General features: G+C 43.9%; 2 protein-coding genes across 2 annotated transcripts; one reads left to right on the top strand and one right to left on the bottom strand.

The window, feature by feature from the left end:
- The first annotated feature begins 13,434 nt into the window (after window positions 1-13,434).
- CCR7 (C-C motif chemokine receptor 7) lies at window positions 13,435-26,535 on the top strand. Its single transcript, XM_030221481.1, has 2 exons — window positions 13,435-13,479; window positions 25,474-26,535. Exon 2 carries the CDS (start codon window positions 25,498-25,500, stop codon window positions 26,533-26,535), a length of 1,038 nt encoding a protein of 345 aa, XP_030077341.1. The 5' UTR covers window positions 13,435-13,479; window positions 25,474-25,497.
- A 10,819-nt stretch (window positions 26,536-37,354) lies between these two features.
- Window positions 37,355-70,946, bottom strand: LOC115481385 (death-associated protein 1-like). Its single transcript, XM_030220474.1, has 5 exons — window positions 70,910-70,946; window positions 62,496-62,657; window positions 57,542-57,641; window positions 38,578-38,620; window positions 37,355-38,084 (listed from the first exon to the last, which is right to left on the bottom strand). The coding sequence occupies exons 1-5, from the start codon at window positions 70,944-70,946 to the stop codon at window positions 37,965-37,967; spliced, it is 462 nt and encodes a 153-aa protein (XP_030076334.1). The 3' UTR covers window positions 37,355-37,964.
- Window positions 70,947-72,089: the final 1,143 nt, after the last annotated feature.

Genomic DNA, 72,089 nt, shown 5'->3' with positions numbered 1-72,089 from the left:
TTTTCCTCCAATTAATTGAAGTATTTAAAAGTTTCAGAGTATGAAAATAGAATACCATTTTGGATTTTGGATTTCATGGGAAGGGATACAAAAATACAATTAAGTTTTCAGCTCATTGCTTTGTCTTTGACCTTTTGTTTTTGCTGAAATAGTGTCTATATATTAATTTCACATGCTAATGGCAACATTAACACATGGCCATCAATACAAAAAAGAGAAAAAATGCATTTTTACAGCTCTGAAAATGGCCTTAGCACAAAAGACCCACGTTAAGGGTGCGCTGAGGCCGCTTTCTACCGCAGCTTAGTAAAAAGACTCCACGATGTTCTTTTTTGGTGTCACTATACAGATTTTAGAAAGCCTTTTTGTATTTTGTTTTTCAAATCCCACACACTAATGGAAAAGAATTTGCATGGGACCTACACAAAAAATATTGAAAAAAAATCCTTAATATGCTGCCACAATAAATCTGGGCTTAGTGCACGGGAAAGTCCTGCATTAGGAAGCACTGAGCCCAGATTGTGCCACAGTTTAGTAAACAGGCCCCAAAGTTAGAAGCATAAATAAAAAAAATAAGAGGCATAAATCTTTTGAATATCATTGTTATAATTCTTGTTGTTTCTTTTGAGTAACCCTGGAAACATCTGGGAACATTCTGACCTTAGTATTCAGGAAAAGTTTTTTTTAAGGATATATGACCTCTCCACCCTCTTCTCGCCCTGCCCAATCTCCTCGTTGCCCCCCCCCCCCCCCTACACACAACTTTTAAAAAAACCACTAGTATATAATATTGTTTGATAAAGGCACGATAAAATTTAAGAGCTTTTAAGAAATGAGAAAAAAAAAAAGGAAGAAAAATCCAGCAGTCAACTACAGGAGTAAAAGGTTTCAACAACAGTTTTGATTGGCATTTCACTTACCCGGACCCAGAGAAGAAAAACAATTTTTGGCGAAAACTCAGCATGCGCAGAGTACTGGCATCAGCGGTTCAGGAAGCAGCTGCTGACTGCCAAACTGTGCTTAGGAGCTTCTGGGCGCCTTCAGGGACATCTTCAGCTGATGAGGGCATGGGGACCCCTACCTGCCACCGCAGCCACTGAAAGTCTCACGTCACACCTGCAGACCATCCACGGCACACCATTGCGCCACAGAACACTGCTTGAAAATTGTTGGCTTAGTGGTTAAAGATAGGCCTGCTATTTATGCGGCCTATTTAAACCGTTGAATATGCACACTTAACTGGCTCATGTCACGCAATATAGCCAGTTAGCAGCTAGCCACTAAGTGAAGATATTAAGTAGGAGATAACTGGTTATCTCTTACTGAATATCTGCGGTCAGGCATTAAAACTTTATTTAACCAGCCAGGAGCTGATCCTGGCCAGTTACATAGTTTTGAATATCGGGCCCTTGGTTGCAACTGGATCCAGATTTGCAGATCAGGGTTGACTCTGTCCTGGGTTTACCCCATTTTATGTAGATATGTATTTATGTAAGGGTAGCACTTAAACATACACAGCTTTAATCTAAATTTCCTTCTGGCTTTCTAAACACACAAAATCATTCAGTTTAACTCACAAACTCTGTTCTCCACAAGTTATAACAAGCACATGATTTCTCAGCACACCAGTATTCACAAGTTCAGATTCTCTACCAGCAGAAGCAGCTTCTTTCTCAACAGTTCTTCACCCAAGGAATGGGAATCCCTTTCTTTACCTCCCGGGGACTTTCTAAGCTGCAGATTTCTCAGAGTTGTTACTAGACCTTTTTAACTTACCTACCGCTGAGTGCAAGTTTTACATCTTTTAACAGATGTACTAATATTGTCAAGGTTAATGCTGCCAAAGGCTGTAGCGAGGGGGGTTTGAATAACTTGATAAAGAAAGATATGGGTGAGGGTATTATCCCTGGTATGAGTTATGTGCTGCAGATATCGGAGACCCACACCAATCAAGAGCACTCTAAAAAAAATGAATATTCTGAATAAACTGGTTTTTGATATTATCTCCCTATTGGTTTGCGCATTTGTCAGCCTCTACTTTTGCTGTTTTGCTTTGACTTTCCGTGGAGGCTCCTCCTGTCTTCTTGGATTTGCAGATATCGGAGACCCACACCAATCAAGAGCACTCTAAAAAAATGAATAAATAAGCACAAAACTTAAAAAAATCTCAGTGGAGAAATAATGTCTTCTATTCCAGCTTTCCTTTGAATGAGTTTGTGATCTAGGATTTGGATATGATGAGAAACTGTTTTGTCTGTTATCAATTTACAGACAAAGTGATGACAGACAACACAGAATGTGAGAGTGAGTTATCCAAGCACTGTAGAAGCTGAACTATGCCAAAACAGAGCATTCGCTATCATACCTAAAGGCTATTACACCTAGAAATTGTTTTTAGTAATTTTCTGTTTGCCTTCAAGTTGATTTGGAATGACAAGAAGCACCAATAGTGCAGGCATTCAACACAAAGTGCCATGCAGAGCTGAATTGGGACAGCACAGGCTCACTCAAAGAGTCCAACAACCTTCAGAGACACAAGTGTAGAAGCTAGGACGCTTTTCTTAAGAGTTCAAAGTCTTTGAGGTCTTAAGCTTTCACATCCCTTGTGCCTAAACCACAGGGCAGGGCAGGAAGAATTTAGTTACTGAAGTTTAACTTGTGACAATAGAAGCAGGCTCTCAACTCTGCCTGCACTCTTTTCATTATTATTATAACACATGAAGGCCTGTTTTAGACAGGTCATAGAGAAAGGAATTGAGTCGTCCAGCGGGACGTAACAAATATATGTGTTTTTCCCAGCATATACAGGGACAGCAGTAATTTCATAAATGTGCATGTGCACAAGAGTGTGGTCTCACAGAGCTTTACACTTACAGGTGCTAGAAACTATCTCCCGAATTCTATAAAAATTGCGCACGCAAATTTGGGCGTGCGCTGAATTTGTGCATGAAATTTAATTACATAATGAGCCAATTAGTGCCAATAATTGACTGTTTAAGAAGCAATTACCACTAATTATATTAGAATTTACATGCGTAAATTTAGCTGCGGGAACCAAGCCTAAGCTTTATGAGTGGGCTAAAAAAAGGTGCAAGGAAATGGGAGGGTCATGGACATTTCAGGGTGGAGTTTTGAGTTACATGCATAATTATAGAATATGGGGGCTCCACGCATAAATATAGGCATGGGCATTTATTAGATTGTAAGCTCTGTCGAGCAGGGACTGTCTCTTCAGGAATATGTGTACAGCGCTGCGTACGTCTAATAAGCGCTATAGAAATGATAAGTAGTAGTAGTACTACATCACATTTTCATTGGTGCAAATGGCGGTACCTAAATGTACGTGCGACGCTTGGGTGTAAGCACTGTTTTATATACCGCGCTTAACTTTAAGCACGGTTTATACAATAGTGCTTTTTCAGCACCGATTTTTTTGGAGACATATTTAGGGCCCTGTTTACTAAGGCGTGTTAGCATTTTTAATGTGCCTACAATTAACACATGCACTAACCATGAAGGCACCTATAGGGATATTGTAGGCACATATAACGCACGTACATGGTTAATATGCATTAAAAACACTAACGCGCCTATAATGCAGCTTAGTAAACAGGTTCTTTAGAATCTAGCCTTGTATGTGCAGATGCTGATTTCATAATTTACAATGTAGATGACAGCACTTATATCACCTGGTACAGCCATCCCCTCCATGATTCCAAATCCCTCCCCCAAACTCTCACCCACCCTAAACACCACACCTCTGAACCTTCTCCCCCTCCCCCCCAACATACAATCAATTCCTTTCCCCCAACTTCTGAACCCCAGCATCACAATCAATACCTTCTCCCCACCTTCCTGGATACCTTCCAACATAATTTATTTACAATGGCTTGATATACCTCCAATTGTACCAGATGTTCCTTTGTAGACTAGAATAAGAATCTTGAATTTGAGCCAAGCCACAATCGGTAACCAATGTTCAGAAATGAGAAGTGGAGTTACATGATCATGATGATAAGCGTTGTGCAGTAATTTGATGGCCAAGGACAGGACCAGTTGAAGAAGTTATAAGGAAGACTGAGGGAGACCACAGTAAAGAAAATTGCGATAGTTTAAATGATAAAATACTAAGAGATGATCAGAGTAGTTTCTGTAACAAGAATGGTTTGGATGAGCGAATCCAATATAATGCAAAGAAACAGGCACGAACAATGGTGCTTATAATACATACAGACTCCCAAGCAGGATAGGATTATGTCCCAATAAATGGCCCAAGAAAGTGAATAGCCTCACATTTACTGATATTTAGAAATAGCAGTGCTCAGAGACATGCACTGAGGGCTGAGGTGTCAGAGGAAGAGTAGGGAAGGATATATACTTGTAGAATCTGAATATCATTGGCGTAGCAATAGGGACTGCAGCCCAGAGACTGAATACAGAGAATAAGAGAGGATAGAAAGACATTGATCCAGGTAGGGGCCAAGACGGAGCTTTGGGGAACACCACAGTTCACAGAGTTGGAAATGGAAGAAACCTGGTTACTTTGTATCTAGAAGATGCAGTCAAACAGATTCAGACCAATTTAACACGGAGCTTGAGATGCCTATGTTTGAGAGACAGGCAAGCAGCAAATGGTGATCAACAAGATCAAAGGCTGAGAAAAGATCTAGGGATACAAGTAACACTAAAATTGTTGATCTTGTTCAGAACAGATCTCATTATACACATTGATCAGAAGGGTTTCTGTGCTTTGTCCTGCTCAGAAACCTGCCTGTCTTATTTAGGGATGTGGAAATTTACTGGAGAACAAATTTTCAAGGATTTTGGAGGGAAATGGTGGAGTAGAAATCAGACTAAAACTTGAGGGTTCATGCAATTCCAAGTGAACTCTCTTCAAGATGGAAGTGACAAGCATATGTTTCCAGATGTTGGGCATCTGACTCAATTCAAGACTGGTCTGAAGGATGGTGAGAAGAAGTGGATGAAGATGGTGGGCTAGATGCTTAAAAAAGAATGCTGGCCAGGGGTCCATTGCAAATGAAAACAGGTTCAGAGTAGATGCCATCTTCTTGGCAGCTGTTAGAGTAAGCTAGTGAAAAGACATCCATGCTGGGTTAGAAACATGTTGTGACAAGGATCAGACAGTTGACAAGGGTGTGGTAGAGAGGGAAGGAGAAGGTGAGGATGATACCAGGATGTATGTATATGGGAGTGTGATGGTAGCACAGAGGGAGATTGGTGGGGTGGGGTGGGGGGGGGGGATAATGCTCGGCACAGTGATTGTTGTAAAGTAAAAGTTTCTTAAGGCATACCTGGTCCAGAATATCAGGATGCAGTTTAGTAAGTGAATAAGTCGGAGTAAGCTAGGCAATTGGTAAGTGTCTCCAGAAGCTGAAAAAGCTTTCTAGACTTGTTAGAGGCTCAGTCAATGAAGTTAGTTAGAAAAGTGTGCTTAGTTTTGGAAATAGCATAGTGCAGTTCCTTATTTTCAGATAGGGAAAGTAGACGATTTTTGGCAGTGTGATTCCTATGCCAAATGTGTTCTGTGTACCTCATTTGTTTTCTGAAAGCACATAGACCTGTGTGAAACCAAGGAAAGTTTTTCTTTTTTGGATTCACATGGTACTTATTGGGAGCCACTGTATGAATTCTCCCTCCCCCAGCACAACAATACATTTCCCTGTACCTCTTCCCCCAGATTTCTCTTTCTGGCTCTTACCAGGAACTCTTCTTTTGTAACCTAATGGGGAGAAGAAGCAATCCCCAATCATTCTTTCTTCATGGGGTTCCTGGACTCAAGATGGCGCTTCTGACCCCATAGTGGTAGACTCATGGTATTACTGCTAGTGGGTCAAGCTGCAAAATAAGGGCACAGAGCCATTGAGGGGGTAAGGTACCGATTGTGTCAAAGAGGTCTGGAAGGGGTGGGTGTGTATGGAGTGCTGTCGGGTGGGGTGGTTGATGGAGTTATGTCTGGGATGGTAGCAGTTGAAATGTGTGTCAGAAGGCTTCGGGGGCAGATGGAGGATGAGAAGGAAATCTGATGACGTCAGTCCAGAAATTGGAGGAGGAGAGGGTTCTGTCTCTTCAGTCTGGCACTTGTGTAGGAGGTGTAAAAGCGAGGAGAATTTGTAGTAAACACAATACATTTTCCTTGTAAAATGGGGAATACATGTCTATATATTGGGCCTGTCCAAACCTTACCCCCTTCAAACCTCTATATAGGTATTTGCATGTGTAGATGTTGCTGTTTACACATGGGGATGCTTCCAAAACAGGGGTTCTCAACTCAGTCCTCGAGACACACCTATCCAGTCAGGTTTTCAGGATATCCACAATGAATATGCATGAGATAGATTTGCATGTGCTACCTCCATTCCATACAAATGTTCATTGTGGGTATCCTTAAAATCTGTCTGGCTAGATGTGTCCCGAGTACTGGGTTGAGAATCCCAGTTCTAAAATAAGGAACTCAGTATAATGATGAATGATTGTGCAGCTGATGTGTAAAGAGGCCCCTGCTCAGAACAAAACAGATCCCAGGAGATTTTTTGGAATCAAAATCTGCTCTTTTTACCTTTAAACTTCATTGTATATTGTCTAACGCAGACCACAGCTAGTTTTCCAATATCTTCCATCATAGTAACATAGTAGATGGCGGCAGATAAAGACCTGTACGGTCCATCCAGTCTGCCCAACAATATAAACTCATTACATATGGTATGAAGTATTAGATCATATGTATACCTGTTCTTGATTTATCCTTGCCATTTTTAGGGCATAGACCGTAGAGGTCTGCCTGGCACTGGCCGTGCTCTAGAATTTCTGAAGTTGTTTTCAAAGCACCGAAGACCTCCACTCCGGCCCATCCAAATCTACTCAGCCTCCGTCAGGGCACAGACCATAGAAGTCAGCCCCACATCAGTTTTCCTACTTAATCTCCCCTAAGCTTCTTTGGATCCAATCCTTCTACACAGAATTCCTTTGTGTTTGTCCCACGCATTTTTGAATTCCGTTACCATTTTCATCTTCACCACCTCCCACGGGAGGGCATTCCAGGTATCTACCACCCTCTCAATGAAAAAATACTTCCTGACATTATTCCTGAGTCGTCCCCCTTTCAATTTCAATTCATGCCCTCTAGTTCTACCACCTTTCCCGTCTCTGGAAAAGCTTTGTTTGCAAATTAATACCTTTCAAATATTTGAACATCTGTATCATATCACCCCTGTTTCTTCCTTCCTCCAGTGTATACATGTTTAGCTCAGCAAGTCTCGGCATATACATCTTGCTGCCTAAACTCCCTACCATTTTCGTCGCTTTTCTCTGAAGCGCTTCAAGTCTTTTTACATCCCTAGCAAGATAAGGCCTGCAATACTGAACACAATACTCCAAGGGAGCCACTGTGTGAATTCTCCCTCCCCCTGCACCTTCTGCCCCCAGATTTCTTTCTGGCTCTTACCATGAGCTCTTCTTTGTAACCTAGTGGGGACAAGATGCAATCCCCAATCACTCTTGCTTCATGGGGTTCCTGGATTCAAGATGGTGATAGACTCATGGTATTACTGCTAGTAGGTCAAGTGGCGAAATAAAGGCACAGAGTCGTTGAGGTGTAATAGATAAGACCTTCCTCTGTTATGTTATTGTATTCTGCCAGAATTCAAGGTGAATGGATGATGCAGAGATTTTAGTGGGGGTAGCATGTAGCAATCAGTGATGGAATCAAAATGCTACAGTTTCTTTACTCTTTGGTGGGGGGGAGAGAAGGAGAGGAACATGATGGATTTGGGGAGTTTAATTTTAAGGTTGTTATTTTATTGATGTGGATATAATTCTGTATAGGTAATTGAGGTATAGCATTACCTGATTTATTGATGCCAAGAGGAGAATTTTGTATAAGTCATTTAGGGGTCTTTTTACTTAAGCTTAACCTGTGCTAACGGATATTAGCATGCACTAAGTGCCACGTGACCCACAGGTATAAAATAGGACATGCAGCATTTAGGAAAAGGGCCCCTTGCAAAATGGATGCTTAGGCCTGGCCATTTAAAACTATGTTAGCTTTTTATAAAGGGCTTAGTGGATGTGGAGCCTTTTATAAATGCATGTTTGTTTATTTATTAGGATTTATATACTGCTTTAAAAAGAAATTCACCCAAGGCAGTGTACAGCAAGAATAAGTTGAATGTAGGCAACAGACAATTACAGCAGTAAAAATATTCAAACCGTGCATGCATGATGAAGTATGCTTCTTAAATTGTCAACACAATACACAATAAAACTTTGAATATACATCATAAGGTGGAAGCAAAGGTGGAACACACAGACAGATAAAGATGGAGTAATAGGAGTTAGAAAATAAGAGGATTCATTTAAAGAAAGTTTCATGTGAAGTTGGAAAGGGGCATGAATATAATCTCAGCTATGGTAGGAATGGATAAGAAAATCCTGCTACAGTGCCTCATGTATTTGACTTCATTCACAACAAAGAATTTCATTTTATAAATGAATACACTGTAGGGAGTTATAAGTAGCATCACATATATGTACAAAAAGTGATTTTCCTATAACTATGCATAATTAGCACATTTTGTAAACCTGCATGTCTGCGGGAAGCTAAGTAAAGAGCCATCCTCTGAAACTCACACTTTGCAAAGAGAGGTTTTAACTCCAGAGACATAACCACAGTTCTTCCACCACTATCTCCTCCCCCCCCCCCCCCCCCCCCAAACACACACACAGAACATCTACAAACCACTGGTTCAAACAAAAAGTTAGCAGGGCCGCAGAGAGATAAAGCCAGGCCTGGGGCAAACAATCTTCAGGGCCCCACTGCTAGCCCTCCCCACTGCCGCTGCCCCTGCTCCCGCAGCAGCGATCAAGAGAGACTGCTCTGCCAGCCATGGGTCTTTCTTCCTGCCACGTCCTGCCTCCTGTGAAGTAACTTCCTGTTTCTGCATGGGCCGGACCTGGTAGGAAGAAGGACCCGTGGCTGGCAGAGCAGTCTCTCTGAATCACCTGTGCTGGGCCCTCCTTGGATGCCGGGCCCAGGGAATCTCCCCCCCCCCTCCCCCCGGCAGCCCTGGAAGTTAGCTGGGAGTTATGGAAGTTATCCTCAAAGTAAGTGTAAATGCCTAAATGATGAAATTTTTGTAAGGTTCCATGGTATAGGTGTATTGCCCTTCTGAAATACAGAGTCAAATTCTATATATGGTATCAAAAAATCGGCACTGGAAATAATGAGCGCTAAGCACTATTCTGTAAACAGCGCTCTGAATTGGACGCCATTTTAAAATAGTGCATAGCACCGGGATCAGTATCAAACATTTAGGTGCAAGGATTTACACCAGCTGAAACCTGGTGTACATCCTTGTACCTAAATTAAGCATGGATCTGCCGTATTCTGTAACACTGTGCACTAATTCTCAGAACGCCCCAATTTACCCATGCCCCTCCTATATCCATGCCCCCTTTTCTGATCCACGCGTAAGAATTTACGCACACATCTTTATAAATAGGGCCTAGCAAGATGCGCACGTAAATTATAATTATTGCCAATTAGCGCCAATAGTTGATTGTTAGCACCTAATTATCAGCACTAATTGGCTCGTTATTAAATTGTGTGTGAAATTTGCACGTGCAATTTTGAGTGATATATATATTGAATCCGGGGCATAATTTTTTGGATTTAGCTCACATATCTTTTCAATAGGAGTTCAAGATGAAATACATTCAGATACAGATTTTTCTGCCCCCCCCCCCCCCCCCCCCCCCCCCCCCCCCGAGGACTTACAATCTAAGTTTTCTGTCTGAGGCTATAGAAGGAAGTGACTTGCCTGAGGTCACAGAGAGAGTTAGTGGGAGAAGCCTGCTGCTCCAACCACCAGGCCTTTGCAAGGCAAATTTATAAACTATTGCCTCGTAGGACTGCCGAGAGACAGAGCCAGGCCCAGAGCAGGGCCGTCACTGCCGCCGCCCCCTCCGCTTGGGCCACCACCACCCCCACACTCGGGCTGCCGCAGCCGCTGCCCCCCTCCCCACTCAGGCCACCGCTGCCCCCTTACCTTCCTGCATCTGCTTCTCCCTCGGTCTGACGCTGTCCTGTCCCTGTGTGCCAGGACCCGGGTTATCACATTAATGCAATCATTCGGGACCCAACACACAGGAGTAGGAGGGAGACAGACTAATGGAGCAGCACCTTCTGCCTGCCTCTGGAAGCCTTGTCGGCCACGTGCTCCCCTTGGAGGCCTGGCCCAGGGAATTTTGTCTCCCCTCCCCAGCCCTGCTGCCTCGGTTTAGGCACCCCAATGCTATAACCTAGCGTCAATTTTAGAACAGAACCTTGGTGCCATGATTCCATTATAGAATGCCCATAATTTGGAGTATTCTACAAACTACGCCCGTGTGTAAGGCGCTATGACACTTAGCACTACCTTATACAATAACACCTACTGCACATAGGTGTCTGTCGATTAATTGTACCTTTGACATGAGTAAATGGTGCAGACCTCTAGGAACCAGCTTACAGAACTGCCCTGTTGGTCTTTACTCCAAGTCCTCTAGGGCCATCAACATGTCAGATTTTCAGGATATCCCTAATGAATATATATAACAAAAAATAAATAAATAAACTCAAAACACACCTGACCAAGTATGTAGTGAATTAACCCCCCCAAAAAGAAAGAAAATGATCAAGGTGTCTAATTGACTAATCAATAATAAGAAACAAAATATTAAAAATTTGTGAAGTGTGCCCAGAACCCAGTGCTATCCGAACTGGGTAACACCCACCACTCCCATCGTTGCACACTAGTGCGAATATTGGGAAATGATTCAGTCCATTAGCAGTTGTCTTCTGAAGCAAATACACGTGAGGTATTGAATACCCACGTAAAAGCTAGAACAAACAATATATAACTAGTCTCTCGATTGATTTTCCCAGATGTAGTACAAACCCCACGTGTCTCAAGAGTCAACTTACAGTGGGGGAAATAAGTATTTGATCCCTTGCTGATTTTGTAAGTTTGCCCACTGACAAAGACATGAGCAGCCCATAATTGAAGGGTAGGTTATTGGTAACAGTGAGAGATAGCACATCACAAATTAAATCCGGAAAATCACATTGTGGAAAGTATATGAATTTATTTGCATTCTGCAGAGGGAAATAAGTATTTAATCCCTCTGGCAAACAAGACCTAATACTTGGTGGCAAAACCCTTGTTGGCAAGCACAGCGGTCAGACGTCTTCTGTAGTTGATGATGAGGTTTGCACACATGTCAGGAGGAATTTTGGTCCACTCCTCTTTGCAGATCATCTCTAAATCATTAAGAGTTCTGGGCTGTCGCTTGGCAACTCGCAGCTTCAGCTCCCTCCATAAGTTTTCAATGGGATTAAGGTCTGGTGACTGGCTAGGCCACTCCATGACCCTAATGTGCTTCTTCCTGAGCCACTCCTTTGTTGCCTTGGCTGTATGTTTTGGGTCATTGTCGTGCTGGAAGACCCAGCCACGACCCATTTTTAAGGCCCTGGCGGAGGGAAGGAGGTTGTCACTCAGAATTGTACGGTACATGGCCCCATCCATTCTCCCATTGATGCGGTGAAGTAGTCCTGTGCCCTTAGCAGAGAAACACCCCCAAAACATAACATTTCCACCTCCATGCTTGACAGTGGGGACGGTGTTCTTTGGGTCATAGGCAGCATTTCTCTTCCTCCAAACACAGCGAGTTGAGTTCATGCCAAAGAGCTCAATTTTTGTCTCATCTGACCACAGCACCTTCTCCCAATCACTCTCGGCATCATCCAGGTGTTCACTGGCAAACTTCAGACGGGCCGTCACATGTGCCTTCCGGAGCAGGGGGACCTTGCGGGCACTGCAGGATTGCAATCCGTTATGTCGTAATGTGTTACCAATGGTTTTCGTGGTGACAGTGGTCCCAGCTGCCTTGAGATCATTGACAAGTTCCCCCCTTGTAGTTGTAGGCTGATTTCTAACCTTCCTCATGATCAAGGATACCCCACGAGGTGAGATTTTGCGTGGAGCCCCAGATCTTTGTCGATTGACAGTCATTTTGTACTTCTTCCATTTTCTTACTATGGCACCAACAGTTGTCTCCTTCTTGCCCAGCGTCTTACTGATGGTTTTGTAGCCCATTCCAGCCTTGTGCAGGTGTATGATCTTGTCCCTGACATCCTTAGACAGCTCCTTGCTCTTGGCCATTTTGTAGAGGTTAGAGTCTGACTGATTCACTGAGTCTGTGGACAGGTGTCTTTCATACAGGTGACCATTGCCGACAGCTGTCTGTCATGCAGGTAACGAGTTGATTTGGAGCATCTACCTGGTCTGTAGGGGCCAGATCTCTTACTGGTTGGTGGGGGATCAAATACTTATTTCCCTCTGCAGAATGCAAATAAATTCATATACTTTCCACAATGTGATTTTCCGGATTTAATTTGTGATGTGCTATCTCTCACTGTTACCAATAACCTACCCTTCAATTATGGGCTGCTCATGTCTTTGTCAGTGGGCAAACTTACAAAATCAGCAAGGGATCAAATACTTATTTCCCCCACTGTATCTGCAAAACTGATGATCTTCAGTAGATGGAAGCTCCTCGGTGAGTGTTCCACTGATATACTCCAAATCCTCAGTGTCTGCTATATTCACACAAGAGATATTTGCATGCCCACTACTTCCATTGTATGCAAATTTCTCTCATGCATATTCATAAGGGATATTCTGAAAACCTGCCCTGCTGGCAGCCCTTAAGGACTGGGAGTGAAGACCAAGGCTCTAGGCCAGTGATTCCCAAACCTGGTCCTGGAGGCACCCCAGCCAGTCAGGTTTTCAGTATATCCACAATGAATATTCATGAGATAGATTTGCATGCATTGGAGGTAGTGCATGCAGACCTCTTCCATGAATATTCATTGTGGGTATCCCGATAACCTGACTGGCTGGGGTGCCTGCAGGACCAGGTTTCAGAACCACTGCTCTAGGCTGCTTCTCCACTCCACTTTGAAGGACCTCTCTGACCATGCCCACAACTTGTCTCCTTTAAAACTCTACACGCTACCACATCTACATATATGATGATTTACACATGTAAATTGTGCCTGAGGTTTCTAAAATGTACTTCTAAATGCATTGTGCCTTGTAATGTGATCAAATATTGTGACTCACTTAGGATACTTGCTCAAATTAGTAAGAAAATAATGCACATTATTTATTACGACAAAATACAAAATCAGCCCTAACTTTACCAGGGTTTGAGAGAATGTGTATTTAATGGCAACTGAACAAGCCATCACTGCTCTTCTACGCTGTGAAACAAAATGTTTTTACACATATAGAAGTTTAGTAGTTTGTAAGGGCGGAATATGAATGTAACCTGAATCCATTCTAAAAATCTCCTATTGCTTCTTTTGCAGACATGCACCTCTCAGGAACTGCTCTTTTGCTTTTCCTGTATATCTTAAAGGTAAGAAATAGAGAATTCAACATCGTGGATGTGTCTGGAGTTTGCAGTGTTTTTCCAACTTTGCACTTTTGTTTCAAACCCCAATACAGGGAAGACACAGTGAAGCCTCTTCATTAAGGCATACCACAAAGACCAACAAATGTAAATGTAACTCATCTCCATATTAACCATAATCGGAACTGTTTTTCATATATCTGATTGTTCTTATTTCTTATTATGTTATGCACGATCTTTTCGTAAAACTAACTGTCTATCTTCCGATCTATTATCCACCATTGTAAGATTGTTTAACTTCTATTATGTCATGTATATAAGTACATAAGTACATAAGCACTGCCACGCTGGGAAAAGACCAAAGGTCCATCAAGCCCAGCACTCCGTCTCTGACAGCGGCCAATCCAGGCCCCAAGAACCTGGCAAAACCCCAAAATTTAATAACGATCAATGGACTTTTCCTTCAGGAATCTGTCCAGACCCCCTTTAAACTCAGCAAGGCCAGCTGAACTTTATGTAACACTAATTGTCTATTTTCTGTTCTATTATCCACCTAGAACAATACACTGTAAGCCACATTGAGCCTGCAAAAAGGTGGGAAAATGTGGGATACAAATACAATAAATAAATAAATAAGCCAGTATTATGTCCACAGGACGAAGCCGCTTAAGTGCCGTGATCGGCGCTGATCCTGGATATTCAATGCCAGGTCACCAGCATTGAATATCTGGGGGGGGGGGGGGGGTGGCTGGCTCAAACTCAATCGGCTATGTCAATATTCAGTGTCTCATATTAGATATTGTGAGACTAGATTTGCTGCTTTTCCTGTGGCTGGGGTGCAGCCGTGGAATGCATTAAAGGGTCAATTGAGATTATGCACTGAAATTTAGCAGTTTCAGTGGCTATTGAAAACTTCATTGTTTGTGGAGGCATTTATGTAAAGCTAGTTGTTATAATGGCGCAGTTTTGCTGCAAGGTTTGATACAGTGATTGCATGTATTTTGTTGATGGTGATTTTATTTTCTTTGTTTTTATTGTAAACCGCTTTGATTTAAGCGGTCTATAAATGTGTAAAATAAAGAAAGAAAGATAAGACTGTATTTAGGCAGTCCAATTTGGCCACTAAACTTAGCTGGTCAGCACTGAATATTGCAGATTATTGCGTGATATAACCGGTTATCTTTTCAACGCTAACTGGCAACAATCAGCAGAGATAATTGGTTGTCTCGCGCTGAAACACTATTTAGCTCATCAGTGGCCATTTCTGGGCAGTTAAATAGTGCTGAATATCGAGGGGGGGGGGGGTATATCTACAAAGCTTTGCATATTTTGCAATGGCCACTGATCAGGTTCTCATGAATTTCACTAGAGCGAAATCTGAACTGGATTTGCCCATTTGAAGGCAATTTCATAACGGGGGGGTTTTACTTTTATGTATGCGTTACACGTATAAATGTACAGAATACTGATGTGGACCCACGCATGTAGACACAGATGCGTGTGAATGTCAATGTTCCACCTATTCTGCTATTCTGTGAGGGTGCATCTAAGGGGCATAGCACCTAAATATAAGGGGCAGAGTATGGGCAGGGCTCTCATTTAGGAGTGTACGTTATACGTTACGCACGCTCTTTCCACATTTGGACACTCGCAGTTACACTAGGTCTGTGGGTGGTGGAGCTGTGGCTGCCCCAATTCCAGGTTGTACTAGAATTCTATATTGGTATCTGGGTGTCCAAATTGCATTATGGAATAGGCTCTCACAGCTCGGCATTGGGATGCCTAGAAAGAGGCACCCACTTACAGAATTACCTCCTTTAAGTAAAGAGGATTGACCACTATCGAAGCTATGATGCTGTGCACAACAGACCTTTTGGTCTGACCCAGTATGGTACATCTTGTTTTCTAAAGAAAGTAGGTCATGGAGTGATAGCTTCAAGCTTTTTGCATATGTCAAATTACCAAGTGAAAACTGGAGGACATCATATAAAATCAACTTGAATCCAAGTAGGTCAACAGACCTCTTATAGAACAAAGCTATTACAGGTCATGACTATTCAACATAACTTCAATCATTTGTACCTCCATCAAACTAAGTACAAACATTTGTAACTCTATCGGGAAAAATAAGCAAATAACTCTTAAGTTTCATGCAAACTCAACAGCCACCACAGTGAGTCCAAAAAATAGCAATCCCGGAAACCTTTTGGAACACAGCAACCAAAATGAATATCAATTGTCACATCAAAGGATGTAGTTACTAAATCTGGTTCCAAAGAATCCAGCACCGGTAACAAAGCCCACACCCAACACCTACATGAGGATGTAGGAAGGTGTTTCGGCAGCACGTGTATGCCTGCTTCCGGGGTAGTATAAACTCTTCAAATGTGAAACATTGCAAATTAAAACTGGCAAAACAATGCCTACTACTTCACACTACTCAGGGCTGGTGAGGACATCTTGTGTTCTCACAGCAACCGATGGATTCCGATCAGGTACCGCATACAGTTCAAGCTTCTCCTACTAACCTACAAATGCACTCGATCTGCAGCCCCTCCTTACCTCTCTAGCCTCATCTCCCCTTACGTTCCTACCCCTCCTTTCAGTACCCTTCTCCACCACCGCCTCCAAGCTCCACCCTTTCTGCCTCGCCTCACCCCATGCTTGGAATAAACTCCCTGGGCCCATACGCCAGGCCCTCTCCCTGCCCATCTTCAAATCCTTGCTCAAAGCCCACCTCTTCAATGTCGCCTTTGGCACCTAACCACTCTACCTCTATTCAAGAAAACTAGACTGCACCAACTTGTCATTTCGTCCTTTAGATTGTAAGCTCCTTCGAGCAGGGACTGTCCTTCTTTGTTAAACTGTACAGCGCTGCGTAACCCTAGTAGCGCTCTAGAAATGTCAAGTAGTAGTAGTAGATTCCTTGCTAACATGTTAATTCACAGAGTGCAGGAATGGAGTGCGTGTCTGCAGGACTTCTTAAGTGCAGAGAAGCTAACTCCTACTGCTGACCCCTTAGTACTGCAGTATGAGTAATCAGTAATAGCTCGTGACCCCAGCTCCAAGCACTGGGATCCAGTGAGATCTCAGGAGTTAAGTACAGTTGGACCACCACCCTGGTTAGTACCCACATAGATGTCAAAGGAGCAGTGCAAGAAGTAACACTAGAAGTAGGGAAGAGGGACTGTTCCACATGCAACAGAAATACAAAAAAAACCTGCCAGCATCAAATATAATCCACTCATAAGGAATTAAGCAGTGAAGAAAGTATATAAGCTTTATGGTGGAATGGAGGTATGAGGCTTGGAGAGCTTAATTTTTTCATGTTATTTGTAAAATTCCGTTGGATCTTTGCAATCAAATTGAGGTCTATAAGCTGTAACGGAGTCCCCTCCCTCCAGTGTGGAGCCAGTAGACCTGTAATTCCTTCTACCTTTCATGCTTGAGTTTGAAACTAAATGTTGCATTTCAATGTTTTCATTTCATTGGTTCCAGCAGGGCTGCTGCTCACAGTTTGTTAAAAGTGAATGTTGTGGTTTCCCATGGCCTTCTCTCTCAACCTTCAGGTAGCAGATTTCCAGGTAGACACCACAGGATGTGGTTAAGGGGCAGATGCAGAAATGAGAAGACATCAAGATCAGCCAGAAGCACTGCCTCAAAGTTGTCTCCCTTTTTAGAAAAAAACATATTTCCACTTCTGTAGAGAAATAATAAAAAAAACCCCACTTATGGGCTGGTTCAATCTGTCTAACAATCTATCTGGAGGCGTTATGACTTCATAAAAAGCAACTACATGGGCCCAGAGATGCCAAGTTATCCAGTTCCAGGCTGGAGACTTTGGGACAATCCTGGATACCTGGCCACTCCATCCTGGTGCATTATAGGACTGGAAACACTGATTTCAATGGGCAGGATCGGGCACTACAAATCCCACATTGCTTTGGGATGTAAGCTCAAAACCAGAACTGTCCCAAACTCTCCAGCCTGGAACTGGGTAACTTGGCATCTCTGTGGGTCCAAAGTTTAGTGTGTGGCGCTCACTCTGTTGAAAATGACCTTGATCCAGGGCTGACCCAAGGATTCTGGGAAACCTAGTCAAATCAGCCTTGTATTCGTTCCAACCAATCTCAACTTACTAACTTCTCTTTCTTCTCTTGTGACTGGCACTGCAAGCACATTTAAAGCACATGGTCATGGGGCCAGAACTTTCTGATACTGATCTGCCTACCTTCATGCATCAAAGGCCCCTTTTACTAAGCCGTGTAGGTACCGACGCGTGCCAAATTGGAATTACAGCCCGGTTACCGTGTGGCCCTTGCGCTACGCACGTCTGTAAAATATTTTTTATTTTCTAGCACACGTAGAAGACGTGCGCCAAATGTCATCTGATGCATGTAGGTCATTACCGCCCAAATTCTTTACCGCTAGGCTGGTGGTAAGATCTGAGACCCAAAATGGACGTGCGGCAATTTTGATTTTGCCGCACGTCCATTTTCGGAAAAAAAAGAAGGCTTTTTTACAGGTGCGCTGAAAAATTATTCTGCGCACGCCCAAAACCCACGCCTACACTACTGCAAGCCATTTTTCAGGGCGCCTTTGTAAAAGGACCTTCAGTGTACATATGTTAAAGAATACTAGAACTTACACATGTAACCAGGGGCATAGAAAGACCTCACGGTGGGAGGGGGCCAGAGCCCGAGGTTGGGGGCACATTTTGAGTGCCGCCCCGCCACACCCCCACCGCCATGTCTCGCCTCACAAATATCTTTGCTGGCGGGGGGTCCCCAACCCCCACCAGCTGAAGCCTTCATCAGCGCCGGTCTCCGGCACAGCCACGTTCACTGCCTGCCCGCTGCTCTTCTTTCTTCTTGCTCCTCCTGTGCACGCTGACGCTCAGCAGTCTCCAGTGCAGCCCAGTTCGCTACCTGCCCCCTGCTCTTCTTCTTGCTCCTCCTGTGCACGCTGATGCTCAGCGGTCTCTGGCACAGCCACGTTCACTGCCTGCCCCATGCTCTTCTTTCTTCTTGCTCCTGTGCACACTGATGCTGAGCATCAGCGTGCACAGGAAGAGCAAGAAGAAAGAAGAGCAGGGTGCAGGTAGTGAACGCAGCTGCGCTGGAGACTGCTGAGCATCAGCGTGCACAGGAAGAGCAAGAAGAAAGAAGAGCAGGGGGCAGGTAGCGAACGCCACTGTGACGGAGACCACTGAGCGTCAGCATGCACAGGAGGAGCAAGAAGAAGAGCAGGGGGCAGGTAGCGAACGCGGCTGTGCCGGAGACTGCTGAGCGTCAGTGTGCACAGGAGCAAGAAGAAAGAAGAGCAGGGGGCAGGTAGTGAACATGGCCGCACCAGAGACCACTGAGCATCAGTGTGCACAGGAGAAAGAAGAAAGAAAAGCAGGGGGCAGGCAGCAAACGCAGCTGCGCTGGAGACTGGCGCTAAAGAAGGCTTCAGCTGGCGGGGGTTGGGGACCCCCCCCACCAGCCAAACCAGGGGCCCAGACAAAATTTGCGGGGGACCAGGCCTCCGTGGCTCCCCCGTAGCTAAGCCCCTGCATGTAACTGTGAAAAACACACACGTAAGTGCTAGTTGGGCACTAAGCAGAATTAGATTCAGTAAATGGCACTCAAAATTTGGTGCTTTCTATAACTGGCGTTCCGGGATAGGAGCCCTTTATAGAATGGTGGTAGCAACAGGATCCACCCTAAACTTTGGGTGTGAAGATTTACACCAGCTGAAACCAGGTGTAAATCCCGACATGTAAGTTAGGTGCGGATCCACGGTATTCTGTAATACTGAACACATCGTTACTGAACGTCTGTGACCCACCCATGCTCCTCAGGGGCCGCCTCATGTTGAGTTGCACACTAAGGGGTCCTTTTACAAAGGTGCGCTGAACAATGGCTTGCAGTAGTGTAGGCGTGGGTTTTGGGCACGCGCTGATCCATTTTTTAGTGCGCCTGTAAAAAAGGCCTTTTTAAAAGAATTTTGTCCGAAGTGAACGTGTGGCAAAATGAAAATTGCCACGCATCCGTTTTGGGTCTGAGACCTTACCGCCAGCCATTGACCTAGCGGTAAAAATTCATGTGGTAACCGGGCGGTAATGACCTACACAAGTCAAACGCCAGCGCATGCGCTCTCTTTCTATGCAGTGGAGACATAATGTAGCCAACCAGTAATGTCTCCACCGTTTTTAAAGAGAGCGCATGCGCTGGCGTTTTTTTAGCAACAGTGCCATTAATCCGGGACTCCTGTAGGAGGTCAATCCTGTGCAAGCAGCTGGACGGTTATAAAAGGTATAGCTGGATAAAAATGGTTTTGAAAAATTGGAAGTAAGAAGAGCAATTGTGGTACAGGAGACAGTATGGTTTTGTGTCTATTTTATTATAGTTAAACCCCTGAAGATGCCATCGGGTGAAACGCATCGAATGCGTAGGGTTTGACACAGTAGGTGCTGATCATCTAGATTTACCAATGGAAGTCAAGTTGGTGATCAGATTGAAGATATGAGAACATTTCAGTGAGATACCAAGGGAGAAGCGTGATACAGAGACGGAAGAACAAGTTTTTTTTTTTGTTACATTTGTACCCCGCGCTTTCCCACTCATGGCAGGCTCAATGCGGCTTACATGGGGCAATGGAGAGTTAAGAGTGACTTGCCCAGAGTCACAAGGAGCTGCCTGAAGTGGGAATCGAACTCAGTTCTTCAGTTCCCCAGGACCAAAGTCCGCCACCCTAACCACTAGGCCACTCCTCCACTGTTGCTACTATTTGAGATTCTACATGGAATGTTGCTATTCCACTAGCAACATTCCATGTAGAAGTCGGCCCTTGCAGATCACCAATGTGGCCGCACAGGCTTCTGCTTCTGTGAGTCTGACGTCCTGCACGTACGTGCAGGACGTCAGACTCACAGAAACAGAAGCATGCGCAGCCTTCTACATGGAATGTTGCTAGTGGAATAGCAACATTCCATGTAGAATCTCCAATAGTAGCAACATTCCATGTAGAATCTCCAATAGTATCTATTTTATTTTTGTTACATTTGTGCCCTGCGCTTTCCCACTCATGGCAGGCTCAATGCGGCTTACATGGGGCAATGGAGGGTTAAGTGACTTGCCCAGAGTCACAAGGAGCTGCCTTTGCCGGGAATCAAACTCAGTTCCTCAGTTTCCCAGGACCAAAGTCCACCACCACCCTAACCACTAGGCCACACCTCCACTGTTGCTACTATTTGAGATTCTACATGGAATGTTGCTATTCCACTAGCAACATTCCATGTAGAAGTCGGCCCTTGCAGATCACCAATGTGGCCGCGCAGGCTTCTGCTTCTCTGAGTCTGACATCCTGCACGACGTCAGACTCACAGAAACAGAAGCATGTGCAGCCTTCTACATGGAATGTTGCTAGTGGAATAGCAACATTCCATGTAGAATCTTCAATAGTAGCAACATTCCATGTAGAATCTCCAATAGTAGCAACAGAATCTCAATAGTAGCAACATTCCATGTAGAATCTCCAATAGTATCTATTTTATTTTTGTTACATTTGTACCCCGCGCTTTCTCACTCATGGCAGGCTCAATGCGGCTTACATGGGGCAATGGAGAGTTAAGTGACTTGCCCAGAGTCACAAGGAGCTGCCTGTGCCTGAAGTGGGAATCGAACTCAGTTCCTCAGTTCCCCAGGACCAAAGTCCGCCACCCTAACCACTAGGCCACTCCTCCACTAAGTTTTGACAACTCATTAACACTTTGGGAAATTTGACTGGAGATATACCAGTTTGGAGTAACCTTTTTGCTTCGGAAAAGTACCCTTTTGATTGGACTATTGTTGAGGAAAAGAGGACTTCAATAAGAGTAGAATAACATCGAAAGGAAGGTCATATACAGTGGTGGAAATAAGTATTTGATCCCTTGCTGATTTTGTAAGTTTGCCCACTGACAAAGACATGAGCAGCCCATAATTGAAGGGTAGGTTATTGGTAACAGTGAGAGATAGCACATCACAAATTAAATCCGGAAAATCACATTGTGGAAAGTATATGAATTTATTTGCATTCTGCAGAGGGAAATAAGTATTTAATCCCTCTGGCAAACAAGACCTAATACTTGGTGGCAAAACCCTTGTTGGCAAGCACAGCGGTCAGACGTCTTCTGTAGTTGATGATGAGGTTTGCACACATGTCAGGAGGAATTTTGGTCCACTCCTCTTTGCAGATCATCTCTAAATCATTAAGAGTTCTGGGCTGTCGCTTGGCAACTCGCAGCTTCAGCTCCCTCCATAAGTTTTCAATGGGATTAAGGTCTGGTGACTGGCTAGGCCACTCCATGACCCTAATGTGCTTCTTCCTGAGCCACTCCTTTGTTGCCTTGGCTGTATGTTTTGGGTCATTGTCGTGCTGGAAGACCCAGCCACGACCCATTTTTAAGGCCCTGGCGGAGGGAAGGAGGTTGTCACTCAGAATTGTACGGTACATGGCCCCATCCATTCTCCCATTGATGCGGTGAAGTAGTCCTGTGCCCTTAGCAGAGAAACACCCCCAAAACATAACATTTCCACCTCCATGCTTGACAGTGGGGACGGTGTTCTTTGGGTCATAGGCAGCATTTCTCTTCCTCCAAACACGGCGAGTTGAGTTCATGCCAAAGAGCTCAATTTTTGTCTCATCTGACCACAGCACCTTCTCCCAATCACTCTCGGCATCATCCAGGTGTTCACTGGCAAACTTCAGACGGGCCGTCACATGTGCCTTCCGGAGCAGGGGGACCTTGCGGGCACTGCAGGATTGCAATCCGTTATGTCGTAATGTGTTACCAATGGTTTTCGTGGTGACAGTGGTCCCAGCTGCCTTGAGATCATTGACAAGTTCCCCCCTTGTAGTTGTAGGCTGATTTCTAACCTTCCTCATGATCAAGGATACCCCACGAGGTGAGATTTTGCGTGGAGCCCCAGATCTTTGTCGATTGACAGTCATTTTGTACTTCTTCCATTTTCTTACTATGGCACCAACAGTTGTCTCCTTCTCACCCAGCGTCTTACTGATGGTTTTGTAGCCCATTCCAGCCTTGTGCAGGTGTATGATCTTGTCCCTGACATCCTTAGACAGCTCCTTGCTCTTGGCCATTTTGTAGAGGTTAGAGTCTGACTGATTCACTGAGTCTGTGGACAGGTGTCTTTCATACAGGTGACCATTGCCGACAGCTGTCTGTCATGCAGGTAACGAGTTGATTTGGAGCATCTACCTGGTCTGTAGGGGCCAGATCTCTTACTGGTTGGTGGGGGATCAAATACTTATTTCCCTCTGCAGAATGCAAATAAATTCATATACTTTCCACAATGTGATTTTCCGGATTTAATTTGTGATGTGCTATCTCTCACTGTTACCAATAACCTACCCTTCAATTATGGGCTGCTCATGTCTTTGTCAGTGGGCAAACTTACAAAATCAGCAAGGGATCAAATACTTATTTCCACCACTGTATGTGATAAGTTGTATTAACATGTAGCATACCTACGGGTTTGTTGAATTTCATGTATTATGTGATCTCCTGGGATCCAATGTAAGCAAAGTAAAAACTGAATTGAGAATGAAGTGGTAGGATGAATGAGATTGAATGGATGGATGCAAGGAAAACCATAAGGAGCTAGGAAGCATTAAATTTATATAACACTGTGTATGTGTATAATAATAAAGTACACAAACAAAAAAAGAGCAACACTGGGCCTTCAAGACTGAGACAACAGGAGTATTTTATTGATAAATGTCCCGACACGACTATCATTTTTATTTTTTACATAGTAACATAGTAGATGACGGCAGAAAAAGACCTGCACGGTCCATCCAGTCTGCCCAACAAGATAAACTCACGTGCCATTTTTTGTGTATACCTTACCTTGATTTGTACCTGTCTTTTTCAGGGCACAGACCGTATAAGTCTGCCCAGCACTATCCCCGCCTCCCAACCACCGGCTCTGGCACAGACCGTATAAGTCTGCCCAGCACTATCCCCGCCTCCCAACCACCAGCCCCGCCTTCCACCACCGGTTCTGGCACAGACCGTATAAGTCTGCCCAGCACTATCCCCGCCTCCCAACCACCAGCCCCGCCTTCCACCACCGGTTCTGGCACAGACCGTATAAGTCTGCCCAGCACTATCCCCGCCTCCCAACCACCAGCCCTGCCTCCCACCACCGGCTAAGCTTCTGGGGATCCCTTCCTTCTGAGCAGGATTCCTTTATGTTTATCCCACGCATGTTTGAAATCCGTTACTGTTTTCCTCTTCACCAACTCCCGTGGGAGGGCATTCCAAGCATCCACCACTCTCTCCGTGAAGAAATACTTCCTGACATTTTTCTTGAGTCTGCCCCCCTTCAATCTCATTTCATGTCCTCTCGCTTGCACTTTCGCCATATACTGTATATACATTTTGTATATATATGAATGTTCATTATTGAATATGTTTTGATATATATTTTTAAATGCATATTCACGTACAAATGTGTTTTTTTCTAAATATATTCTCTCCATGCTGAATGACTGGAGAAAAAGCGGTTTTAATGTTTTAAGATTTAACATAATATATCATTTATAGTGATGCGGCTTTTATTATGTTGACTATGTCCTTTTTATACCTTACATCACATTTTAATTTACTTTATGAATGTTTTTAAATATTGTTTTGTTATTTGTGAACATGAACTATATATTTATGTATGTTCTGGTTTTTTTAGACCCCTGAGGCAGGTGTTCTTTAACGCCGAAACACAGCTCGTGTCGGGTCATTTATCAGTAAAATACTCCTGTTGTCTCAGTCTTGAAGGCCCAGTGTTGCTCTTTTTTTTTCTTTGTGTACTTTCTATGTATGCTGATTACCCTCTCTGTTTGGCTTATATAATAAAGCGCATGAAAATTGGAAAAGAGTAGCCACTAGACAGTTATTAAGTTCATATACTGTGACTAGATTGAAATAAGGGGCGCTCATAAGAGGAAGCAATGAATATTCATGAGAGAGCTATGTATGCAGTGGAGGCAGTTCATGCAAATCTCTCTCATGAATATTCATTGAAAACCTGACTGGCTGGGGTACGTCCAGGACCAGGTTTGGGAACCACTGCTTTAGGCTCTTTCCTTAGAGGCTTCTCCCTTAGGTTGCTGTAAAGGGCATTTTCCCTTTGTTTCTCCCTGTTTGACTTTACAGCTTTGCCTCTCTCAGTAGTGCTGAGATCTGGCCTCTCCTTGCCTCTGAGGTGGCTGGGCTCGGACTCCATGTTGCAATAGGCACAGTTCTTACAGGCAGGTGAATTGTAGATTGGATTCTCTTTGTGTACTGAGAGAATTGCAATAAAGAAGATTTGCCTAAGAATTGAGAGTCTAGTGGTAAAGATTTTTACTCGGGGACGAGGAGGAGGTTTAACTGACTGTGAGGTCATACTGGTCAGTAACACTGGACAGTAGCACTGGGCACTGACCTGGACAGTAACAAGCGCTCAATCTGTAGCATCCATTATAGAATTGTCCCCTAGATCAGCATCAGAAATTTCTAACCCCAAGCGTATGTTTTCCCAAGCGTATGTTTTGAACATGCTTGCAGTGCATAGCTTTGAGGAAGGAGGAGAAAAGCAGAGGGGAGCCGCAGCACACGCTTCCACCACCTCAACCAGGCCAGTCAATTCTCTCTTCAGCTGCCACGGCATAAGGATCCCCACCAGCCCTACTGTCCTAGCTGGCCATTTTCCTTCCTTTCCAATTCTAGTGCCCTAGACAACTGCCTAGGTTCACCTAGTAGTCAAGTCAGTCCTGCCTTAATCTTATAAAAGTGAGATCATTTTCAATAAGATCAAAGCTGAAAAGTGCTAGAAGAACCAGGCATGGTTTTAACTGTCTTCCTTTTCATTAATCTTATTTGATTACATGTTGCTCATAATAATGACTATAGTCACAAGAAGAACTTTGCAAAGGCTGACGGAGGTATCTTCTCTTCCCTTTCTTTTATAGCTCTGTGCCGGTGATGTCACCACAATGGAAGACACTGATTATGGCGACTACAGTACCAATACCACAGCTACCCCAGACTATAGCAACTATGAGATGGAGTGTAACAAAAGTGAAGTTCGGAATTTCAGTGCTTGGTTCCTCCCATTCATGTACACCATCATCTTCCTGGTAGGACTCCTCGGGAACAGTCTGGTTATGCTGACCTATATCTATTTTAAGAGGCTCAAGACTGTTACTGATTTGTATCTCCTGAACCTTGCTTTGGCTGACATAATCTTCCTTTCCACTCTCCCCTTCTGGGCTTTCAGTGTAGCCCACTATTGGGTTTTCGGGGACTTCTGCAAAGTAGCCAACTGCATCTACAAGATGAGTTTCTTTAGTGGGATGCTACTGCTTATGTTCATCAGCTTCGACCGTTACTTTGCTATTGTCCAGGCTGCCTCAGCCCACCGCCACCGCTCCCGGGCTCTCTTCGTTGGGAAATTATCATGCATTTTCATCTGGGTTCTGGCTTTTTTCTTCTCCATCCCAGATCTGATTTACAGCAAGGTTAAGTCAGATAGCTGCACAATTATCCCAGGTAACAGCCAGGATCTCAGTACCATCCTGAAGATCTCTCAGATGGTTGTTGGCTTTCTGATCCCTTTCCTAGTAATGTTGTTTTGCTACTCCATGATCGTCAAGACCTTGAACCAGGCTCGAAGCTTTGAAAAGCACAAAGCCATCAAAGTGATCATTGCAGTGGTCGTCGTCTTCATTGTCTTCCAGCTGCCATACAACGGTGTCTTGCTGGTGAAAACCATCTCCTCCCCAGACTGTGAGAAAAGCAAGCAGCTAGATATCGCAGATGATATCACTAAAAGTCTGGCCTGTTTCCGCTGTTGCCTCAACCCCTTTCTTTACGCCTTCATCGGCGTCAAGTTCCGCAATGACCTCTTCAAGCTCCTCAAGGAGCTGGGATGCTTGAGCCAGGAGAAACTTCTGCAATGGTCCACTTTCAAACAGCACAAGAGAACTTCAGTTGCTACGGACACAGAATCCACCACCACATTTTCCCCATAAACTTCAATCTGTCCTGAAAGCTCTACCAGCTAGGATGAAGGTATGGAAATTGGCAGACTGTACTACCCAATTCCTTTCTTTCATTTGTTTATTCACAAAAACAAGAAAAAAAATATGTCAATTGAAAGAGTGCTCAGGAGAAGGGGGTGAAGAGTCCCCCAAATGGAAATAAGGACATTTAACTTTCAATTAATTTTATGATCAAATTTCAAACTAACAGAATATTGTGGGGCCCCATAACATGGTTACCACCCCAACTTGCCTTCCCTATACAAATTTCTTTAACTTTATCTCAGGTCCACCAGCCTCAAAAGGGTTTCAGGCAGCAGTCTGTGTAATTTTGCTATTCCTCTGTTATACTGCCAAGGATAACAAAGATTTGTACAGTTTTACTGCTGAAACTGGATACATTTGAAGCAACAAGATAACTGACCAGTGCAAGATGTGAGTTTTTTTTTAATATATATAACCAATTTTTATTAAGAGAATAAAAATATCAACAGTGAAGAAACAACATTTTTCCCCAAAATTACATGTAATAACCCCCTCCCAATTACCAAATCTCCCCCAAGCCTGGCTGATTCTTCCCCAGACTATGGAGGAACATAAACAGAAAATACTGCTAGGGATAAGTGTGTGAGTTACAAAATAACATTATCACAATTAACTATTTAAATCCTTGTGATGTTCCATTATTATAACTGTAACTTAACCATGGTGTCCAATTAGGAGCTTCCACAACGTGCCACTTCAACACAGTAGCCTTAAATGCTAATAAAAACATAAAAACCAGCAAAATCCATTTAAGCTTAGAAGGTTTAGATGTCACAGGAGCACAATCATCAAATAAAAATATTTGCGGCTGAAGAGGAAGCTGAATGTTAAAAAAAAAAACTTGACGTACTTTATAGGATACTACATCCTAAGAAGCTTGACTAACTGGACATTTCCAAAATATATGACCGAATGTAGCCCTTGATTCAGAACATTTTGGACAGTTATTATTGGAAGATATGCCCATCGCAAAAGCCCAGTGTGGAGAAATATATGCTCTATATAGAAACTAATATTGCTGTTCCCTATACCACACAGATGTTAGTTTCAACAAAGGCTTATATGTCAGGGTCTTGCAGCTGTTCCGCAGAGAATGTGATGTTGAGATCTTGTGGCCAGGCCACTGCTCCTCTTTGAAAAAACAGAGGAGACAGATCCTTATAATAAAAGGAAACCAGTATGGCTTTATCATTCCACAACAGATAAACCTCTTCAACCTGTTCTGTCATTTCCTCAGTAACAGAACTGTTCTCTGAGTCTGACGTCCTGCACCCACAACGTGCAGGACGTCAGCATGCAAGGAAGAAGACTTTTCTCTGCAGCAGAACGGTCAGAGAGGACGTCAGCTGGCAGGGAGTGGGGTCCCCCGCCAACAAAACGGAAGGTAGGTGGCGGCGGGGGAGGGTTCGCCGGGAGGGGGGTCCTGACTGAAATCTACGGGGGCCCAGGCCCCCTCAGGCCCCATGTAGCTACGCCACTGCTGGGCAGACTTTTACGGTCTGTGCCCTGAGAAAGGCAAGGACAAATCAAACTCGGGTATACATATAAAGTATCACATACCATGTAAAATGAGTTTATCTTGTTGGGCAGACTGGATGGACCGTACAGGTCTTTATCTGTCGTCATTTACTATGTTACTATGGTTAATAATGTTCTTCTATAGGCCAATAAAGATGTAATGGTAACTAAATATAAATGTCGGATGCAAGACGTGGTTTAAATGTGGCATCCGTGAATCACCACAAGACTTTTCTCTTGATTCTAGAAGAAATTTGCTCAGAATCAAAAGCTATTTATACTATCCCTGAAAAACTAATACACTCTTTTCTAGAACAGATCATTTTCAAGGCCATATTTCAATTTCAGCGCAAACACATAATCTTAGCTACTTCAGCACTGATCAGTCAGCAGTTTGAGTGGAAATCCCAGCTAGGTCTTCAGTACCCTGTCCTCATTACTAGTATGGTTATGAGTTATTAGACCACCTAACTTTGTGAGTCTAAGTGCTTTGAAAATACGCCTTTAAGTATACTGCCCTTCCTGTAAAATATAGCAAGGCTGTTTACAAAACAAGGGACCCTTTTACTAAGCCACGTACTCAGCTACGCGCACCCAACATGCGCCAATTCAGAACTACCACCCAGCTACCGCGTGGCCCAGAGGTAATTTCATTTTTTTACATGTGCCTACTATGTGCGCTGGAAAATTTCTAGCTTGCGGCGCTAACCAGGCGGTAATCGGCATTGTATGCTAACGATTACCGCCCGGTTAACGCGTGAGACCTTACCGCTAAGTCAATAAGTACATAAGTAATGCCACACTGGGAAAAGACCAAGGGTCCATCGAGCCCAACATTCTGTCCATGACAGCGGCCAATCTAGGCCAAGGGCACCTGGCGAGCTTCCGAAATGTACAAACATTCTATACATGTTATTCCTGGAATTGTGGATTTTTCCCAAGTCCATTTAGTAGCGGTTTATGGACTTGTCCTTTAGGAAACTGTCTAACCCCTTTTTAAACTCTGCTAAGCTAACCGCCTTCACCACGTTCTCCGGCAACGAATTCCAAAGTTTAATTATGCGTTGGGTGAAGAAACATTTTCTCTGATTTGTTTTAAATTTACTACACTGTAGTTTCATCGCATGCCCCCTAGTCTTACAATTTTTGGAAAGCGTGAACAGATGCTTCATATCCACCTGTTCCACTCCACTAATTATTTTATATACCTCTATCATGTTTCCCCTCAGCCGTCTCTTCTCCAAGCTGAAAAGCCCTAGCTTCCTTAGTCTTTCCTCATAGGGAAGTCGTCCCATCCCCGCTATCATTTTAGTCGCCCTTCGCTGCACCTTTTCCAATTCTACTATATCTTTCTTGAGATGCGGCAACCAGAATTGAACACAATACTCAAGGGGCGGCGGTAAGGTCTCAGGCTCAAAATGAATGCACACCAATTTTCATTTTGCCGCACGTCCATTTTTGGCCCCCCAAAAAGGCCTTTTGTGCAGGTGCGCTGGAAAATGAACCTGCACATATCCAATGAACGAGTCCACACCAGCACAGGCCACCTTTTGGTGCACCTTAGTAATAGGACCCCCAAGTAATGTTGCATTTTGATTAAAATTTTAATCACAGTTAATTGCACGATTAAAGGTATGTTATTTATTTCCCCACACACACACACACACTGCAGCTCGTATATGTATGCAAAGCTCCATGCTCCTTCTGTATAAGGAGTCAGCTAGTAGCTACTAAACTTTCTTATTCGAATGCTTGTACAAGGAGGGCATGACCAGAGTTTGCCATAGCAAAGATCAGTAACCTGCGCTACGGTATAAAGACTTACTGCAATAGATTATCGTTGCAAAATCTTTGCACTGAGTTATGTCACTAATGATTTTACCATATGCTCGCTTTGACTGTGGAATGAACCTCTGTGCACAAAGTACTCTTAAGCATATAAGAATGTATCCTGACAAAATGAAAGATATTTCCAACTGGTTTATACATAATACAGAAAAATACCCTGCAGGATATGATATTTTTGGGGGTTTTGTTTTTAAAGAAATCCAGAACAGGCTATCAAAATAAAAGACCAATGAAGATGTCCTTGTGACGATTCTGGATGAATATGAGTCTGTAAGCAAACAAACACAGGGAAGGCGATGAGTACACGCTATACCATTGATCAAGGAATCAATGATATCTTTATTAGTTGGCAAGTGAAGACTCAACACGGATCGTGTTTTCACTTCAAGGCCTTCATCAGGAGTTTAAAAGCACAATCATATATATACAAACCTTAAATAAATATCAAATAAATAAGAAGCAATAACAAAAACAAATAAAAGATAAAAAATACTATAAATCTTAAAAACAAATAGGATTTAAAACATATACATAAAAACATCCCAAAAATGGCAAAGGAATGTTATAAAACATAATACAATCAATGGCTAAAAAATTTAAATGATAAAAGGAGAAATAAATAAAGATCACGTGTATAAAAAATCAATCCAAACTAGAGTGCAAGAAGAGACTCGTCATGTGTCTACTTTTTTTTTTTAAGTTTTACTTTTTTTAAACATATGATCCACCTTTTGGTACATTTGGATTAATTCTCCATCTGACCACAAGATATTAGCAATACATATAAATTTCTATTTCTTTTACATTGGACCATTTGATCTTTATTTACTTCCCCATTATCATTTCAAGGGTCCTTTTACTAAGGTGTGCTGAAAAATGGCCTGCTCTTTTGTAGACGCGTGTATTGGACACGCGTAGGTCCATTTTTCAGCGCGCCTGCAAAAAAAGACCTTTTGGGGGGGCCAAAAATGGATGTGCGGCAAAACAAAAATTGGTGCATGTCCATTTTGGGCCTGAGACCTTACCACCACCCATTCACTTAGCGGTAAGGTCTTATGCGTTAACCAGGTGGTAATTGTCGGTGCACGTACAATGCTGATTACTGCCAAGTTAGCACCGCACGCCAGAAAATTTCCAGCGCGCCTACTGGACGCATGTACAAAATGAAATTACTGCCCGGGCCAGCGGTAGCCGAACAGTAGTTCCAAATTGACGCACATGGAGGGGTATAATCGAAAGTGGCACCCATCTCCGTGGGCGGCCATGCGAAGGGGCGGGATAAACCATATTTTCGAAAAAAGATGGGCACCAATCTTTTTTTCGATAATACGGGTTGTGCGGGGCAAATGCCTAGGATTTGGGCGTTTTTGAGCTGGGCGCTATCGGTTTTCAGCGATAATGGAAACCAAAGGCGCCCAGCTCAAAATCGAACAAATCCAAGGCATTGGGTCGTGGGAGGGGTCAGGATTCGTAGTGCACTGGTCCCCCTCACATGCCAGGACACCAACTGGGCACCCTAGGAGGCACTTTTACAAATTAAAAAAAACTTAAAATATCTCCCAGGTGCATAGCACCCTTCCCTTGTGTGCTGAGCCCCCCAAATCCCCCCCAAAACCCACTGCCCACAAGTCTACACCATTACCATAGCCCTAAGAGGTGCAGGGGGGCACTTACATGTGGATACAGTGGGTTTGGGTTTTTTTTGGAGGGCTCAACATTAACCAGCACAAGTGGAACAGGTAGGGGGGGATGGGCCTGGGTCCGCCTGCCTGACGTCCACTGCACCCACTAACAACTGCTCCAGGGACCTGCATAGTGCTGTCAGGAAGCTGGGTATGACATTTGAGGCTCGCATACAGGCTGTCAAAAAAAGTGTTTAAAGTTCATTTTTTGTGGTGGGAGGGGATTAGTGACCAGTGGGAGAGTCTGGGGAGGTCATCCCCGATTCCCTCCAGTGGTCTTCTGGCCAGTTGGGGTACTTTTTTGGGACTGGGGTTGTGAAAAAAAGGGTCCAGCAAAAGCGACCCAAATTCTCGCTTCTGCCGCCCTTTTTTTTTCCGATTATCGGCTGAAGGCACCCATCTCTCCTCGGCCGATAAACACGCCCCAGTCGCACCTTCACCACGCCTCCGACACGCCCCGTCAACTTTGTTCGTTCCTGCGACGGACTGCAGTTGAAGACGCCCAAAATCGGCTTTCGATTATACCGATTTGGGCACCTTTGCGAGATGGGCGCCCATCTCCCGATTTGGGTCGAAATATGGGCGCCCATCATTTTCGAAATTAAGGCCGATAGGTGCCTACACAGCTTAGTAAAAGGGCCCCTAAATTTTTTAGCCATTGATGTTATTACATTTTATAATATTCCTTTGACATTTTTTGGATATTTTTATGATTATGTTTTTAATCCTTTAGATTTACAATATTTTAAAGTCTTTTATTTATGTTTGTTATTGCTTCTTAATGATATTTATTTAAGGTTTGTATATATGATTCTGCTTTTAAACTCCTTACAAGGCCTAAATATGATTCATGTTGAGTCTTCATTGCCAACTAATAAAGACTTCATTGACACCTTGATCAATGGAATATAGTGTGTATTCATTGCTTTTGCTGTGTTTGTTTGCTTTCATCTGAGCAGTGTTCTTCTTTGTTTTACGATTTGTATATCAGTCTGTCCCAGACAAATCACATGCTTACAAGGTCTCCCCCCCCCCCCTCAAAAGTGCCAGCAACTTGGATAAGTTTCCAAAGGAATTTAGGGGCCCTTTTACTAAGCCACACCCAATGCGCGCCAAAATGGAGTTACCAGCCAACTACCACGTGGCTCTTCCTGTAATTTCATTTTTGGAGCACATCCGATATGCGCATCTGAAAAATATTTTTTATTTTCAGACGCACACCAAGTGGCATTTGACGCACGTAGGTCATTACCGCCCGGATTCTTTACCGCTAGGCCAACGGCTGGCGGTAAGGTCTCAGACACAAAATGGACGCGCCACAATTTTGATTTTGCCGCACGTCCATTTTCGGCAAAAAAGGCTTTACAGGCGCGCTAAAAAATGGATCGGTGCACGCCCAAAACCCGTGCCTACTCTACTGCAAGCCATTTTTCAGCTCATCTTAGTAAAAGGACCCCTTAGTCATGTACTTATTGGAGTTTCTCAGCCCGATGCCTCAGGCTGAAAATTGGGGTGTTCCTGGCGGTAATCGGCAGCATAGCCACGATGGCATGTGCTGCACCCCAGCCACGGTAAAATGTGGCCCAGCGTGCGCCAAAAAACGCGCCCACATTACTGCAGGCCACTTTTTACTGCGGCTTTGTAAAAGGACCCTTATGCTTGTTAGAAGTCCCCTTTGCACTTGCTATCTGTGCAGGTGACTGGGGAGGGGTAGAGGAGGATAAGGGGGGTTAAGCAGTGTACGTAGATTTGAAAATCCCATGTATGCTTGTTGTTTATATACTCCCAGAACCCAAACAACCCTGGTAACAGCTAAGAACATGTATACTATGAAAGGTCGTATATTGCAGAACAGCGAAGATGACTCAAGAATCAGTGGACGACGCTCCAGATGATTAAAACTGTTTATTAAAACTAGACTTGACACAGCTGTGTTTCGGCCAACTAAGCCTGCATCAGGAGTCTCTCGTATTAAATAAAATCATCCACGCAAAGTATTTGTCATTGTCATAAAATAGTAAAACCAAACAATTCATGTGCTCCGTGCGCTGAGATATAGCAAAAGCTCTTGCAGGCAATGAATGCTGCGAGATTTAGCTCGTGATTGAAACCGAAAGCCCATGCACGTTTTCAACCCGACCAGTTTACTCCAGGAAATGACTTTGAAAAGTCTCTCTCCTCCATCCTATCCAGACTTGTACATTATGGAATGAGAAAAGACTGGACAATGTGGTCTTAACAGAAGGAATTATCCAAAAGTTATCATTTTACCATTTTATTAAATATATTTAGTGCTGGCTTACCATGTAGCCGGTTTGGATGGCTGCTGCTTATTAATTCAAAGAATTGTTCCTTATGTAATCAAGGGGTGTGTACAGCAGGGGCGTAGCCAGACTTCGGTGGGAGGGGGGTCCAGAGCCCAAGGTGAGGGGGCACATTTTAGCCAGACCCCCCCCCCGCCACCAACTTTGCCCCCCCCTGCCGACGACCCTCTCGAGCCCCCTCCCGCCGCCGCCTACCTTTGCTGGCAGGAGACCCCCAACCCCTGCCAGCCGAGGTCCTCTTCTTCCGGCGCAAGGCTTTGTTCTGTTTGTGTGAGTGTGATGTCCTGACGTCAGACTCACAGAAACAGAACAAAGCCTTGCGCTGGAAGAAGAGGACCTCGGTTGGCGGGGGTTGGGGTCCCCCGCCAGCAAAGGTAGGCGACGGCGGGGGAGAGGGGTCCAGGGCCAAATCTATGGGGGCCCAGGCCCCCACGTAGCTATGCCACTGGTGTGCAGTACTTATACATTCATTTGTATTATGCTGACATTGTGAATATATCTCTGTTATATGAATGTGCATTTCATGCTGCCTATTATGTGTCATTTGTACTCTGCTGCCATTTATTATATTATTAGTATATGATTGTTCTACTATGTTGTTTACCGGTGTATATGTTTGATACTATTATCATGTTGCTCTTTATTTTAGAATTCAATTTACTTGCCTACAAGTTTACCTCATCTACTGTTTTTATCTTATGTTTGATCATTTCACTATTTTATTATGTTGTTAACAAAATTGTAAGTTTTATGCCAAGCCCATACCTGCTGTATATCACCTTCGGTAAATTTCTTCATAAAGGCATTTAACACATATATATATTTATGAACATTAAACTGCTGTATTCTGAGTAAAATAATAAGACTTTTGTATACATGGTGCATGATTTTTTTTCTGGGAGAGGTCATATTTGCATTAATTTGAAAGGAATGTCATTTGCATAATAGTAGCTTAGAAAGCCCCACAGGTGAGTAGCAATAGCCAGAAGTGGTTAACACAAGTTTCTAAAAGCACATAAAGCCATAAAAGCTGGTTAGAATGCCGCCCCCCCCCCCCCCCCCCCATCCTCAGATGAGTTTATCTTGTTGGGTAGACTGGATGGACCGTACAGGTCTCTTTACCTGCCGTCATTTACTTAGATAAAGGGATTAAACAGCACTGCCTAGAAAATTGGTGTGAGCACAACAGCCTTTATTTACTGCACTGCTTACAAAAACATTGAAAAATAATATCTATGGCAATTGTTTCTAAATTTTGATTTCAGTTACATTAAAAAAAGACATCAAACTTCTTATTAAAAAAAATAAAAACAGGATCACACAATATTTTTCTGCAGCTGTACAGGAAGCTAGTCTTGAGGTGTTGTATCCAGCTGAAGATGCACTTGGGATGTCTGGAAAGGTACTAAAAACATCCAATTTTCTAGGCTTATCAAATCTGAAAACACATATTTGGAATTTCTGCAATCTGAGCATTGCCCTCCTTACTCAAGGGTGAATGAAACATGACTGTGCCCAAGCCTCAGTCAAAAGCCAGTGATCCTAACCCTTTCATAACATAACCAGTAGTGGAAAGCACAATTATTGTATTCTCAGGACCCGATGATCAATTCTCCACGCTGTTTTGAAACAGCACTGTAAAAATAGTGCCGGAACAGAATGGGGAAATAACTCCTCAATGATCAACGCTAATAACATGCAAATTTAGGTGTGTTATTAGCGCTGACCATCGGGGGAAAAAGTACGGGAGGACTGTGCACTGGGCAGGGCACCATCACCACTGTGGAGGCGGCATCTAAGGTATTGGAGGGGGGGGCATGTTAGACCACCAAGTTTGGGATGGAAGTCCAATGACCTCCAGCCCTCTTTTCTATTGGGAGGGTGTTAGGGGGGCTGGAGATCCACCGGACTTCTAGCCCCCCCCCCCATGTCAGTGTCGGGGGGGGGGGGTGTAGGGGCTTGGGGGGCCACTAGGCCACCAGGGCCTTGACTTTGGGGGGTCCGAGGGTCTACTGGACCCCCAGGACTGAGAGAGGACAGCCCAGACTGCCCGACATGGACGGGGGGGGGGGGGTCAGGAGAAATAGTGCCTTAACCCTAACACCAGCTCCGAGCTACCATAGGGTTAAGGTGCTATTCCTCCCATAAGATCAAAATGCAGTGCTCTGATCATACGAGTGGAATACCGCAGTGGGCCATTTAAATATAATTTAAATGAGCTCTGTGGTATTCCCTGCACGCTTGCGCCAGACCCTCTAATGCGGGCGCTATTGGCCGCATTTATCTTTGATCATCGGGTCCTCAGTTACTGATGTCAGTGTCACACAAGGGGCACACTGCAGAGGCTGTTAAATAAAGCTAAGACAAGCACGGTTCAGCACACCCAGAAAAAAAAAGATGCAGGAGTGGGAAATGTGGAGGTGTGGTGGCAGGGGGAGCAGGGCCTTCACAAAGGCTTATAGCACTAGGCAAGGAGAAGGGAGGCAGAGCATTCAGATTCGGACTCCTATTACTTGGGCACTTCTGCTGACCTACTTAACCAAACCTTTTTACAGCCCTGACATAAACCAACAATAAAGTCATCCAAACCAATTTAAAAAATGCTAAGAAAATGTACCCTCTTCACACCAAAAATAAAAGATGGAGAATGAGTACTCAAACTGCATAAGCACACCTTAAATATAAAGATCTAATACTGTGTCAATTAAGGCAAAATAAGCCCCGGCAGCTGCAGCCCAGAGAAGGAGTAGATAGCCCTGGGTGGAAGTGAATGGTCAGAAAGAACCACGAAACGGGACCACTCTCACCTCACATCCAGAGCAACTGTCTGAGCTGTTAGGCATCCTGCTTAGCTGACAGTCTCCTTCCCAATGGAAATTAAATCCACACCAAACAGAAGCACAGGAAACAGCTTTCAAAGAAAGAAAGATGGAATACCCTACCCCCCCAAATCTGGAAAACTCCTGTTACAGAAGATGCAGAACTTGGCCTGCTCTCATCTGCACTTTTCTTGCAGAGCTCCACAGAGCAAGTACAGCTTGCAGATTAAAACATCCGCTTTACACTTCCCCATCAGCTCAGTGCTACAGAATGTAGTGTCCCATGAAAGCTCTCAGACCTCTAACTTTCCTGTCCAAAACTAATCTCCTCGGGTTATGTGAGGGGTTAGGGGAGAAGACACTGGGCATAAAGAGTTAATCCTCTACCCTCAGTTCAGACCCTGACGCCTCAAATCTCTGGACAAGAAAGAAAAAAACTTAGGGGTCCTTTTACTAAGCTGTCGTAAAAAGTGGGCGCATCTTTTAGGCATGCCCTGGGCTATTTTTTACCATGGCTGGGAAAAAGGGCTTTTTTTTTTTTTAATGAACCAGGAAACAGGCGTGCGCTAAAATTAAAACTAGCGCATGCTTATTTACAGCCTGAGCCCTTACTGCAACCCATTGGCTTAGCGGTAAGGGCTCACGCATTACCCGCACATTAACCATGCAGCACGCGTCATCTGCCGATTACTGCCAGGAACACTAGTCCGGCAATAAGTGCCGATTTGGCACTCCCGCACCTTAGTAAAAGGGCCCCTTAACTCTTCAGCTTTAAAATCTGAAGACTCCTGTTTGGGGGGGAAAAAAAGAAAAACATATCGAAAGTGTGTGTGTGACTGAAAGAAGGAGTGAAAATTTTCACGGGAACACACATCACCAAACTAGGGGCAATAAAGAGAACGATTTACCACTGTTGTTTTACAGCCCTAGAAGGAAATCCAGCCACTCTTACCTCCCATGCTTCCATGAAACTAACCCAATGGCTTCTTCAGACAATTACAGTAGTCTGGTGACAACAGAGAGCCCATTTCAAGTCCCATTAAGCGTGACTAAAACACTTCCGGCATTCCTTGTTCCGTGTCTGGCTTACTTCCTGAAATATCCTATACACATATACTTGGGTTTTTTATTTGTTTGTTTGTTTTTAAGTCAAGCTTTGCTTCGGTGCATTGGGCCACTGCGTGTCACTTGCGCGGCTGGTGTATATGTTGATTAATATGATGTGGGGGTGGAAGTTTCTCCACGCACGGCTGAGGCTTCTGATGAGCCACCTGGGCAGCAGCTGGAGGAAAGTCTTTGTCACCCTAGAAGTTAACAAAGACAAAAGGAAACCATCACCTCATAAGTAAAGTTTTCTCTCTCTTATCTTTTTTTTTTTTTTGGGGGGGGGGGGGGGGGGGGGCAAATCATTTGCAGATTGAATAAAGATTTGAGGCCTATGGCTTTGGCCAGCTTCAACAAACCCAGTTAATTATATAGCCTGTGATCATATCTGGTGAATTCATTTATTTCTTGACTGCTTAAAGGGGTGGCAATAAACTAACCTTTCACCCCCCCCCCTCCCCCGAAGCCTTGAATCCATGCAAGGATCATGTGCAATGCCCAAATGACCTGAGCAGTCAAGAGTTTAATCAGCACAGCTTCAGCCTTCGCTCAGGCCTGCCAGAGTTGGGGACTGTCGGAGCCGGGAGCAGAGGTCAAAGGGACAAAGACAGTTTGCACAAAGGCTTTTTCATACACCTTGATTCCATAAGACCTAATGACATATTTAGGAGGCAAAGAAATAACTTTTCTTACCCTGGTTATTGCTCCTGATATGATAAGGGTTTGCTTAGGTGGGCTGGAAAAAAAGTAAGAAAAATTGGAGAATGAGCATTTTAAAAAACAACTATGAAGCCATGTTTTCTCCTGCGAACATTAGCAAGGAATCTACAGCGTGAATAAGATCATTTGTGAGAAACTATCTAACAAAGGTTTTTCTAGCAGCAGACAAGGAGCGCTGGCTGCTGCTGTTCACTAACCCCCAAATTCTAAATATGGCGCCTTATGTTGTGTGTGCTAAAATTGCGGGCACAACTTAATTGATTAGCAAGCCAGCGTCGATAATTGGTACTTAACAACCAATTAGCGGCACTACTTGGCCTTAATTAGAATTTACATGCACAACTTTCTAGGCGTATTCTATAACGCGGTGTACGTAAATTCTAATGTGTGCAGCTGAACAGGGGTTGTGGCCATGGGCGTGGAATGGGCAGGATGTGGGTGTTTCAAAAAACTATGCGCACTATTATGGAATAGACCCGATCTGCGCCTGTTAGGTGGCCTAAATTTTAGTCACAAGAACAGTGCGTGAGCATCTCTAATATAATAATTCGCACCTCCAACGTTCTGAAGCTGACTCCGTGGCAGCGTGGCCTTGTAGTGTTCGTAGGGTTCGTAATCGCACTCCTGATCGCTGCCCCGCCCTCGAGGGAACTCTGTGGTTTCGCTTCTGTTTCTGCAGTTCCTGTGGTCCAGCCCTTCTGCAAACAGGAAATGAGGGCGGGACCAGAGGAACAGCTGAAACAAGCGGCGTCTGTACTTGCTGCACTTCAGTGTTGCCGGACGAGCAGAAGGTAAAACTTTTTAAACAGCAGCTGCCACTTACGAAGGGCTGGGGCACCCGCACACGTCCTCCTTACTGTCGGAGGCCACAGAGGGAGGGAGGTGCTGGCTGGCGGAAATGGGAGGGGGGGGCGTGGACATTGGAGAGGGGGGTCCTGAGACAAGAGAGAGAGAGGGGGAGGGGGTGCTGCAACGACGGAGGGAGGAGGGGGTTGAGGAGGGGGGAGAACATTAATGGCAGAAGGTCATTACCTTGCTAGCGCCCGTTTCATTTCAATGAGAAACAGGTTTTTTTTTACTAGTATTCTATAAACTATGCCTAACTTTAGGCATAGTTTATAGAATCACACTAACCGCATGGTTTTTCAGTGCTAATTTTTAAGGCGCCATTTATAGAATTTGGCCCCAAGGACCTCTTTTACAAGGCCACGCTAGCGATTCCTGCGCATCAAATGAGAGGAAGCCCGTTCAATTCCCATGGGCTTCCTCTCACTTGCTGGGCGGGAATCACGAGCGTGGCTTTGTAAACAAGGCCCTAAAGAATATTTCTGTGCATAGGACATTTAAAACTCACCTCAGCCTTTGGACCAGGAGGCCCAGGGTAGACCGCTGACCTAGCAAGAGCGGTCTGGATGGACAGAGTTCACTCAGAGCCTCTACTGCTCTCTCTGCTCTAATTTCCCTAACCTGTCCTGATTTAACCAGAGTTCTCTTCGTTTCCTATCTCGTTTATAATATATTATAAACCGCTTTTGGTGTGCTGACCCAAAAGACGGTGCATCAAGTTCAATAAAACAGAAATATGAAACACACATCAAAGGTCGTGAAGCCAACTACGACAAGGAAAATCAAACTGCGTGCTTTCTTCCCAATTCTGATCACCCTCTACTTACACCCCACAGCTCTATCCCATAATGGCAAAAATGGCTTTGCATGGCAGTGCTGGGAATGCAGGTTGTAAAATAGCATAAAGTCAGACTTAATCATGATGCCAGAGAAATCATATTACTGTAGCAATCTATTCTCTGCTTTTACAGCTTCACAGATATCAGTAGACAGAAACTGGTTTGAGGGATCTAACCCAGGATTCTGTTTCTGCACCTTCTAATGCAAATACCCAGTTTCTGTGAGAACTGAAACTGATTTCCATTCTTGTCTTCTCTTTGTTTTTGAGTTAATTGTGTCCAATTCAAGCAGATGTTCTTTAATCTCTTCCTGTACCTTGGCTCTCAACAATCAGCTCATTTGGTTCATGAAGAAAAAAAGAATTAAACCTAGCAAAACAGAGAAATATCTAGAAATAAAAATGTTTGCAGCCAGAATGTATCTGTGCAGCTTTACATTTTTTTAAAAATCATTAGTTGATCAACAGATGCTTTTTCAGCAATCACCAGAGCCGGTGGTGGGAGGCAGGACTGGTGGTTGGGAGGCGGGGCTAGTGCTGAGCAGACTTATACGGTCTGTGCCAGAGCCGGTGGTGGGAGGTGGGACTGGTGGTTGGGAGGCGGGGATAGTGCTGAGCAGACTTATACAGTCTGTGCCAGAGCCGGTGGTGGGAGGCGGGACTGGTGGTTGGGAGGCGGGGATAGTGCTGAGCAGACTTATACGGTCTGTGCCAGAGCCGGTGGTGGGAGGCGGGACTGGTGGTTGGGAGGCGGTGCTAGTGCTGGGCAGACTTATACGGTCTGTGCCAAAGCCGGTGGTGGGAGGCAGGGATAGTGCTGGGCAGACTTATATGGTCTGTACCAGAGCCGGTGGTTGGGAGGCGGGGCTGGTGGTTGGGAGGCGGGGATAGTGCTGGGCAGACTTATACGGTCTGTGCCCTGAAGAGGACAGGTACAAATCAAGGTATACACAAAAAGTAGCACATATGAGTTTATCTTGTTGGGCAGACTGCATGGACCGTGCAGGTCTTTTTCTGCCGTCATCTACTATATTACTGTGTCACTCTTCTGGAATACTCCTCATCATAGTTATAAGATATTTGGAGAGGGGGTAATTATCAAGCTGTGTGGGAAAATGTGCAATATTTGCAACTGTTAAAGGGCTGCAATGCAGGTGTCACTGTCATAATGCAGGGATATTTAGATTACTGCTAGGTACCGTATTTTTCGGACTATAAGATGCACTTTTTCCCCAAAAATTTGGGAGGAAAATGGGGGGTGCGTCTTATAGTCCGAAGGTAGCGATTCCGGATCGCCCTCCCCCCAAGTTCGGGATCGCCCTCCCCTACTCACGTCAGCGATGTTCCCTGGTGGTCTAGTGACGTCGGGGCAGAAAAGAGCCCCCTCTTTCCTGCCCAGCGCGCTGCTCTTCGTCCTCCTGTATGCTGCCTGATGGTCTCGGCGAGATTCAAAATGGCCGCTGAGACTCTCGGCGGCCATTTTGAATATCGCCGAGACCGTCAGGCAGCATACAGGAGGACGGAGGAGGACGGAGAGCTGCGCGCTGGCAGGAAAGAGGGGGCTCTTTCCTGCCCCGACGTCACTAGACCACCAGGGAACATCGCTGACGTGAGTAGGGGAGGGCGATCCCGAACTCGGACAAGACGCACCGGAGCACCTAGGTTTTAGAGGAGGGAAAAAGGAAAAAAATTTTTTTTCGTATTTCCCTCCTCTAAAACCTAGGTGCGTCTTATGGTCCGGTGCGTCTTATAGTCCGAAAAATACGGTATATGATAATGACATACAAAGCATGCAAAACACCTCATTACTATGTAATTTCTATACTGCAGCTTACTGTGAACACTGCAAGCCACATTATAACAGGAAAAATAACCCCAGCAAAAAGCTGGGGTTATTTTACCATCCCAGAAGCGTCAGGCTGCAAAGCCGTGGCCAGATGCTCCCAGGCCACATTTTTAAAAGGGCGCTTAAAGGCAATGATGCTACTCGAGGTTCCCAACCCCCTAATCACAGCCCCCCCCCCCCCAACTGGAGTTCTCTCCAATATCTGAGCCCACCAAATCAAAGCTCCTCCTTAGTAATAGGGCCCCCCCACCACCACCACAAGTCTGCCCCTGAAGTTCCTCTTAAATTGAGAATCCCTCCTTTCACCGACACCTCCTGACCAGGAAGACCCCCAATTCAAGGGGCAACCCCATCCAGAAGGCCCCCAGTTGCTCCTGCCTTTGTCGATGCCGGGTTCAAAACTATAACGGCAACTCCTAGTAGTGTTGCATGTTTCCATAAAGGGTGTTTTGCCCTTATACAGGAACCTGATCCCTAGCGGCAGTACCACAAAACTACCTCTAGGGGTCACCAGTGCCATTTTGAACCCAACACCTGTAAAAGCAGGAGCAACTGGGATTTCTCCTGCCCACCCTTACTAGGGGTCAAGGATCTTAAAGCTAGGCTCAGAAGGGAGCCTCCAGCAAGGAGTGGGGTGCCTTAGCTGACTGGGGGAGCCTCCTACCTGGGGGCCTTCTTGGTCAGGGGTATCAGTGGAAGAAGAGCTAGGTAGTTATTTATAAATAGCTCTTTGGGAGAGCTGTTCAGAGCTATGTATATTTTTGACTTTCACTGAAGACAATCTCTGCTGAGAAATATTCTGAAGAAAAAAAAAGCATCCTTACTTAAAACAATGACTTTAAATGCTTTCCAACACAAAATGTGTTGAAATGGCAGATGTAGGGGGTTGTAGTGGAAGGTGTTTTAGGGGAATGAAAGTGCAAGTGTTTGTGGGAGGTGTATGGTGTCTATGTGGTATGTTTGGGGCAGTGAACATAAGAACAAAAGCGTTGCCATGCTGGGACAGACCAAAGGTCCATCAAGCCCAGCATCCTGTTTCCAACAGTGGCCAATCCAGGTTACAAATACCTGGCAAGATCCCAAAACATTTTATGCTACATATCCTAGAAATAAACAGTGGATTTTCCCCAAGTCCATCTTAATAATGGCTTATGAACTTTTAGCAAGTTATCCAAACCTTTTTTAAACTCCGCTGTTTTTACCACATTCTCTGGCAACGAATTCCAGAGTTTAATTACACGTTGAGTGAAGAAATATTTTCTCTGATTCATTTTAAATTTACTACTTTGTAGCTTTATCGTGTGCCCCCTAATCCTAATATTTTTGGAAACAGTAAACAAGCAATTCACATCTACCCGTTCCACTCCACTGTCATATCTCCCCTCAGCTATCTTTTCTTCAAGCTGAAGAGCCCTAGCCGCTTTAGCCTTTCCTCATAGGGAAGTCGTCCCATCCCCTTTATCATTTTCGTCGCCCTTCTCTGCACTTTTTCTAATTCCACTATATCTTTTTTGTGATCCAGTGACCAGAATTGAACACAATATTCGAGGTGCGGTCGCACCATGGAGCGATACAAAGGCATTATAACATCCTCATTTTTGTTTTCCATTCCTTTCCTAATAATACCTAACATTCTATTTGCTTTCTTAGCCGCAGCAGCACACTGAGCAGAAGGTTTCAACGTATCATCAACGACGACACCTAGATCCCTTTCTTGGTCCATGACTCCTAACGTAGAACCTTGCATGACATAGCTATAATTTGGGTTCATCTTTTCCACATGCATCACTTTGCATTTGCTCACATTAAACGTCATCTGCCATTTAGACGCCCAGTCTCCCAGTCTCATAAGGTCCTCTTGTAATTTTTCACAATCCTCCCGCGATTTAACGACTTTGAATAACTTTGTGTCAACAGCCAATTTAATTACCTCACTAGTTACTCCCATCTCTAGGTCATTTATAAATATGTTAGAAAGCAGCGGTCCCAGCACAGACCCCTGCGGAACCCCACCAAGTACCCTTCTCCATTGAGAATACTGACCATGTAAACCTACACCCTGTTTTCTATCTTTTAACCAGTTTTCAATTCACAATAGGACATTACCTCCTATCCCATGATTCTCCAGTTTCCTGTGGTCTTTCATGATGTACTCTGTCAAATGCCTTTTGAAAATCCAGACACACAATATCGACCGGCTCACCTTTATTCACGTTTGTTCATCCCTTCAAAGATATGTAGTAGATTTTGTATAATTATAATTGTTAGGGATTGGGCCATTAATACCACCCAGTTTTCAGGGTGTGCCCGGCCCCCCAGTCTATAACACTTGCCTCTTTTCCAATTAGGCTAGAACCTGTAGCACCGGTACTCCTGAGGGACGCCTCTGTACCGTTTCCTACTAGCTAGTCTAATCAGAGGTCGTAAATTTATAGTTTGATTAATTGAAAACCCAGTGGGAGCTGGTTGAAGCGTTTAGGGTTCTTGTCACAGTTGATGCGTTTTTGATGCGTTTAAGGCTCCTAGCACGTGAAAACTCATTGGGTTACTGCCTTCCGGATTCACTGTACCTTTTTCACGGGTACTTGAATCCCTTGATGGGTGCACTCCCTGATTTAGGGCTCTACCAGTGAGCGTGTATTGTGGCTCCTGGCACCGGGGATGCGTGTATTTTGGCTCCTGGTGGTTGATGAAGCGTTTAGTGGGCTCTTGACTAGAGTGGTTGATGAGGCGCTTATTTGGCTCTTGACCAGAGGCTTACCCTGGAAGGCAGTATTTATACATAGTTGCATACACACTAGCGTATATTCTTATCTTTACCTTTATCTTAATATGAATTCTCTATACCTCTCCTCTGTATGTCGACTAGTATGTAGATCTTTATGCCGACTGATCATTTATATTTTAGACCTCCTACACAGAATTTGAGTATAATAGAAGACACGTGAGTATCGCATGCTCTTGTAAACTATTGGCGTACCGCCCCTAGCTCTTTTCATAATTCTACTGTATTCTCTGAAACCTTGGTCCTAGGACTGTGTTCAAAATCGGGTTCTATAGCGGCTCTGAAAAAAATTATTATATAATTTATTTTCACTATTATACAACTATACAACTATCACTGATACTTATTTTGTCCCGTCCTTAACTTATGGCTTCAAACCACTGGTTCTAGGCCTGGGTTTCATGTATATTTGCTCTAGCCCACAGTTATCTACCTACGTTCTAGATCATTGCTGAAATTCCACCATTGGATATTTTAATCAATATGATCACCCTCACACCACCCCCTCCTGGGGAGAGGGTGCTAAACTTTTCCCGAGCTGCAAATCTTTTCCCCCTGCTGAATAGAATGTCAGCTGGTCTTCCTCATACAGAGTATATTACTACTCCCCTGTCTGCAACTGAGCTGAATGGCCTTGTTCTGCGACTCCCGAATATTACTAAAGGAGGGAACAAGTGGCTACTAAAACTACAACAGGCCACTCTAGGGACAGCTCTTTCAGTAGGAAATATGAAGGCCATATTGGGCAGGACCGCCCATGCTAGCATCACTGATTTGTTCACACAAGCAGGCTATGCTGAACTTGTGACTGAGAATCAGTATGATAGTGCCCCCTTGACAGTGATTAAAGAAAAATTGTTTCAAGAGATACGTACTTCCTTCCCTGCCCAGAAAGATTTCTCCGTCATCACTTCACAACGATGGGAGGTGGGGTCAGAACTGATTGAAGCTTACCTAATTAGGATGCAGCAGTTGTTTCATGATGAGATTGAGGAAAGATTTGACTCAGACAATGCTCTCCCTGTATTCTATTACTTACTTAAACAGACCTTACCCTCTAAGGTCAGGAAGAACCTAGATAAGACGATAGGTTTACAACACATGGAATGGCCACAGGTTCGGGAACATATCCTTCACTATTGTAGGCAACTAATTGAGAATAGGCAAAGAGAGGTCCGCCGGGACCAGGTTTTGCACAGGAATCTCACAATGTTGCAGATTGCTGATTTGAAGGCTAAGATGTCCTCTAAGATCAGCCCCTCCACACCTTCTAGTTCTAGCACCCCGTCCACCCTATATTTGCTTTCCTCTCCTCATGGCACTAGGTACCCTGTTATCCTTAGTTCCAGTTCACCTACTACTTGCCCTCGTGTTTACCCTGATTTGCCAGATTATGAAAAACATAACCCCCAATTCAGGTATGCTGACAATCGCAGAGGCCTTAAAGCTGGAAACCAGGATTCCCAATCTAGTCCCTATCGCCGTGCTAGTGTGGCATGTTTCCGTTGCCGTCAAATTGGACATTATGCATCTAAATGTCTTCTGCCAGTTCAACATTGGCCCAGAAATCAAAATCGCCCACCCCACCCGTCCATAATGACTAGGCGTATTCCGAACCCGATCTGATTTTGTAGTTCACAGTTACTCATAGTACTCAGCTCCTCATTTAGTATCCAGAAACCATTTCTCTGTATATGTGTTGGTGTGATGTTTCTGTTTCTATTGCAGGTAACATGTTTTTATTTTATATTTCTCTTGGTTTAATTGCATGTGTATATTTATGGTACCATACAAATGACCTAACTGAGTCAGCAAGTTCTTTATTTGCTTTTATGCATACCTTCCCTGGGGAATTCTTATCGACTGCAGGGATGAGCGATCCCCAGAGGATGTTTATTTTGTGTTTTTTTTATAAAATACCTTAACTGACTTATTTATGCCATTTTACTTTATACGGGATCCCTTTTAAATAAATGCTATGTATTGCTCATTAAATTGATGTAACATTTACTTCTTTAGTTTTTTCATGAATATAAAGCCTTCATTTTTGAAATCTATTTATGGTGTGTGTGATATCTAAAAGCTTTTCATTATTACTTTGTCTAAGACAGAAGAAATATTTAATAACCATTCTCCGTTATATGGAATAAATGCAAGAAATATTCCCTTGAACTGGCCATTTGGGGGAACATTTTGCGCTGATCATAGATTTTGTAGTATTCTTGAATTGAGAATTAGTGAAGCTTTCAGACATAATTAAGGAAACTTATGCACTCCACTTTCTGATTCCTTTCTATTTAATACAAGTGATCACAATAACCCCTTGAATGCCAACTATTGCACTTTTTATCTCTCTGTCTTTCACTGCGAGTGCTAGTGAAAAAAACTGGTGTAGACTATTTGTGTGCAGCGGTCCTGGAATTTATGCTTTGTGTATTTAACTAACACCTTGCTTCAACTAACTCTTGCCACGTGGTGGTTTTGTCTTGAAGCGATATGCTTCTTCCTACTTCTTTGTCTGATTGAAAAGGGTTACTTAAACTCTATGTGAAGGTCAATCAATGGTGTCTGCACTTTTGAATGTTTTTTTCATTAGTCTTTTTCAAGGAACCTTTTTTCTGGCATTGCCTTCTGAATATGCCTTGCTGCAATTCAGATGTATCATATTTTGTTTTCTTTCTTTTATTTTTCTTTTTTTTTTCCCTTACACCCTTCAGGGTGCTTTTTTAATTTTTTTGTTTGTTTTTTCATTCTCGATGCTTTGTTTCTTACCATCCCTCCTTCCTGGCCCCCATTTATACCCACGACCCGCCTCCTAACCCCTTGTCTAATTCTTGTATTTACATAATGGTTCTTCATGTCTCCCGCTAGCATTATGACTTCTTTCAATGAGACCACATAAATTGCACTACTGGTCTGTTTAAGTTTTGCCTTTCCCCAGATGGATACAGGAATGCCGTTGACGTCCCTCACCGAGGAGACGACTGTTAGCAAAGAAGAGCTACCCGATAATATATTTGATCTGAAGGCTATGTTGCACCAAAGATTCGCTAGATTAAAAAGCAGATGCACAGATCCCAACATTACCTGGTTTGAGATACGAGACATTATTGAGCGTGAGTTTCAACAGATGCATCAATTGGTCCATGAGCAAAAGAGACAGGCTCTCCACTTACTGGAGTTGCAAGAAGCTTTGGCCTCTACCCTTCTTTCTGAATCATCTAACTCGTAAGTCCTGCTGGCCTCCTGCAGCTGAGGGCCCAACCCTTGGTGAATGTTAGTCATCGCAGGTGAAGATTCCATACCTATTGGCGATAGATTTCAATGCATTGCCTGTGCTTTTTGACTATTTTTGTGCACCATATTCCTGACCCTCCATACTTCAATAACTTGAACAATCAACATCATCTCTTAATTTTCAATTTTTATTGTTTTTTTGTACTCTTTACTTTTGTTCCATATACTTAACCATTGTTATTTGATCATCTCTTCGTAGTAATTACCAATCTGTCTTGCACATTATGCAAGCCAGAAGTGGGGATACATTCTGCAAATCCCAATTCCTAGTATTAAGACTGTCACTTCTACTGATTCCGTGCCCAAGTTGCTGTGAAAATCCAGCCCTGTTAGATCTTCCAGATCTCCGTCCAGATTCTTCTGTACTTCCACCGCCTCAACCATGATCGATGAAAGAGGATTAAGAACTGATACTTCATTTGAGATTTACAGTTGCTGTTTATGGACATTATAGACTCATATTTTGTTTTATTTTCAGTTTAGCAGTAATCCTGTCTATATATTGAAAAGGTTTTATTTTTATTTTCCTATTATTTCCTTTATTGTTCTAATTGTTTTTCTAAGAGTTTCCCCGTTATTTCTGTTTATGTAATTTAAATTGAAGTTGATATTGCTCAGATACAAGGGTAACATCAAACCCTAATACTGACTATGATATCATAATGTAGGTGTAAACCCTGTTAGTATCAACCAGTTATGCATTTGTTTAACTTTGGTGTAGGCTTACTTAAGCTGCATGTCTTTCTGTAGGTTTGACTAAGCTCCAAGTGGGGTAACGGATATATGAAATGCTTCCCATACTTCCAGGTTATTATGCATATGTCAAGATCCATGCATGACCTTTGTTAATATAAATTTTTCTATGATTGACCCTTTTTACTGTATGAGGCAACCTCATACTTGCTATCCACTTTTTAGTGCTCATGATTGGATGCTAATGATGAGTAATAGTAAGGTCCAGGAATTCCGACCTGTTTAAGGATTCTGAATACCTACAACCTAAAACAGCTTGCAAACAGAGTACTAACCATATATTTGTTGAGCCACCATAACAATGCTTAATCGAAACCACTGATCCTTCCCAAGACCACTGAAATAGATACATTAGATTATCTCCCCATGCACTATGCAACAGATATAATAGAAGCCATAGAAAGACCTGAAAGTGTTTATTAGTATGATCCACCTGAAATTGCTATTACCCACATACCTTCTAGCAATTTCTAAGACCAAAACTCCCCCTCTCGTTTGATAGCTTGCTACCTTCTGGAATGGATGATTACAAGCTTGACGAGCTTTGTGTCACCCCTCCCCAGAGGGGGTGACAAGTGGGGAATGTATAATTATGGTACAGCCAGAGACCCCCCACTGGAATGGTGGTGGGCCCAGTCACAGAGCTCAGGCCAGTACAGACCTTGGCTGAGTCAGAAATCTGATGGCTGACACAACTGGGAGTTTACTGGAAAAGTATGGCCTAGTTGGTAGCCCACATTGAGGCCTAAATAAGCTAAATTAGGAAAGTTAATAGATATGGAAACAAAATGGAGGATTTCAACACAAAATGGAAGCCCGTATCTGTTACAAAGTGGAATTTTCTCTAATGTAAGTTAGAAAAACAAGTTGAGAAATAAGTGAGTCATAGCAGGTGCAAAGAAAATAGAGAACTAGCTGTTCCAGAGAGGAGGGAGACTTCCTGTGAGCAGGATTGTGGTCAGCTGGTCAGCTGGTGTGAGAAAGGAAAGGCGTAGCAAGATAGAAGCTACTCATTAGCATGAGCCAATCAGTGACAACCATGACATTAGCATAGATCCAATCAGGTATATCTACTGTCATATTACCCATATCCTGAGGGCACCTATAAAAATCCGGGTATTTCCTGGTTTGAGTTAGAGAGAAAAGGGTTGCCACTCTCTCTCCAAGGGAAACCAATGTGTCCAGCAGAATTAACAAATTACCTAATTGCTTTCCCTTGTAAAACCTCTAATTGGTAAAAGAAATTATAAAAGATTAGCAAATAATTAACACCTGTTTGCAGCTTATTATATTCCTATAATTAATTGATTGTACATGCCTGTTGTCAATCACTGATTTGACTTATACCTTAGCAAATAAACTCCTCATTCCAAATGATGATTTGTGGGCTTCACTTAATGATCAAAGGCTGTAAGTATAAATGCATTGTATAACTTGTCATAAGGCTGGTATCTTTTCCTTAGACCTAACGTCTCCCTTAGAGGCAATAACTCCTTGATTACCCCAGTACTAGTGTTATTTAGAGATGGAGTCAGATTAAGGTCACTCTAGCCTTCTTGGGGGGGCTCGGGACCCCTCTATTCCCAACAATTTGAAGGCAAGATTTCCCTTGACTAAATTCATGATGGCTTTGACTCATTGATCCATGCTTTTGAATATGCTCTCTAATTTTGTTCTTTATAATAGTCTCTACCATTTTGTCTGGCACAGACATCAGGCTCACCGGTCTATAATTTCCCAGGTCGCTTCTGGAACCTTTTTTTAAAAAATTGGTGTTACATTGGCCACCCTCCAATCTTCCGGTACCATGCTTGGTTTTAAACATAAATTCCATATTACTATCAATAGTTCTGCAAGTTCACTTTTCAATTCTATTAATACTCTGGGATGAATACCATCTGGTCCAGGCGATTTGCTACTATTCAATTTGTCCAATTGCGCCATTACATCTTCCAGGTTTACAGAAATTTCATTCACTTTCTCTGACTCGTCAGCTTGGAATACCATTTCTGGCACCAGTATCGCTCCCAAATCTTCCTCAGTGAAAACCAAAGCAAAGAATTCATTTAATCTCTCCACTATGGCTTTGTCTTCTTTGAGTGCCCCTTTTACCCCTCAGTCATCTAGTGGTCCAACTATGTGTTTTTTACTCCAACGCAATCTTTTTTCAAAGTCTCTCTTCCTTATCAGCGCTTTGCATTTGACTTGCCATTCCTTATGCTGTTTCTTATTATTTTCAGTCGGATCCTTCGTCCATTTTCTGAAGGATTTTCTTTTAGCTCTAATAGCTAACTGAGTAGATGTGTAGGTGGCAGATGACTAAGGATACATGAAGAGTTGGGGTGTGTGTGTGTGTGAGAAGGGTTGTGGTCATGGGTGTCTCTATCCGGACATCTGTGTAAGGGGGTGTAGCTCTAGGGGGTTGTGTGGGGGCATAGAGGAATGTGGGTCGGTATATGTTTGCAGAAAGTATGTGTGGGTTTGTATGGAAGAGTGTGGTTTAGTCTAGAAATGGGGAAGACAGGTAGAGATATGTAAGGGGCCATATGTAGGGGGTGGTCTGGGTGGCAAATGACTGGGAAAATATGTGTGGGGGGGGATGTATGTGTATGGGATTTGATATGTGAGCAAGTGTGTGTAGAAGTATGTGACTATGTGCATGCAGTATGTGGAGGATCTGTGTGAGGAGCATATGTGTAGTTTTGTGTGTATGGTGTAGGTCTATGGGCAGTGTTTCAGATGTGGAGTTTGGAAGTGTGGGAGAGATGGCTTTAAAAACACTTTTTGGTGCAATCCTTTGCTCTCTGCGTCAGGTATTTTTCCATGCCTGTTGGTTTGTGTTGCTACAGGCCTAAGTGTTAGAACAGTAAAGGGGGATGCATTTTAGGAGTGGGGTCAGCATCTAACAACTTCCCACAGAAATCAAAGGAGATTTTGGGGGGAAGCTCAGTCCCTTGATATTAATGACCCAATGTTTCTGGTTCTCAAACTCATCTGAGATATTCACATTTTCTTCCTGCACAGCAAAAGTGGTGCATTCCTGCCCCTTTTCGGAAAGTTTTGTGCCCTAGAATGGACATCGATCCTGTTTAGGTATTTCTTTTCAACATTCCATTTGCTGTAAAAATGGCTTCCAGGATCAAACAAGGTTAAGCTGACCTGAACAGAGAAGACATGGGTTTTAATTGCACCACAAGGCACAGCAGCAAGACAGAAAAAGTAATGCCAAAACGATACAAAAACATCCTGAGAGCTGAAGATCCAGATGACATAGGATGTGAAGAAAAATTCATTCCAAACCACGGCTTGTGGAGAAAAGATTACTGATTCAAAGCAGAGTCTGCTCACACATGCCAAAGCAATGCTGAATCACAGATGTGACCAACTTATAATACTAAGCAGTAATAATAAGAATGGACCTACTGAAATGGAGACCAAGCGGAAATAAGTGAGGGGCCTCTGAGCCATGGATGAAACACAGAATCTCATAAGCTTGGGGAACTGGTTGAAGGATCTGTATTTAATAACACAGTGCCTAAGTCTATCAAGACATATAGATACATCTGTTGTACCTATTTTATAAAGGGAAGGGGATGGGACGTGATATACCGCCTTTGCAGGTGCTTATTTTGTACCTGGGGACTTGCCCAGAGTCATAAGGAACTGCAGGGGGAACTGAACTCAGTTCACGAGGATCAAAGACCTCTGCACTAACCACTAGGCTACTCCTCCAATATGTGTGTAGATGAGCCTTTATACACTTATCCAAGGGAAAGCGGGCACATGCATTTATATCTGCTCCAAGGCAGGGGCAATTGAATGCATGCATGTGCTGGAAGAGGTGGCACATATGCCCACATTTTACGTAGTCACTTAAGTGCTAATACCACCCTTGCTCTGCCCATGCTCCACCTCCACTACTGCTTGTACATATATCACTTAGAAATATGTGTTTTCAGTGCCTACTTTGTACCAGTGGCGTAGCTATGGGGGGACCACAGGGGCCTGGGCCCCCCGGTTTGGCTGGCAGGGGTCCCTAACCCTCGCCAGCTAAACCATTTGGCCAGCGCTGGTCTCACATTGCCTGGCGCCCTGTCCTGTTTTCAGTCGCTGTGCACACTCGTTTTAATGAAACTCAGCATGCTCCCCCAGAAGGATGCCGAGTGCCTAACAAATCTAAATTCCTCTTTCCTGCACCTTTGTCTTACCTATGCACTGGATAGCTTCCTAAAAGAAAAGTCCATAAGCCATTATTAAAACAGACTTGGGGAAAATCCACTGCTTATTTCTAGGATAAGCAGCATAAAATGTATTGTCTGCCGTCATCTACTATGTTACTACGGTATGTTACTCTTCTGGGATCTTTGCCAGGTACTTGTGACCTGCATTGGCCACTGTTGGAAACAGGATGCTGGGTTTGATGGCCCTTCGGTCTGTCCCAGTATGGCAACACTTATGACTCTGGAGCTCTGCCTCCCTATTGGGTCTTGCATGTGGACAGGAAGCATTTTTGAAAATGCTGCCCCAGTGATACTGGATTTCATCTTTCTAAGAGCCTAAATTTGACTTCCAGAACCTCTCTCCCACATTTCCCTATGTCACTGATACTCACATGTACCAAGACAGCCAGCTTTTCCCCAGCAATGTATAAAATATGAACTAGGTGATGCATGAGGTCTGCCACCTACACACCAGCTAGGCAAGTAACCAAGTGATCCTCACATCCATCAGCCATTCAGCTATCTGAGGGGCCCTTTTACAAAGGCACAGAAGAGCCTACATGCGTCCAGCGTGCGCCAAATCAGCACTACCGCATGCCTCTGAATTTTAAGCCTGCCAAAAACACATGGTAGAAAATATTTTTTAATTTTCTACTGCATGGCGCGTACCCGGCTGTAAATGGCAGTGGGTGCGCGCTGCATGCATACCACCCGGGTAGCGCGTGAGACCTTCCCACTAAGTCAATAAATGGCGGTAAGGTCTCAGGCCAAAAATGGACACGTGCTGGTTTTTATTTTGCCGCACGTCCATTTTCAGGCCCCTTAAATAAATAAAGGCCCTTTTTCCGGGACGCGGCAAAAACTGGCCAGGTGCGCACCCAAAAGACATGCTCGCATTGCCACAGGCCACTTTTTGCCATGGCTTAGTAAAAGGGCCTCTATATGCCTTATAATCAAATCTCCAACCCTTCTCTCCTGGGCAGAGACATCCTAGGAGCAAGAGGATTCTGTAAGCCCTGGAAGGCAGGTCCCAGCAACGGGATCGCTTCCTACTTCACCAGGAGGATGCTCTCCTTTTAGGTGACCTTCCTCCTTCAAGGCAACACCGAAGCTGACAGACTGGAGATATGACTTCTCTACTATGTTCCTGTAAGTCTTCTCTATGTTCATCTCTCTCTGCCTCAGCTCTTCCAAGTCTACTTCTCTAGCCTTAAGAGAACAAACTCATTCTGTCAACTAGCAGCCCTTTGCACCAAGCACACATATTTGATCTCTCACCTACCGGGAGATAATCATACGTGTGACACACAATGGAAACGATCAGGTAGCACCCAACTCACTGCTGTCTGCATCTTAATATTGGTGAGCTGTTTATTTACAGTATTTAAACTTGAAAAGAGAGTGGGGATACGAAACTAATAAAGAGAAATAAGATTATTTGGTATATTTTATGCTTTTATTTTATGTTTGCTTCTCACCAAACTGCAAATCACTTACTGATGAAAATAGCCTGTGGTCACAATTTTTCCTCTTAATTGGGATAATTGATTATAAATTAAGAGCCCCATGGCTTTATCCACTTTCAGTTTTTCAAGCTGTTCGTAAACTTTCTTCTATGAATGGTGTGGTATCTATTCCATTCCCAAATATACTTTTATCAGCTGACCACAATCCTTTTCCAGGGTTTTCTTCCATGAGTACAGAAGTATTTGTTTAGAGCGTTCGCTTTCTCCTCACCACTCTCCACATAGTAGCCCTCAGCATCTCTCATTTCTAGTCTGCTTTCTTTCCCCGATATACCAGAGAAAAGCCTTGTTACCTCTCTTTACATCTTTTGCCATTTTTCTTCTGCCTGTGCTTTTGCCAGCTGTATTTCTTTCCTCACTTTGTTGAGTTTTATCTGGTACTCTCTTCTTGGGGCCAGAGCAGCATACATAGTAACATAGTAGATGACGGCAGAAAAAGACCTGCACGGTCCATCCAGTCTGCCCAAGAAGATAAATTCATATGTGCTACTTTTTTATTTGTACTGTCCTCTTCAGTGCACAGACCGTATAAGTCTGGCCATCAGTGCACAGACCGTATAAGTCTGGCATGTACGTGAAAATTGTGAGTTTGACTATGTGGGGGACATTTCTGTATTTTGTGAATGCCATCTCTTCTGCCTTTATTTTTTCAGCCACTTTTCTTTTTAAGACCCATATTGTTTTCCTTTTCCTCTTGCTTTCAATTACTTTACTTGAGCTGATACTGAAAGGTGCGTGTTAAATCCAAACCCTGCCATATAAAATTACTCCTGTGTTAATCCAGACAGGGCAAAAGTCACCAGAAAGTAAAGGACACAATAACAAGTGCAATATTGACAGACAGCTATGAGAATATTATCCAAAAGTGTTATAGACAGTTACGTGACTGTGTACTGGTGAAATTGATGCTTTTATATGTTTTATTGTAAACAACTGAAGATTGTAAAACAAGCCAATATGTTTCACCCCAAGCCGTTTCCCTCAAAGAGACCCATACACACTTCATGGGGGCAATATACAAAAATTATGGCTGCAACACGAACCAAAACTCCATCTTCAGAACTGAAGTCTGGAGCTGGCCATGGGGTGGGAAAATGAGACTACTGAATATGAAAATGGTTGCATATAGCCAGCGATACTCACAGCTGAACTTCAAATGACTTTTTTCTACCAGGCTCCCTGTCTCATCAGCCTTTCAGCCTCCCCCTGCTACTCACCCAAAGCCGGCACAAGTGACCATTTTACATACTAACAGGCAAACATCTGAGCACTGTCAGTTCTCCCAGCATCTTTGAACTTAAAAAAAAAAAAAAACCTTTGTACCAGATCAATTCTAAACTCAGAGCAAACAAGAATGTATAAGACAGGATGGAAGAGAAAGCCTGCGTGGCTTTTATCTCTGGCAGGAGACCGTGGGACGGCAGAGGATACGGACTTTCAGAATGAGTAAGAGATTCAACCATTCCTTTTCACAGTATTCTGACTGGAGGGGTACCTGCTATTCCTTTGAAGATACTAAACACTCACTGCACGTCGTGTCTGCAGAGACATCTTCAGTTTAATACCTAACCTCTGGCCCTCTTGTGGAATTCTCCACACCATGCCAAACATTTTTATAAAGGTAAAAGGGTAAAGGGTTATGGATTTCATATATCGCCTTTCTGTGGGTGCAACCAAAGCCGTTTACATATATTATATGTAGGTATTATTTCTGCTCCTAGTGGGCTCACAATCGTTATGTTTATTTGAGACAGAATCTGTGTCTTGTTTTTCAAGCATGATGTTGGCAATCCTGTCTTCAGTTGCAACTAATCCATCAAATGGGTTTGAGAAAGACTTGGATACAGGGGTTCTACATATAGGTCAATTTTCAAATGGCCTAGAAGCCTAACTCTGCAAGGTAGGAGCCTAAATCCAGAAGATTCTGAAATGGGAAAAACATGATTTAATCACTCATGAAAAGAGGAGCATAGGAAAATGGTCAGTTTTCTTCCTAGAGAGAGGGGACACAGCCCACTGGCATTCTGGTGTTACTGTAAGAGCAGTGCTGCCTTTCCCTGCAACCCAGGAACAGAGATTAGGTCTCCCCTTATTTTCAGCATCTCAAGTGCATTCATTTTACACTACGTGCTTTCAATGGTTTCCTCATTTCTACCTATCAAACCATCTCTAGGGGGTTCAGTGATGTGTCACAAGGGTATCAAAGTATGTCTCAAGTGTAATGCTTGCTCTGCCATGCAACCCATCTGCAAAAGAAAACTATACACGTTACACCGAGGCCAGCATGTTCCAAACTGTACAGTCATGCTACCTTCCATCTCTTTCTGAAGGAAATTTAGCACCACTTTCCCAAGAAATATCAAGACTTTTTTTTTTGCAAGCAGCTGTCCTCCCAACTTAGTGCATATTTCACTACCCTCTTTTCCATCAGTAATCTCTCTTACGCAGAGCATCTATCAGAAACACAGTTCCATAGAATCGGTAGGGGGGTGTGCAATAAGCTTACTGAGCATAAAACTTCCCTTCCTATCTACATATCTTAGTTTCAGCTGTCCACAGCAATCCAATTTCATGCGTTCTATTAGCTGAAAGCAAGTGGTGATGCTGATCATGCCTGGAAAAAAAGACAGGAAACAAGCAGCAGTTTTGGAGGGAGTGGGGGGGGGGGGGGGGGAGTAGAGGGAGCCATAGAAGTCAAATCAGGAAGACACACATGCAAACAACTTTTCATACTACAGCAGAGGGACAAGAAAAGAATATACTGGGATGAGCGTCTGAAAATGGTCTGCTAACATCAAGGCAGACCTATCCAGAAAAGCCGCTCACCTGCTGCTTTCCCATTCTTTACTGTCCTTGTCTTTCTCCTGGTTCTGCTGATCCCCGCTGCTGTGATGTTTCCGGACAATGCGCATTCCTCCTGCTTTCACTGTAACAGAAGACACTTGGTCAGTGTGCAAACCAAAGCCTGAGACAGCTGCCCCCTGCTGCATCAAAGCAGCTGCTCTCTAAAAGTTGTTCAGCATTAAATAGCACCTCTTTATCCCCATATATAATCCCTCTGAAACTTATTCCCATATTTAAATTCCTTTTGTTACCAGTCAAGACACCCAGAATGATTCTTCAGTGCATAGGCAGAGGAATGGTCAACAGAAAGTGGAGGAGTGGCCTAATGGTCAGTGCAGCAGGCTCTGATCCTGGCAACCTGGGTTAGATTCCCACTGCAGCTCCTTGTGACCTTGGGCAAGTCACTTAACCCTCCATTGTCCCAGGTACAAAAAACGTAGATTGTGAGCCCTCAAGGGACAGAGAAAGCACCTGCATATAATGTGTACAGTGCTGCATACATCTAGTAGCGCTATAGAAATAATTAGTAGTAGTAGAAAAAAGGAGATGATAGTGCCTCCATATAAGCCTCAGTGAGATTTATTTATTTATTTGTTGTATTTGTATCCCACATTTTTCCACCTATTTACAGACTCATTTGAAATACTACATGCAATTCTGGAGACAGCACCTTCAAAAAGATATAAACAGGATGGAATCAGTCCAGAGGGCAGCTACTAAACTGGTCAATAGTCTCCATGATAAAGCATATAGGGTCAGATTTAAAGATATATATATATAGATAGATAGATAGATATAGATATATATATAGATATATATATGGCTCTGCAATGAGGAGTCATAGAATAAAGCTGAAAGGGGGTAGGCTTGGGAGTATTATGTGGAAACTAGCCGTTCAGCCCGTTAAAACGAGCTAGTATGGGGTTTTGGCAAGGCCCCCTCCCCTCGCCGCTGCCCCCTCCCCCCCCCCCCGGAGTCACCGCCACCCCTGCACCCGGCCCGGGCCCTCTCTTCGGTATTGAACTTACATCGGCGAAACGCAGGCAGCACGCAGATCAGCTGAGCTCCCGTCCTTCCTTCTCTGCCTGTGTCCCGCCCTCGTGTGACGTAACGTCGGCGAGGGTGGGACACAGGAAGGGAAGAAAGGGCGACGGGAGCTCAGCTGATCTGCGTGCTGCGTTTCGCCGATGTAAGTTCAATACCATAGAGAGGGCTCGGGCCGGGTGGAGGGGGGGTGGCGGCGACCTCGGGGGGGGGGGAGTGGTAGCGACGTCGGCGGCTTCGCAGTTTCCCTCTCTGTCCCGCCCCCGTCATCACGTATTGACGCAGGGGCGGGACAGAGAGGGAAGTCTCTACTGCGCATTTGCGAGTGAGTACGGTCACTCGCCATTTATATGTTTGATATTTCTTTTCAGAAAGGGTGATAAATATGTGCAATGATCTGTAAGTGGAGATGAAGACAGTATCTGAATTCAAGAAAGCATGGGACAAGTATAGCGGATCTCTGAAGAAGAGGAATGGATTACAGAGCTGAGCAGCTGGTGTGGATGGGCAGATTGAATAAGCCATATGATCTTTTTCTGCAGTCATGTGCTAGGTTTCTGTATTTCATTACGATGATGTAATATCCAAGAAGGAGCAGGCTCTAAGAGGCTGACTGTCAAAAAAATAGATGAGCACCTAAATTTAGTTCCCTATTTTCAGATGTGCTTAGAAGCCTAATGGGTCGATTTTTAAATTCATTGGTTGGCATTTCTTTTAACCACCAGCTGTGGCATTTAAACATATACACAGATACTCGGCACAGCTCCAAGTATTCTGTCAACCATCGCCATTAGCCAGGTAACTGCCCATATATCTTAGGACAAATTTTTTTCACCATTCTAAGGCATCCAGACAGTTATCTGGATAACAGCGTTGAATAACAGTTATCTGGATATTGATACCTGGTCAGTTGCCCTCCCCTTGTTCCTTCTCACCCAGTACTTCCCTCGCCCTTGTCTTGGCTGTCTGTATTTTTAGATTGTAAGCTCTATTGAGCAGGGACTGTCTCTCTGTGACAGGTGTTCAGCGCTGCATGCGTCTGGTAGCGCTATACAAATGCTAATAATAATAATAAAATAGCCCTGACAAAATGGCCCCGACAAAAAAGCTCCAAACAAAAAAAAGCTCCCGACATAATAGTCCCTGACATAACAGCCACTGTCAAAACGGCCTGCCCACAATATAACCCTTCACGAGTTAGCCGCATGACAAAAGGGCCTGATCAGGGACTGCATTTTTTTCCTAGTAATCTTACCTTGCCAAACAGGATAAGGTTGGTAAGACTATGAAAATGATGACAATATTGTTGTTTTTTTAATTAGTATGTTGATGGAAGAATAGTTTCTGTAAATAGCAAAACAGATCATGAATACCAGTTTGTAGCTGTAGAATTTTGTTTATTTATATATGCTTTATGCAATTGAATGCTGGTAGGAGTCTTTATCAGTGAAGATTTCAGTTGTAGTTTATTATATTTTTTGTGATGTGTTAATTTTTTTTCTTAGGGGGCTGTTTTGTTAAGGGGCTGTTTTGTGTAGAGGCTATTTTGTCACGGGTTGTTTTGTGGGAGGGCCATTTTGTCAACGGTCATTTTTACAAGGCTGATTTGTCAGGGCTATTATGACTGGGTGCCCTGGATATTTTATGGATTTCCTCCCAATTGCCCCAACATTATCAAGACAGTGCAAGAGTGGTCAGCAATGACTTCCAGCGGCATTATCTGAAAATCAGTGACTGGCCAAAAGTCAGTGACATTCATCTGGGTGGCAAGTGCTGCTAACCAGAAAAATGCTTTTAAATATCAGGTCCCTAGGTTTTCAGCTGAAATTTGCTTCTAACCTAAAAATATTAGAGTTTAGGAGCTTAAATTTAATCCTGCAATTCATTTAACTAGATCAGGGGTTCTCAACCCCATCTTTGGGACACACCCAGCCATCAGGTTTTCAGGCTATCCACAATAAATAAGCATGAGACAAAATTGGCATGCACTGTCTCCACTCTAAACAAATCTCTCTCATGTACATTTATTGTGGATAGCTTAATCCACAGGTATCACTATGAAACACTCATACATTGATAGTAAAAAAGGAAGGAAAAGCCTCAAGGTCGCTCATTTTGAGCCATTCACCAGAAGTTGTCTTTATGTCACAAGGTAAGTGCTTTTGTAAAAAAAATTACTATTTTTTTTAAGTACTGTGATAACTGACATTTTTTCACTATTTGGGAAGGTTTTTGCCTATGAAGTAGAAAGGACCTGTTTAGATCGCTATCGCTCTATAAACCTTGATGGGGTTGAGCAACTTTGAGGTTTTTCCTTCCTTTTTTACTATCAAATAGGTGGGAAAATGTGGGATACAAATGCAATAAATATTATATATCAATGTACGAGTGTTTCATAGTGATACCTGTGGATTAATTTTGAGTTATAGCTTTGAGCGTTGGTAATCCCACACCCATTTTTGCTACTTTAGTTGATTCTCATTTATTGTGGATAGTCTGAAACACTCACCAGCTGGGTGTGTCCCAAGGCTGGGTTCAGAACTGATCACAGCGGGAGAGATTTGGGAGATGATAGATAGATAGATAGATAGATAGATAGATAGATAGATAGATAGATAGATAGATAGATAGATAGATAGGTCTTGTGCCCGATTCTCTCCTCTAGCTCTGTCTTCCCGGAATAATTGTCCCAGTTGTTCACTCTAGCTGCACTTGTGCTTTTTCCACTTTCAGAGTTCTCCACATTGCCCCTGTTATGCACCCCTGCCACACCAGTCCTTATACTACTACTACTTAACATTTCTAGAGCGCTACTAGGGTTACGCAGCGCTGTACAATTTAACAAAGAGAGACAGTCCCTGCTCAAAGAGCTTACAATCTAATAGACAAGTGAACGGTCGGTCCGATCGGGGCAGTCAAATTGGGGCAGTCTGGATTCACTGAACGGTAAGGGTTAGGTGCCGAACGCAGCATTGAAGAGGTGGGCTTTAAGCAAAGACTTGAAGATGGGCAGGGAGGGGGCTTGGCGTAAGGGTTCAGGAAGGTTGTTCCAAGCATAGGGTGAGGCGAGGCAGAATGAGCGGAGCCTGGAGTTGGCGGTGGTGGAGAAGGGTACTGAGAGGAGGGATTTATCCTGTGAACGGAGGTTACGGGCGGGAACGTAAGGGGAGATGAGGGTAGAGAGGTAGTGAGGGGCAGCAGACTGAGTGCATTTATACAGTGGAAACCCAAGGGGTTGTTGGCAGTACTGTATTATATAGAACCCAGCTGATATTGAAAGACACTCATGTTAGCATGCACTGCTAACCAAGTAAGTGTTATCCATACACACACATACAAGTTGAAAACCCAGTTCAACCAAACTGAACTACAGGGAAAAAGCTGCAATTTGTTGAAAGGGAAAGATAAGGGAAGAATCAGAGGAGGGGAGAAAAATAGAGGCAGCTCCTCTCATCATGGCAGAACCCACCAGGGTGAGAAGTACCAATGTCTCCCTCCCACCAAAGCAACATCTTTCGTGTCATTGACAGTTTGACATGACACGAAACTGTGAAATCATTAACTCTAAATAAAACAAGGACATAGATGGCGTGTGTGTGCCTGTCTGCCTGTCAGCTCCCCTCTGAAGCCACCATTTGATAACTGTTCTGCTGCAGCTGTTCTCAAGGCCCCTAGGATAACCTCACCTTATTCCACATCTACCAGACAGCTGATCCAGACCTGGCTTTGACCCGGCGGCAGAACAAGGAGCTTTAGTTCTACATTTTTCTATTGGATTTCCTAAATAAATAATTCAGAACTACAAGTCCATGCATGCACCGGGGCATACCCAGGCCTGGATCATAGCCGGAGTAAGGTCAAGGTGCCAGCGCAGGATCGCTGACATTCCCACCTGCAGGCGGATGCCCTGCGCGGGTCTCCATTGTTTCCCGGAGCGGCGGTGGCGGCGGCAGATCTTGATTGAAAGGCCTCTGCTTCAGAAGATAAGGGAAAACGGGGAGGGATAAGCGCTTTGCTCGTACCGGAAACAAAACAAGGTCCACGTGACCGGAAACTCCGCAGGGCGGAGAGCAATTCGCGTCCTCCTCCTAGTCCCCGCCCTCTTCCAAACTGTGTTCGGGACCGGGTGATGCTGTCTGTCTACGACTACGACAGCCCTGTAGAAACCTTCAGCACTTTTACAATACAGTATCATCAAGTACTCCTCTGCAAGAAATACTCCTCCCAGTACTAAAAAAAAAAAAAAACCAACCTCCATTCCACTAATAAGTAAATATCAACCCTCAGTAAATACTCCTCCCATCAAATAGTCTTCCCGGTACTAAATAATCTCACCCCAGCAAATACACTTCCCGGCCAGTACCAGGCCAAATATTCTCCCAGTCCCCAGTAAATAATTTCCCAGTTCTAAACAAATGCCACCTAGCAAATACTCCCAGTCTGATGCAAGTATTAACCACAGCAAATACTCCATCCTATGAAATACTCGTCTTCCTAGTACTAACAAAACACCGCTCCAGCAAATACATAGTAACATCTGTTTAGGAAGGATAGAGAGAGTCAGGTGGAGGAGTAGCTCTATAATATGTGAGAAATGATATCACGGCGACTGAAATGACAGGGACCTGGGGAAAGGAAGAAGCGATATGGATCACCTTAAAAAGAGGATAGAACCTCTATACACGTGGGTGTTGTCTACAGACCTCCGAAACAATTGGAGGAACTAGATAAAGACCTGATCGCAGATATTCAAAAGTTGGGAAACAAGAGAGAGGTGCTGTTGCTGGGAGATTTCAATCTGCCGGATGTAGATTGGAAGGTTCCGTCTGCGGAATCAGAAAGAAGTAGAGAGATCGTGGATGCTTTACAAAGCGGTTTGCTCAGACAAATGGTGACGGAACCTACGAAGGAGGGAGCGACACTGGATCTGGTGCTCACAAATGGGGATAGCGTGTCAAATATCCGAGTGGGTGCCCACCTGGGCAGCAGTGACCATCAAACGGTTTGGTTTGATATTACAGCTAAAGTGGAGAGCGGCCACTCAAAACTCAAAGTTCTGGATTTCAAGCGTGCTGACTTTAGTAAAATGGGGGAATACCTGAGGAAGGAGATGATGGGCTGGGAGGAAATACGAGAAGTGGAAGGACAGTGGTCCAGGCTGAAAGAAGCTATAAATAAGGCCACAAACCTTTATATAAGGAAAGTAAATAAAAGCAAGAGAAAAAGGAAACCGATATGGTTCTCCAAGCAAGTGGCTGAGAAAATAAAGGCTAGAGAGTTGGCGTTCCAGAAATACACAAAAAGTAAAGAAAAGGAACACATGGAGGAATACAGGATGAAACTGAAAGAAGCCAAGAGAGAGATACGTCTGGCGAAAGCGCAAGCGGATGAACAAATGGCTAGAAATGTAAGGAGGGGTGACAAAAATTTCTTCAGGTATATAAGTGAAAGGAGAATGACTAAAAAGGGAATTGTGAGACTAAAAGATTCTGCGAACCGCTATGTGGATAATGATGAAGAAAAAGCAAATTTGCTAAATAGATACTTTTGTTCTGTTTTCACAGAAGAAAATCCTGGAGAAGGACCGGGATGGACTGCAAAAAGTATAAATGAGATTGAAGTGGATAGAGCACCGTTCACAGAAGAGAGTGTGTATGAACAGCTTGAAAAGCTAAAGGTAGATAAAGCCATGGGACCAGATGGGATCCACCCCAGGATATTGAGGGAGCTCAGAGAGGTTCTGGCGGGTCCTCTTCAAGATTTGTTTAACATATCCTTGCAGACGGGAGAGGTTCCGAAGGATTGGAGAACGGCGGAGGTGGTCCCTCTTCACAAGAGTGGTGATAGGGAAGAAGCTGGAAACTACAGGCCGGTAAGCCTCACTTCGATTATTGGAAAAGTAATGGAAGCGATGCTGAAGGAAAAGATAGTGAATTTCCTGGAAGCCAACAAGTTGCAAGATCCGAGACAACATGGTTTTACCAAAGGGAAATCGTGCCAAACGAATCTCATTGAGTTCTTTGATTGGGTGACAGGAGAATTGAATCAGGGACGAGCTATGGACGTAATCTACTTAGATTTCAGCAAAGCTTTTGACACAGTTCCCCACAGGAGGCTCTTAAATAAACTGGAAGGGCTGAAGATAGGACCCAAAGTGGTGAACTGGATTAGGAACTGGTTGACGGACAGAAGCCAGAGGGCGGTGGTGAATGGAATTCGCTCAGAGGAGGGAAAGGTGAGTAGTGGAGTGCCTCAGGGATCGGTGCTGGGGCCGATTCTGTTCAATATATATGTGAGTGACATTGCCGAAGGGTTAGAAGGTAAAGTTTGCCTATTTGCGGATGATACTAAGATCTGCAACAGAGTGGACACCCGGGAAGGAGTGGAAAACATGAAAAAGGATCTGAGGAAGCTAGAAGAATGGTCTAAGGTTTGGCAATTAAAATTCAATGCGAAGAAATGCAAAGTGATGCACTTAGGGAATAGAAACCCTCGGGAGATGTATGTGTTAGGCGGGGAGAATCTGATAGGTACGGACGGGGAGAGGGATCTTGGGATGATAGTATCTGAGGATCTGAAGGCGACGAAACAGTGTGACAAGGCAGTGGCCGTAGCTAGAAGGTTGTTAGGCTGTATAGAGAGAGGTGTGACCAGCAGAAGAAAGGAGGTGTTGATGCCCCTGTATAAGTCGTTGGTGAGGCCCCACCTAGAGTATTGTGTTCAGTTTTGGAGGCCGTACCTTGCGAAGGATGTAAAAAGAATTGAAGCGGTGCAAAGAAAAGCTACGAGAATGGTAAGGGATTTGCGTTACAAGACGTATGAGGAGAGACTTGATGACCTGAACATGTACACTCTGGAAGAAAGGAGAAACAGGGGTGATATGATACAGACGTTCAAATATTTGAAAAGTATTAATCCGCAAACGAACCTTTTCCGGAGGTGCGAAGGCGGTAGAACAAGAGGACATGAAATGAGATTGAAGGGGGGCAGACTCAAGAAAAATGTCAGGAAGTATTTTTTCACGGAGAGAGTAGTGGATGCTTGGAATGCCCTCCCGCGGGAGGTGGTGGAAATGAAAACGGTAACGGAATTCAAACACACGTGGGATAAACATAAAGGAATCCTGTTCAGAAGGAATGGATCCTAAGGAGCTTAGCCAAGATTGGGTGGCAGAGCCAGCCGGTGGTGGGAGGCGAGGATAGTGCTGGGCAGACTTATACGGTCTGTGCCAGAGCCAGTGGTGGGAGGCGGGGCTGGTGGTTGGGAGGCGGGGATAGTGCTGGGCAGACTTATACGGTCTGTGCCCTGAAGAGGACAGGTACAAATCAAAGTAGGGTATACACAAAAAGTAGCACATATGAGTTTGTCTTGTTGGGCAGACTGGATGGACCATGCAGGTCTTTTTCTGCCGTCATTTACTATGTTACTATATAGTAGATGACGGCAGATAAAGACCTGTATGGTCCATCCAGTCTAGGGTTACCATATGGCTCCAGAAAAAGGAGGACGGATTGAGCCAGCCGGGTTTTACTTCCATTGCTTTCCATTGAAAGCAATGGAAGTAAAACTCGGCTGGGGTAACCCTAATCCAGTCTGCCCAACAAGATAAACTCATTGTATGTGATACTTTATATGTATACCTGTCCTTGATTTGTCCTTGCCATTTTCAGGCACAGACTGTAGAAGTCTGCCTAGCACTGGCTTTACATTAGTACATAAGTCTTTGCCATACTGGCTCAGACCGAAGGTCCATGAAGCCCAGTATCCTTTCAACAGTAGCCAATCCAGGTCACAAGTACCTGGCAAATCCCAAAACTGTACAATACATTTTATGCTGCTTATCCCAGAAATAAGCAGTGGATTTTTCTAAGTCTATTTTAATAATGGCTTGTGGACTTTTCTTTTAGGAAGCCGTCCAAACCTTTTTAAAACTCCGCTAAGTTAACTGCTTTTACCACATTCTCTGGCAATGAATTCCAGAGTTTAATTACATGTCGAGTTAAGACATATTTTCTCCAATTTGTTTTAAATTTACTACTTTGTAGTTTCATTGCGTGCCCCCTAGTCCTACTATTTTTGGAAAGAGTAAACAAGCGATTTATGTCTACCCATTCCACTCCACTCACTATTTTATATACCTCTATCATATCTCTCAGCCATTTTTTCTCCAAGCTGAAGAACCCAAGCCATTTCAATCTTTCCTCATAGGAAAGTCATCCCACTTTTATCATTTTCATCGCCCTTCTCTGTACTTTTTCTTATTCCACTATATCTTTTTTGAGATGCGGTGACCAGAACTGCACACAGTATTCAAGGTGCGGTCGCAACATGGAGTGATACAAAGGCATTATAACATCCTTATTTTTATTTTCCATTCCTTTCCTAATAATACTTAACATTCTATTTGCTTTCTTGGCCGCTGCACACTGAGCAGAGGGTTTCAACGTATCATCAACAATTACACCTAGATCCCTTTCCTGGTTGGTGACTCCTAATGTGGAACCTTGCACCACATAGCTATAATTCGGGTTCCTCTTTCCCACATGCATCACTTTGCACTTGCTCACATTAAACTTCATCTGCCATTTGGATGTCCAGTCTCCCAGTCTCGTAAGGTCATCTTGCAATTTTTCACAATCCTCTTGCAATTTAACAACTTTGAATAACTTTGTGTTGTTGGCAAATGTAATTCCCTCACTAGTTATTCCCATCTAGATCATTTGTAAATATGTTAAAAAGCAGCAGTCCCAACACAGACCCATGTGGAACCCACTATCTATCCTTCTCCATTGGGAATACTAGGAGCCAGCTATCTCTTGTGATAGCACTATTTGCCACCATCTGATTTCTGAGCACTATTCACTATATATAGTAAATGTTTAATAAAATAATAAAAATAAGTGTTGCTATAAAAAACGTTTCTGTACTTTTTATTAATAGGGAAACCAACCAATTGTAGGTACCCCAGACAAACACTTGAAGATCCCTTCTCATGGTTTCTACACCTTCCAGGGTATCCACTCTATTGGCTATCTTTGTGTCATCTGCAAAAAGGCAAACCTTTCCTTCTAGCCCTTCAGCAATACTCACAAATATATTAAACAGAATTGGCACCAGCACTGACCCCTGAGGCACTCCACTACTCACTTTCTTTTCCTCTGAGCGGATTCTGTTTACCACCACTGTCTGTCAACCAGTTTCCTAACCAGGTCACCACTTTGGGTCATAAGTTCAGCCCTCTCAGCTTATTCACAAGTCTTCTTAGGAGTGGAGGAGCAGCTTAGTGGTTAATGCAGCAGATTTTGATCCTGGGGAACTGGGTTTGATTACCACTGTAACTCTGTGACTCTGGGGACTTAACCCTCCATTGCCCCAAGTGCAAATAAGTGCCTCCATATACTATATAAACTGCTTTAAATGTAGTTGCAAAAACCACAGAAAGGCAGTATATCAAGTCCTATTCCCTTTCCCTTCTGTGAGGGACAATATCAAAGGCTTTGCTGCAATCCAAGTAAATTACATCTAGTGCATATCCTTTATCCAGTTCTTTGGTCACCTAGTCAAAGAAGTCAATAAGATTCGTTTGGCAGGATTTTCTTTTAGTAAAACCATGTTGCCTTAGATCCTGTAACCCGCTGGCTTCTAGAAAATTATCTATTCTTTCTTTCAGCAGCGACTCCATTATTTTTACTACCACTGACATGAGACTTACCGGCCTGTAGTTTCCCACGTCTTCCCTGTCTCCACTCCTCTAAAGATCTATTAAATAAATCTTTGGTCCTGCCAGAGCTTCTCTGGGCTCCCTCAGTATTCTGGCCTCAGTATCCTGGGATGTATCCCATCTGGCCCCATAGCCTTGTCCACCTTCAAATTCTCAAGCTGCTTATAAACACTTTCCTCCATGAATGGCGCAATATCCACTCCATTCCCTGATATTCCCTTGGCAGCCGACCATGGTCCTTCCCCAGGATTTTCTTCCATGAACACCGAAGAGAAGTAATTGTTTAGCATATGCGCTTTATCCTCATCACTCTCCACATAGCCATTCTCAGTATCTTTCAGTCTTGCAATTCCATTCCTATGTTTTCTCCTTTCCCCAATATATCCGGAAAAGGTCTTGTCTCCTCTCTTAACATCTTTAGCCATTTTTTCTTCCACCTGTGCTTTTGCTAGCCATATTTCCCTCTTCGCTTCTTTGAGTTTAATCAATAATCTTTTCCGTGATCCTCTTGTTGTGTTCTTCTGTATTTCTTGAACGAAGCCTCTTTTGCTCTTATTTTTTCAGCCACTTGTTTGGAGAACTGTATAGGCTTCCTGTTTCTCTTGTTTTTGTTTACTTTCCTTGCATAAAGGTCAGTTGCCATATTTATAGCAGCTTTGAGCTTGGACCGCTAATTTTCGACTTCACCTACACCTACCCATGCCGTCAGTTCCTTCTTCAGGTATTGCCCCATTCCAGTACTTTGAGTATTGTGTGTTTGCACTCCGCCTTTGCCCTTGTTTCAAACCATATAGTGTGATGATCACTATTACATAGTTGGACACCCACCCGGTTATTGGAAACACTTCCTCCATTTGTGAGCAGTAGATCCAGCGTTGACCCTTCTCTAGTGGGTTCCGTCACCATTTGAGCAAGGTACTTTGACAGACATCCACGATCTCCCTACTTCTTCCCGATTCTGCCGACGGGACGTACCAATCCACATCAGGCAAGCTGAAATCTCCCAAAAGTAGCACCTCCCCTTTCATACCAATCCAGTGGCATAGCCAGAAAGAAATTTTTGGGTGGGCCAACAAATTGGATGGGTGGGTACTAGAGTTGCCAACTTTTTGAAAGTGAGAAAGAAAACAGTCACCTAATACACCCATGCTTTGCCCCTACCCCACCCCATGCTCCACCTCTACATTCTTTATACTTGACTGCTTAATCTACCATGTCAATCATAATCTTTAATGTAATACCACTTATATCTCTCACTCCGGAAATGGCAATCGCCATGACGGAACAATGTAAGCCACATTGAGTCTGCAAATAGGTGGGAAAATGTGGGATACAAATGCAACAAATAAATAAATAAATAACAGTGCAGGCTTCAGTGGCCAATTGAGAGCTAAAGGAAGTACAAGAAGCTGCACTCCTCTTCAGCCCCCATTGAGCCACGGTCTTCCAACACACATATGGTATTGAAAGTCAAATACATTCTGCATCCAGAGAACCTCTTGGCCTTCCATCAACAATGGATGCAGAGCAGAACAAGGACATTTTTCCATAAAACTCACCATACAAAGAAATTTTGGTAATCTCAATAACAGACATATTGTGAAGTAATTTTAAAAAATCTATAAACAAAAAAGTCACTCAGAATCTAGAGCAAATCTCTCATGCCAGTACTAACTTCCAAAACAAGGATCCTACCTATGAAAAGGTAGTGCTCCAAATATTACAGTGGGGCCCTAAAATATTAATACATCTATCGAGAAAACTGAACAAGCCAAATTACTACAAAATGCTACATAGAAACTTAATGGTGACAGAATACCTCAGGGTCACACACACCGAACACAAAGGCCAAATACAGAATAAGTGACCACAAACTCTATAAATATAAATTAAACTGAAACCCTAAGAAACCAGACCTTGCATGCAGTACAACACTAGAGAAACAAAAAAAAGAAAGGCATTTCCTCCTGTGCAAAATAGAAAGATATCACATGCTAGGGATGGTGTTTTGGGTGGGGGGTGAAAATAGGGCAATTTTGCTTGGCTTCCTGGCCAGAGAGAGCCCCAAGTCTGCCAGAAGCTGAAGAAAGCATAGCCTGGTAATGGGCTTTGGGGCCCCAGCCATGTCTGACATATGCCAAATCTAATCACAAAGCAGAAATAAAAATAATTTTTGTACCTTTTTGTTGTCTGGTCATTTTATTTTTCATATCATATTGGTCCCAGTCTCTGGTTTCTGCTTCCCTGTGTCTTTCCTGTACATTTGACATTTCTTCTGTCTCCATGTCCACCATCCATCTCCCATCTCAGTGTCCATATATTTCCTTATCCAGCATCTCCCCTTTGTTCATATCCCCGCATCCATCATCATTCCTTTGTGCACCCATGTACCCCATGCCCAGCATCTCCCTTCTGTGTTCCTATTCTCCCCCTCTGTGTCCATTGTATCTCTATACCCATATCTCCATCCCCCCCCCCCCCCCCCCCCCGTGTCCATTGTATCTCTATTCCCATATCTCCCTCCCCACTCCCATGTCAGGCATTGTCCCTCTGTGCCCATATGCCATCCCAATACAGCATCTCACCTGTGTCCCTGTCCCCATGCTTCCATGCAATGCCCATTATCTCCCTTCTGTTTCTCTATACCTCTCTATGTCCCCTTTCTCCCTCCCCACACCAATGTTTCCCTCTCCTTTCTTACCCCACCTCAACTAGCTCCTCTCCTTCTCTCTTCATCTGGTTCATTCTCCACTGTGGATTCAGCATTTGACCCCCTCTTCCTTTATCTCCTTGATCCAACATCCCTCTGTCTTCCCTCTAACCCTAACCTCTCCCCATCCCATAGGTCCAGCACTTTTCTCCCTTCGTTCCAGCCCCCCTTGCAGGTCCACATCTCTCCCCCTTCCCTCCAGCCCTCCCCCTGCATATCCAGCACCTCTCTCCCTTTGCTGTAGCCCCCCTTGCATGCCCAGCACCTCTCCCCATTCCTGCCTGCCCCCCACACATCCAGCACCTCTGTCCCTTCCCTCCCACTCCCTCACCCAGCACATCTCTCCCTTCTCTCCCCCTACATATCCAGCACCTCTCTCCCTTCTCTCCCACCCACATATCCAGCAACTCTCTCCCTCCCCTACATATCCAGCATCTCTCTCCCTTCCCTTCCCTCCTGTCGCAGTTCCACATCTCTATCCCTTCCCTCCAGCACCTCCTTACATGCCCAGCACTTCTCTCCCTTCCCTCCAACCTCCCGCTCGCATACATGCATGTCCAGTGCCTCTTCCCTTCCCTCCCCTCCAACTCCCATGTCCAGCACCTCTCTCCCCTCCCACAGTTCCTTACCCTACCCCCATCTTTGCTGTGGCACTTGCACTTCACGCTATCATCATTGCCCAGCAGGAACTCCACACAGCGCTGCGTCGGAGCCTTCCCTCTCTGCCGTGTCCCGCCCAGCCATGAAGTTGCACCAATGGGTGAGATGCTGTAGAGAGGGAAGGCTCCGACGCACTGTGCGGAGATCCTATCTGGCAGCATGACAGCATTAAAGCGCAAGTGCCACTGTGGCAGGAGTGGGGGAGGGTAAGAAAGATGTGGAAGTGCAAAACTGCAGGAGGGGTGAGAGGCGCTGGACATGTGAGGGTGGAGGGAAGGGAAGAGGTGCTGCGCTGGACATTTGGGAGCGAGGTTGGAGGGAAGGAAGAGAGAGAATGTTTTGGTTGGGGTGTAACACTTCTAGGTGGGCCTGAACCAAAACTGGGTGGGCCACTC

Source organism: Microcaecilia unicolor, chromosome 12 (genome assembly GCF_901765095.1).
Source record: "Microcaecilia unicolor chromosome 12, aMicUni1.1, whole genome shotgun sequence".
Classification (NCBI taxonomy): Eukaryota; Metazoa; Chordata; class Amphibia; order Gymnophiona; family Siphonopidae; genus Microcaecilia; species Microcaecilia unicolor.
The sequence above is the reverse complement of the archived record's forward strand: the minus strand, read 5'-3'. Positions and strand labels throughout refer to the sequence as shown.

Bases quoted from the DNA above. Each gene is read 5' to 3' on its own strand.
- CCR7 (XM_030221481.1), top strand. From the start codon at position 25,498: ATGGAAGACACTGATTATGGCGACTACAGTACCAATACCACAGCTACC.
- LOC115481385 (XM_030220474.1), bottom strand. From the start codon at position 70,946: ATGGGCATTGCATGGAAGCATGGGGACAGGGACACAG. The intron at 57,642-62,495 runs GTGGGAATGTCA...CTTCTGTTACAG, and splicing joins CGCAGGGCATCCGCCTGCAG to TGAAAGCAGGAGGAATGCGC. The intron at 38,621-57,541 runs GTGAGCGGCTTT...CTTTTTTTCCAG, and splicing joins AAAGAATGGGAAAGCAGCAG to CCCACCTAAGCAAACCCTTA.